Source organism: Arachis ipaensis, chromosome B9 (assembly GCF_059453495.1).
Source record: "Arachis ipaensis isolate K30076 ecotype BB chromosome B9, ASM5945349v1, whole genome shotgun sequence".
Lineage (NCBI taxonomy): Eukaryota > Viridiplantae > Streptophyta > Magnoliopsida > Fabales > Fabaceae > Arachis > Arachis ipaensis.
Window position 1 is genome coordinate 134,783,260 of NC_142444.1, and position 72,089 is coordinate 134,855,348.

General features: G+C 34.3%; 3 protein-coding genes and 1 long non-coding RNA gene across 5 annotated transcripts; 2 read left to right on the top strand and 2 right to left on the bottom strand.

Moving 5' to 3' along the window:
- The first annotated feature begins 1,527 nt into the window (after positions 1 to 1,527).
- LOC148546432 (uncharacterized) lies at positions 1,528 to 2,856 on the top strand. The gene is made up of 2 exons (XR_015899209.1): positions 1,528 to 2,100; positions 2,759 to 2,856. It is a non-coding gene; the product is annotated as an uncharacterized LOC148546432 (long non-coding RNA).
- An 11,470-nt stretch (positions 2,857 to 14,326) lies between these two features.
- Positions 14,327 to 25,934, top strand: MSH1 (MUTL protein homolog 1). Of its 2 annotated transcripts, none has more exons than XR_015899442.1 (22): positions 14,327 to 14,533; positions 15,339 to 15,480; positions 15,624 to 15,721; positions 16,156 to 16,231; positions 16,423 to 16,542; positions 17,367 to 17,414; positions 17,549 to 17,613; positions 17,792 to 17,877; positions 18,033 to 18,197; positions 18,345 to 18,454; positions 18,551 to 18,656; positions 18,733 to 18,808; positions 19,176 to 19,234; positions 19,455 to 19,522; positions 20,368 to 20,541; positions 20,868 to 21,074; positions 21,996 to 22,252; positions 22,353 to 22,496; positions 23,098 to 23,155; positions 23,589 to 23,888; positions 23,994 to 24,811; positions 24,927 to 24,954. XR_015899442.1 is itself a non-coding variant. In XM_016320593.3 (22 exons), the coding sequence occupies exons 1-22, from the start codon at positions 14,412 to 14,414 to the stop codon at positions 25,476 to 25,478; spliced, it is 3,429 nt and encodes a 1,142-aa protein (XP_016176079.1). In that variant the 5' UTR covers positions 14,372 to 14,411; the 3' UTR covers positions 25,479 to 25,934. The 2 variants fall into 2 exon arrangements, 1 of the variants encoding a protein (XP_016176079.1); XM_016320593.3 differs by lacking the exon at positions 24,927 to 24,954 and adding an exon at positions 25,251 to 25,934 and having other exon boundaries at positions 14,372 to 14,533; positions 23,994 to 24,713.
- Positions 25,935 to 26,534: 600 nt separating this feature from the next.
- On the bottom strand, positions 26,535 to 31,954 carry LOC107615941 (uncharacterized). Its single transcript, XM_088499213.1, has 3 exons — positions 27,469 to 31,954; positions 26,739 to 27,142; positions 26,535 to 26,600 (listed from the first exon to the last, which is right to left on the bottom strand). Exons 1-3 carry the CDS (start codon positions 31,952 to 31,954, stop codon positions 26,535 to 26,537), a joined length of 4,956 nt encoding a protein of 1,651 aa, XP_088355339.1.
- Positions 31,955 to 37,611: 5,657 nt separating this feature from the next.
- On the bottom strand, positions 37,612 to 39,641 carry LOC107615943 (uncharacterized). The gene is made up of 5 exons (XM_016317953.1): positions 39,328 to 39,641; positions 38,594 to 39,215; positions 38,323 to 38,498; positions 37,904 to 38,250; positions 37,612 to 37,793 (listed from the first exon to the last, which is right to left on the bottom strand). The coding sequence occupies exons 1-5, from the start codon at positions 39,639 to 39,641 to the stop codon at positions 37,612 to 37,614; spliced, it is 1,641 nt and encodes a 546-aa protein (XP_016173439.1).
- Positions 39,642 to 72,089: the final 32,448 nt, after the last annotated feature.

Consider the following 72,089-nt stretch of genomic DNA (forward strand, 5'->3'; position numbering starts at 1 on the left):
TGCCGTCACCGACGAACTCTTCTTCTCAGCCAGCGTCGAACCCCGCCGTCGCGATTCTCTTCTCATGGATCGCTTCACCTCGCGTCGCCAGGTATTCTCGCTGTTGTCGTCGCTGCCTCTGTCCTCGTCATCGTCGGCCACCTTGAAATCATGTCTCCGTCCTCATCGTCGATCCCTCTCTCTCGCGTGTCAAGCCTGTCTTCGATCTCCTCTGTGCCCGGCTCACTTATCCTCTTCCATCGTCATCATTTGGATTCCTCGTTTGCTACCGGTGTTCAATTTAATTTTGCTTGTTTTGTACTTTTATTTAGTTTTCTGATTTCTGATTCTGAGGTTGCTAATTTCTGTTTATTCTGAGTTACTGAATTTCTGAGTTTGTAAGCATCCATTCCTACCCTGCTTCAGTTTCATTTTTGGGAGTTAATTGCTGTTTTTTTTAGATTTAATTATGTTAATTGTTGCTTGTTTTTCTGGGTTAATTGTTATTTTTTTATTGCTGTCTTCTGCATTTAATTTATGTTATTTAATTTATGTTTATTGTTGTCTTCTGTTTTTAGCTTTTTTTATTTTGTTAATTAAATGAATTAATCAAATTTTTGTAATTCTGTTTTTGTAAGTATTAAATTATGTTTTTGTTCTATTTTTAATTTGTTAATTATGTTTTTAATTTGTTACTGCAATTTGATTTCATAGTCTGTTTGTTTGATTTTATATGTTTTTGTAATTCTATTTGTTTGTTCCAAATTATGATTATGTTTGTTCCAAATTTAAATTATGATTATATTTGCAAATTTAATGGTCGGTGGTTATTATTGATTTGTTTGTTAGTTTTGATTATTAGGTTATAAATTAAATTTTTAAATTTTGAATTTTATTAAGTTAAAATTTATTGAAATTTAAATATTTAAAATTATATATTAAATTTTTAATAATTTTATTTAATATTTGTTTAAACTGATTAAATTCAAGTTAAACTCCGATCAAACCATTAAACCAGTAAACCAATCACCTCACCAGTTTATTGACCGGTCCGATTCTTGCAACCTTAGTCTTATATTAGGTTATTTTTAGCTTGGTTGTCTGTTTTTGTGTATTATATTAGGTTTATTTATGTATCTTTTCAAAAAATCATACATAGATAATGGAATCAATTGAATTATTGTAGAATAAGTGGTCATTATTAAAATTTAATGCGATAGTTACAAATAATTAGATTCTATTTATAATTTTTATATGTAGATAAAATCTAATATTATTTTATGATAACTTTAATAACTATTAATTTTATATATACTTAAAATTGGATTATTTTTACCATTAATTTTATGCTAACATAACATGTTTTTGGTGATTTTTTTATTAATCCAACTTAACAAATTTTGAATAATTAATTATAGCAATAAATTCTAACAATTATTTAATTTAGTATAAAAGATATTATACTAATAGTAATACAAATTATTTTTAATTATATTATATGTAATATTTTAATGTAGGTATGAAAAAAGAAATTAGAATGATTATTTTTGTTGTTCATCAATCTTAATTTTTTATCTTTTGATATAAAACTGATTTGTTACCTATTTTTGTTGTTACATATTTGATGGCTTTATGGTGATAATTTTTGTAAATATTTTTTACGTTTAATTAAAATTACAAAATATTAATTAAATTATTATTTATTGGATTTTTGTTAATTTAAATTATCTAAATTAAGCAAACCAATTGTATAATTTTTTATTCAACTATGTTACTACATTGGCTAGAGAGAGCCTCACTTGTAGAGTACAGTTATTGCAGGTAGTAAATATGACAAACAAAGCAGACAAAGACAAACACAAGTAGAGTATAGTTATTGTTTTTAAAGCTTTAGGAGTGGATTTTTTTAAAAATCTATTTTCAGCTGGCACTAATAATTATTCATTATCGTCGTTTCCTATCTCAGGTAACTTTCCAGCCTTATCTAAGGAAGAGAGATAGCTTATTGCTACAGAACCTACTAATGAAGAAATTAAAGTTGTTGTTTCTTATATGGGTGGCTGAAAAGCTCTGGGAGCAGATGGTCTATTCCTAAAATTTTTTCAGCACTCTTGGAATAAGGTTAGACCTACTGTTTGTAGCTGGGTTAAAGAGGTGTTCACTAAGCCTCTAGCATAAGATGTGTCAACCAAACTCTTATTTCTCTGATTTTCAAAATTAATACTCCTAAGACTTTTGCTCATTTTCGGCCCATAAGTTTGTGCAACATCTGCTATAAAATAGTAACCAAAATGCTAGCTACCAGATTGAAGCCTTTTATGACAAAACTCATCTCGAATACTCAATCCAGTTTTATCCCTAGAAGAGCTTGTGCTGACAATATCATCATCACTTAGGAAGTGGTTCACTCTATGAGAATCAAGAAAGGCAAAAAAGGCTTTATGGCGATAAAAGTGGATCTTGAGAAAGCCTATGATAAGCTGAATTGGAACTTCATCTTAGAAGCTTTAGCAGATGCAAATATTCCTATTAACATTATCAATCTTATTGGTGTCTGTATCACTACCTCCTCTTTCAATGTCCTTTGGAATGGCTCTCATTCAAAAACTTTCACTCCTTCAAGAGGAATTTGTTAGGGAGATCCTATATCCCCTTATTTATTTATTTTTTGCATTGAAAGATTATCTCAACTTATCACTAATCTAGTGAATGAGAAAAAATAGAATCCTATTAAGCTTTCTAGAAACGGTCCTAATTTGTCTCATTTGTGTGTTTGCAGATGACCTGAACCTTTTTGCCAAAGCGGATAATAGCCAAATTAGAGTTATCAAGAAGGCTCTGAAAATTTTCTGCAACAGTTCAAGCCAAAGCATCAACTATGAAAAATCTTGTGTTTTATTCTCCAACAACATTCATCACTCTATGAAAGCCGATTTGGGTAACAACCTAGGTATCTCCCTAACATCTAATTTAGGAAAATACCTAGGTGTTCCTCTCATTCATGAGCGTTGTGGTCAACACCATTTCCAATTCATTTTAGACAAAATGCAAAAAAGATTAAACATATGAAAAAGTAAGTCCCTATCTCTAGCAGGTAGGTGCACTTTGGCACACTCTGCTCTTGCATCTATCCCTAGCTATGTGATGCAAACCATGAAGATCCCAGTTGTAATACTCTCACTACCAGAATGTCACGCTTCTGGTTGCGACACCCTGATAGTAAGAATTATTACGACTACTTTATATACTTAATATTAAAATATGAGCCTATGACTCGACACCATATTGCTGATTTTTTTTTGAAAACTGGAAATAAATACTTTACCTAAAAAAAACAAACAGGCATAGATTCATATACAATACTTCTTACATAATAGCTTATAATGTAATATACATATAAAGCATACAACTCCTATCACTCTTATAAAATTATAATAACAAAGACGAGGGAAGAAAAATTATCTAATTAATACAATATCATATAAACCAAAATGCAGTATAACTCTTCATAATGCTCTTCATCCGATTCTTGAAAAGGTAAAGCTGTAGGGGGTGAGAACCTAACCACACGGTCTCCCCACGGAGTTTCAAAATTGTCATAAGAAGATATTTAATAAGAAAACTGTTTTCAAGCTTAGTGATTATCATAGCCTTATGAATCTTTTAAAAACCAATAGCTAATCATTCAAAACCTTTTCAAAGAAACAATATTTAATCTTTCAGAAATCCAAAACCTTTCTTTTCTTATAAGAAAATCTTAATCAATTTCCTAGACAGTATGAATAATCAACCTGTTCCAAGCATAGGTTCATTAAGTCTATGCTGAACTAGCTTAATTTTTCATACTTTACTAATATCTCAATCAGAAACCAATCAAATCAGAAACCAATCACGGCCTTCAGGCCATCACATAATCAATCAACACAATCATTATTTCATCATCAATACTCAATCTCAAAAGTACCACATCAGAAGCAAACACAGACAAAACAGATAAGGAAAACACAGGTATAGATAACAGTTATAGCAAATAGATCAGATAGCAGTTAATAACAGTTTAGCAATTAGGCAAACCAAAACAAATCCAAACCCAAGCAAAGCATACAAATGCATATGATGCATGCCTGTCCTATGGCTAATGAGCTCATCTGTCGGTTATACAGCCAACCCGACAAGTCCGGTTTGCTAAACCATTGGATTGTCCCCCGACACGCATCCCCATGAGTCTATGCATAGCTTTTTCTCATATATATATATATATATATATATATCAAATCGCTCAATGGAGGTACCATTCCCGGGAATTTATAAGTGCCCGATCACCCTTACGTCGTAGAGTCAACAGAGTATCGAGTCTCAACCTGGAGCAAGTGGTGGCAAGCCACTACGTCTACCAGGAAAACTCGTGTCTCAGATAATTCAAATTCATAAGCCATATGAATAATTCATTCAACATTCATCAATATCTAAGTCATTCTCAATATCATCAATATTCGTCAATCCATATCTCATCTCCAAATTCATTCAAAAATCATATCTCAAAGTCAATCCTCATCATCCTTCTTTCCATTCCGTTCATCAACAACCTCAATTCAAAACATGATTCTTTCTTTAATAAATAAACCAATCTTAAAACATATAACGTTTAAAACCAAATCTTTTTAAGTAATTACTTCAAATGAAACTTTCAATTTTATAAAATTTCGGCAGCATCTCCACTAAAAATCGGATTCTGCCACCCTTTTCGGGTCCCAACTAAACCAAACCAAACGCCTGTTAATCGTTCAAATCACTTCCAATAACCAATATCACAACAACAACACTCAACCCAAGAAAATTACAAAATCCAGAATTCAATCAACCAATCCTATAAATCGTAATTTAAACCAACTTCAATCAACAGCATCAATCAATAATTAAGAATTCTCGGTCTTCTCAAACAGTTTCAAACCAAACCATTCCTCAAACCTTTTTTGAATCATTTCCAAAATAGCAAATCATTCTCAATAAACAAATCGTTTTCAAATATCAAGTCCTTTTCAAATTTATTTTAAAATCAAATTCCGATATCAAATCGGGTTCAATATCAAATCAAATTTCAATATTAAATCTTTTCTAAAATCAAATCGTTTCCAAAATTAAACTAAATGTCAATATTAAATCTCTTCCAATAATTCAAGGAAAACCACTTTAACAGCATCAGTCAACTAATCAGAATATTCAACTTTCTCAATCGATCAACCAATCAATCAAACTAATAATCTCATTCATCCAAAACAACTCAACTCAATTCAATCCATAAGACTTACAAAATCACAAAAATGTATTTTACGCATTAATATCGATTTAAAACAACTCTGGAAAGTAAAACAAGTTTAAGAAAAGCGCCCCTACCACGGAAAGTCAAAACCCATAAACCAAACGCATCAAAGAAAACATTTTCTCTCGATCCGTGATCAGCAGCAACCACAACATCAGTCCCTAACCACTTTTGCGGCAACCACAACAACTCTATTCACAACATATAATAACCAAAATTCAAACTTATAACAAATAACACCGCAAAACCTCAGCGTAAGATAACAGAATAGCGACCTAAGGGGTTTCAAGGTGAGAACAACTCACTGAAGTTAAGAATAAAAGAAGGAACGGTGTAGCAGCAGCTCCGGTGAGCTTCAGCAGCGGCAGCTATTGTTGGTGACTACCCAGACGGCAACGCAGCTCGAAACAGAACCAAAACTAGAACTAGATGGGGTTTGGAACTGCAACTGCAGCAATATTTTTTCAGTGTTCTTCAATGAGCAAAGATAGAACAGTAATGGCAACTCCCACCACCGTCACCTCCTCTCTTCCAGCGACCAGCTCTAGCAGCAAGGACGGCGAAGACTTAGGCAGCGACGTCTTGACTCAGTGGCGGCGCAGAAAACGATGGTGCTGGTTGCGGCAGAGCGCGGCGGCTCTTCTCTTCCTCGCATCGTCGGTGGCAGCAGTGGCCCCTCCTGGGTGCATCCCTGAGTCACGCGTTTTCCCCCTCCATCAGTCAGCGACGGCGAGGCAGCAGCAGCAGCGGTGCCTCCTCTCCCTCGCGTGCGTCGCTCTCTCACACCACCAGATCTGGTATCTCTCCTCAACTGGTTCGGCGGCCCGATGGCGGTGGCCGGGGCAGGACGACGCCATGAAGCAGCTCGACGAAACGGCAGCGACGCGAGATGGATGGCGGTAGGTGCGACGGCTCGATCTCTCTCTTCTCCCCTGCGGTGCAACTCACTTCTCCCTCAGTCATCTCTTCCTCTCCTTTCTTTTCTCTCTTAATTGCTACTATGTGTGGGTGTGTTTGTGTATATTGAGTGGTGGCTGTGGCGGTGGGTGAGTGGCGGTGAGGTGGTGGAGGTTAGGGTTTGTGGGTTTTAATTTAGGAATTAGGGTTTAATTTGGGACAAAAGTGAAATTCGAAATTTTGGGTAAATTAGAGTTTGGTAAATTTTAATAAAATTAGGGTATATAGTATTTAATTTAAAATCTAATTTATCCCCTTAAAATTATTTTAAGAAAATATTATTTAATTATCAAATTTATTAATTGACTTTCAATTTAATACTCTTAATTTAAAATATAACGTAAAAAAATTAAAGTATTAAATTCTAGAATCTGTATTATTTAATTAAATTGTATAAAATTCTTATTCTTTTTTTTTTACCAAAGATAGGAGACTCGAACCCGTAACCTCTTAATTGAGTATGGGGAGACTATGCCATTTGAGCTATTACTCATTGGCTAAAATTCTTATTCTTTTGCAACTGTTAAGCTGTATAACTTAAATATAGAAAATTATTCAATAATTATAAAATTAAGTAAAATTTCTAATTTAATTGTCAAAACTTGATTTAATTACTTTTAATAAAATAATTTCTGAAAATAAAGTCTTTAATGAATAAATAAATTGAAATTAACTCATAATAATATTTTTCGAAAATTATGGGTCTTACACCAGTAGTTGTTTGTGAGAAAACTGATAAAATTTTTCGCAATTTTATTTAGGGGTCGGATGTTAATAGGAGAAAGATTCACCCCATCAGTTGGGACAATATTTGCAAACCTAAGAGTGAAGGGATCTAGGGTTTAGGAAGGCGAAAGAGAAGAACAATCTATTCCTTATGAAGCTAGCGTGGATGTTTATCAATAACAAAGAATCTCTTTGACTGAAAGTTCTTCGCAGTAAGTATGGTTGCGGGGAAGCACTGGTGCCTAAAGTAAAGTTGAAAAATAGTAGCTCTAATACCTGGCAAGGTATCGTTAAAATATGGAATGACTTCACACCTCACCTAATTTGGAGGATAAGCGATGGTAAAGAAGTGGCCTTCTAGACAGATCAATGGATAGCAGGGATTCCTAAACTAAGTGATCTAGCACTAGAAGATATCCACTCCATCATTAAAGACAAGGTGGTTGATTATGCGAACTCAGACGGTACTAGAAAGCTTAGCATTCTGAACCAAATTCTACCTAGTAAAGTTGTTGATATGATAAGATCAATTAAAGCACCCCAATGGGATTTAGGAGAGGATATGATTTGTTGGTTGCCCTCTTCTACATGAATTTTTTCTATTAAAACTACATATATAGCAATACACCAATCCAACCCAAGCAGTGAGTTTCCTTTTGATAAAATATGGAAACTCAATTTTTTCCAACGTCCGAGAGCCTTCACTTGGCTTCTATCTCAAAATACTCTCCTAACTAATGAAAATAGAGCTAGAAGAAGGCTTACTGAAGTAGCGGATTGTCCCAGATGTCCAAATAACCCCGAGACTTTGCTCCATGTTATACGGGATTGCCCTTTCATAAGTAGAACTTGGAAGAGTTTGGTAAATAGAAATTCACAATAAAATTTCTTTCAGACAGATACCCAAGCCTGGCTGAAAGAGAATTTGTGGAGTCCTCATAACAGAAATAGAAATGAACTCATATTTCGAAACTCCCTCTCTAACCCAGATATATTACTTAATCAAGCTATTTACCTGGCCAAGAACTACGAGAACTGTCTCGCCATTTCTGAAGCTGGGGTTTCAACGCTGAGTACCAGTAGAGAAGATATGATTGGGTGGGAATCTCCAACTGAGGACTGGTTTAAGTTGAATGTTGATGGTTCAGTTATACTCCCGCAAGCATGGCGAGTTGTGGTGGTCTGATTAGGGACCGTCAGGGCAGAACGATTGCAGAATTCATGATGAATTTGGGGAATTATTCGATCACCTTGGCTGAGATATAGGGCTTGTACATAGGGATTAAGCTGGCTCATGACCTAGGCATTAAGAAGCTTCTGGTTGAGACGGACTCCCTCTGTGCTGCCAATTTAGTCCAGAACATGGCTTCCTCTAGAACTGCAGGAACCTCCTACTGCATGCCATAAAGCTGCTTCTTGCCTACCGATGGGATGTTCGCGTCTCCCATGTATATAGAGAAAGGAATTTTTGTGCAGATCTGTTGGATAAGAAGGCTCATCTCTGTTAGATTGGGCTCACATATTTCTCTTCTCTTCTGGCATTCCTCTCTGCGGTGCTTATGGAGGATGCCTCTGGGGTTAAATTTCCCAGAGTGATTTTTATATAGTTCTTTATTTTTTGGGCTTTATGCCCCCTTTGCTCATAAAAAAAAGAGTACAGTTATTGCAGGTAGCAAGTATGACAAATAAGCATATTGATTCACAAAGGCAAACCCAAATAATGCACAATTAAACAAAACAAACATATGCATATGATGTATGTCTGACCTATGGCTGATGATATCATCTGTCAGTTATATAGCTAATCCGACATGTCTTGGTAGCTAACCTTGGACAGAAACACCCTTCATAGAGCAAGTGGGGCTGAGCCACAACCCACTTGCTCCATGTTGAGCTTATAAACACCTACCTGAGTAGTAGCAGTAGTAGTGGTTATTAGCCACAAAATTAGTCACACATATAAAATACATATATGTCAGAATATAAAATATACGTTAAAAATAAATTTAACAATACATATATTTATGAACAAATACATGGTAACTAATTATTTGTGTACACATAGTAATTTTGTTTTTCATTTTACTTTTACCATGAAGATTACTTCCATTCTTACTTAAAATTTATGTTTTTATTGATCGTTATTATTATATTTTTTGGTGTACTTTAATTATTATTCATTTGCAACGTAGATTTATGTAACAACTATCACTTAAAAAATTCGAACAAAAAATATATTATTCTTTTTTGTTAGGTTTGGCAAAACTTTTCAAGGTACGAAAATTACTGTAAAGATGGCTTGGAATAGAGACGCAAAGATAGATAATTTTTTCTGCTGAGCCAAGGATGAAAAATGAAATTTTTTAGAGACAATCGTGAAGACCTGAGTGGAATTCCCGTCCCGTTCCTTGTGGTCCTTGAATTAGGTGAATTTACTTAATTGTCCTTAAAATTTTAGGGCTACTATAAGTATTTTAGTAATTTCACCTCTAATATATATTTTAGTAATTTTATGGTATGTTATTTTATTTTTTTAAATATGATATTAAATTTTACTTAATTTATAATTTTGGACAAGATGTATTTATAAGTTGTTCTAATATTTTGTGTTTTTTTTTTTAATTTCATTAGAATTTCTATAGAAAATTATAAAAAGTAAATAGAGAATAGGGCCTTGTGAAAACTATAGGAAATGCAAGAGAACGAAAAATGAGGATAAATATTCTTTCACGATAGGAATTGAGGACGAGGACATGAAGAAGATCAAGGTTTAGGGACGAAGAGTTCGAAGGCATCTCCACCTCTGCTTCACCCTCACTCCAATGACATCTGACCCTTTACTTTTGGTATAAAATTTATTGTTATTTTAGTTTTTTTTTTGTTGCAAAATATATTACCATTTCACTTTAATTAAGAATTTTACACACATGACGGAGTTATTAATATGCTAATTTGCCCTATTTAAATTTATCACTGTATGTTATATCATGGGTTAAAATAGTAAATAACACTAACATATTTTATTTGAAAGAAAAATTCTACTTAATTTAATGTACACAAATTGATAGTTTGTTAATTTATTTACTAATTAAATTTTTTAAATCATAAATTCTTTTGATAAAATTAAAAGCTTAAAATAAAATATAAAGAGTAAACTACCATTTGTACCTACGAAAGTTGAAAACATTGATATATCTACCCATAGAAGAAGGAAATTACCACTTGTACCCATGAAATATAAACTTTTGCTAACAAAACTATCCAAATCCAAAAAATTATTTGAAATTCCCAAATTACCCCACCACCACCACTTACTCCACACCACCACTTTTTCAATCCCAAACCCACCACCGAAATTCTTTCTCACCACCACTCTAAATCCTAATTACCATCATCACTCAATTCAAAGACACCACCACCTCATTTCCTTCATCACTACCATCACCACCACGACTATTATACCTCTATTATCATCTTCTTCACATAAAGCAACAACAACAACAATAGAAAAAGCAAATTGTCTGAGACCACCGCACCGCCACCGACGAACACCAAGCTGTCTCCCCTCACCCGATTTCCACTCTTCTTCCTCTCTCTCACCCTTTCTTAGCTCCTCTGCGTAACCACCGCCGCAGCACTCAACAGTCGCTGGCGCCGTCAAGTCCCACCCAACCTCCACTCCCCGCCGCCGCGTCCTTTCCCTCTTTCTTTCCTCCTCCACCCTTTCCCTCTCTCTTTCTTCTTCTTCCCCTCGCCTTACCTCCGCGAGCCCAGGACCACCGTCGCCTTCTGTTTTCGCCGCCTTTTACAACCCTAGAGCCACTGTCATTGCCTGATCGCTACCGTTGCCCCAACCCGTTCTAGCTAGCCCTTCATCTCTCGCTGACGCAGAGCTCCAGCCCTTGTCCAGTCTGCGGTTTCACCCGCTCTTTTCCAGTCTACAAACCCAGAGACCATTGAACCTACATCACATAACCATTTGAAGAAGTAGAAGAGAGAGAAGCAAAATACAGAAGGAAAGAGAGAGAAAGAGAGAGAGGAAGGAGTTGGCAGATTTGACGGACTTTGGCGGCGGCGACGAGCTCAGAAAATGGAAGGAGAGAGAGAAATGATGGGATTAGTAGTGGTGGTGGTGGAGGGAAAAAGATGATGCAGATAATGATAAGGGTAATTTGGGGTTTTTATGTGATTTTTTAGTGTTTGGATAATTTTGTTATATGGAACTCATGTTTTATGGGTACAAATGGTAATTTCCTTTCTTTATGGGTAGATGTGTCAGCGTTTTCAACTTTCGTGGGTATAAATAGTAGTTTACTCAAATATAAAAGATCTAATTTTAATAAATGTGGTAGACAAAGACCAAAATTAAATTTTAATTTAAAGTAATTAAATATATTTATAATTTTTATTATGAGAAATTAAATATAAAAATATATTTTTAAAGATTAAAAAAAGAAACAACTTACTCAAAACAATGAGTTATGTGGAATAATTTATTATATTGTGAATATAAACATTAAATCAAAATTAGTATTTTTTGTTGTAACTCAAAATTTCAATAACTAAACTCTTAATAATTTTGAAAAGTTAAAATAAATCAACTCATAAATAGAGATGACAAAAAAACTTGTGAAAATAAATATTGTGAAATCACAAAGTAGAACCTACTTTAATAATTGTATATATAATTTATAATAATACTAAATAATATTTATAATTTAAAATTTAATATCTCCGTGTAAGACGCGGAAAAATAAATTAATATCAGATTAAAAAAGAGTTTTCTTTTTAAATCAAATTATGTGAAAAACAAGATAGAAGATAACTAATTACTGAAGATAGAAATTGGAATCAGAATCTCATTCAAGAATTATTTTCTCAAGACGTTGCAAACAGGATTTTGTCAGTTAAAATTCAGCAGAGTAGGGACAAATTGCAATGGGATTTGAACAAATCCAAGCAATATGATACAGCTTTAGGTTACAGAATTGGCTATTTATTTTACCATCCGCCTCAGGAGTTTTGCCCTAATTATATGCAGCAGAAAAAGCCGTGGATTGATCTATGGAAGTTGAACTTGCCTCACAAAATTAAGCTATTTATCTGGAAAGCTCTCCATGGCCGACTTCCGGTGCTTGCTCAGATTCATCACCGCATCCCATCTATATCATCAATATGCCCTTGCTGTCATGAAGCAACGGAAACAGTCACTCATTGTTTGATCGATTGCTCTAGAATTAAAGACGTATGGTCTCAGAGTTATCTTCGTGACTGTCTTTCCCCTCAGAGTTCTAACGACTTTTAGACATGGTGGACTGTATCAACAGAGATACTTAACCCGTTGAAGAATGCTGACCGTAATCTTCAATTGCTTGCCATCATTTGCTGGAACTGCTGGAAAGCTCGCAACCAGTTGATTTTTGAAGGTTCTACTTCTATGCCGTCTGCCATTCTAGCAAGCTCTGTCAAGTTGCTTCGTGAAATCCAAAAAACTCCCAGTTTAGGTCGTCATCTCCATGAGATAAGCTCTTAGTTGCGTTCAATTTGATTTATCATTATTTCTTCTTTAAGATTTTTCTTTGTTTTTCGACCACGCACCGTTGGATGAATACCTTTAGTGTAGTGTTTTTGGGAAATCCCCATCTTTTATTATGCTGTTCTGCTTTTGGACATCTTTGTATTTTATTTTTTAATAATTAATGAAATATAACCTATTATTTTTGAAAAAAAAAAGAACTATCTTTATAGGTGAAACGTTAGAGACAAATTTAATAAAATAGATAAATAAATAAAAATCTAGATTGAGTAAAAAAATTGAAGAGAAGGGAGATAGAGGTAGAAGTTATACATGAAATTAGTAACTGTGACAAAATTAAATGAAATTTATAATTGCAATAGATGAGGTGAGGGACGGATGGAGACAATATAATTAAGGGTGTGGAAGGAAGAAGAAAGATAATGACAAGAGAAATATAAAAAAGTGCATCAAGGAGTGAGAGAAGGTGCAGCAAAAATTGAAGAAATTATAAACTTTTTTTATTATAAAAAAACTCTAATAAAATAATTAGAGTGAAACCAAATGACTAATAAGATCATAATACTCACTGAAACAAAATGATAAAACTAAGACTAATATAAAATTAAACAGAGCATAATTTGAATTAATACTTCATAACATATTAAGATTCATAAAAAATTACTTATCACTACTAATTGAATTATTTCTTATATCATAATTATTTTTTTTCTTTTATTTATGATTTCAAAAACTAATTTTTGGCATAGTTATTATCTAATTTAAGAAATCAAAGAAACTCATCCAAATAATTATTTTATACAGAGAAACACTTACAAAATTTGTAATGCTAATAACATGAATATGGGGTGAGAGAAAATAAGATAAAAGAAATACAATTGGTAGAACTTTCGTCAAATGAGAAAATTTGAAATACCATTAATATCGTGAAAATGAGGTGAGAAAATTTGAAATAAAAGCGAGATAAAACAGGTAGAAGTTTTTTAAATGTTTAATAACTAATGTTAAGTAGAGAATTTAATTATAAAGGACAATATTGAAAAAATATTTTGGATACCAAAATCTATATTTTGTCATTTAGTGTCTTTATTAGGTTAATTATCGATTCAATTATGATAACTGTGATATAAAATTTATTTTTAACTATAACATACAAGCAAATAATATATTAATTAATTTGATAATTATTTTTTATGTCCATATAATATTTGAGAAAAATGCTAAAAGACCATCAAAATTTATAATTTTTGACCATCAATTAATCATATTTAAAAATATGGGCTAAAGTATGTTGTTTAGTTACTAAACTTAAAGGATTAGCTAATTAGGTTAATGATTAAAAGTAATAGTAAAAAATAATAAATTCTAATAGCACATAGTATTTTTTTTTAAATAACAAATTTAGTAGATAATTTTATATATTTAATTTATATATTTTTTATTAAAATTATGAAAAAAAAGAAAATAAAAAAATGTAATTTATTTTATAATTTAATTTTAAATAAATAAATAAAAATACATATAAAAAATTTAAGATAAATAAAAATACACACCAAAAATTATAAATATCAAAGTACACTCTAAATTTTTTTATTAGATAAAAGTACACCCGAAATCTTATATATATATATATATATATATATATACTACTATTTTTGACATTTTTATCTATAAAAAAACCAATTTTTAAAATATACTTTTGGTATTTATAAATTTTAATATGTACTTTTATTTATGACAAATTCTTTTTTGTGTACTTTTATGTTTTAGTTTTTGGCTTAACAAATTTTGTATTGTAATAATATATTAATATCCTTGTAATCTAGCCCTACAAAAAGGTTCATAATTGTATTTTCTGCCTCGAGAGCGCCATTTTGCAGCTTTCACGGCAACATGCGCGCTCTGTCAGCTCGAAACATCGTCGTTTTGTTACCCCGATGGCTCCACCGTCCTCACTTCCCTCCTTCTTCTCCTGCACCGCCATGCACCTCATTCCTCCCCTCGAGAACGCTTATGTGAGTTCTAATCTATGCTTTCTATTGGATATGTACTTTGATCTTCAAACTCTTCTTCTTATTCTTCAAGCGTTTTAAGCTTCAAGGTTTTTACTTTCGAACTATGTAGTAACTATTATTCTGATTAATAGTAGTAGCAGTAGTAGCAGTAGCTTTTTGCTGAAATGTATTACCATTATGGCTGCGTTGGAAAGCTTAGAAATTCGCTGAGTGGAAAAGGGTTGAGCTTTGTCAACAGAAGTTATGGTGTTACTTGATTCTGATGAGATTAACTTTGATAGAACACGAGGGAAAAGTGTTCTACAATCTATACCAAAGTATAGACTTCGAGAAGATATTATTGAGTGACTTGTATAGATTTTGTTAAATATGGAATCAGGGTGAATAGTAAATAAAAAAGTATAGGTTTTGTTTTGTATTTCATTAATCTTGTTATCCTTGGTGAACAATAAGAAATTACTAATATCTAGCTATAGTTTGTAAATGTGCAATAATTTTGCACAGAAAAAGGTAGTTCATTACCTTGAGCTACGTCTCACTTAATTTGTTCATATGACACAATTTTATCCGTGGACATCTGGTGCATAATGCAATATTCAAGAATCAGGATTGAGATATTGAGATGGCTGGTATATGAACTGAATAGATGAGGTTCATGAAATTTTATTGTGTTTCATGAAAAGTAGGACTCAATGTGAAATTTGTTACCTTAATTTTAGTAAATTTGCTCTACTTTTTTCAGTACATTTCTTACTCTTGTCAGAATTCAATCAATTCATGTATTTTGTAACATGCCAATGAACAGAACAAATAGACATCTGGAGAAAGTGTCAGGTTTTAAAGATAGGAAGGTCCTCAGGGGTAGCACTAAAGCAACTAAGAAGCAGAGAGTACCAAACAATGTTTTAGATGATAAAGATCTTTCTCACATATTGTGGTGGAAGGAGGTTTGCTTTCTCACATGTAGTTGTTTCAAACATAGCCATTACTTCTTAAACTATTTTATTATGTTGATTAAACTGTGGAATCTATTGATAAGCTCTGCATTCTCTCTTTTCTTTCTTCTTTTCCCCCCTTCAAAATGTGGCAGAGAATGGATGTGTGCAAAAAGCCTTCAACTCTTCAGTTGCTGAAAAGGCTCGAATATTCCAACCTGTTGGGCTTGGACTGTAACTTGAGAAATGGAAGGTAAGCACTTACGTAATTGAAGCCAGTGTTTTTTGCCTTTCCTTTTGTCTAGTTTCGCTACATATATGTGATGACATTTAATATACAGTGTAAGCATCCTGCCTTGATAGGTTGTGATGTAGCTGGCCTTGATAGGTTGTGATCTGTAGCTGGCCTTGATAGGTTGTGATCTGTAGCTGCTGATAATCATTCTGCTTTCAAATATGAGATCAATTAATCAAATGGGTTATGAATCTATGCCAACGACATGGTTGGACTGTTACTTTCCCTACGAATATATTTTTTTTTTGGTGTTCTAGGAGGATAGTGGTTGTGTGCTTCTGCCTTTGGAGCAGCATATCATTGGGTGTCCTTTCGAAATGATACTTGATATTTCCATGGATGGCATTATTATGAGAATTTTATCAAAACCCTTTTTTCTTGTTTATGTGTAGTCTCAAGGAAGGAACACTCAACTGGGAAATGTTGCAGTTCAAGTCAAGATTTCCACGAGAAGTTTTGCTTTGCAGAGTATGTTTTATTTATCTATCCTGTTTGTTGAAAGTTTGGTCCAGCATTGACAGTCCTGTACATTTGGGGTGATAGCAGCAGTCTCTGGTTCAATGGTTCTTGATAATTTTGTTGCTTTACGCTTCTTTGACGTTGGATCTTTATTCAGTTTTTTGTTTTTGGTATAAATTTATCGCCTTATTTTTCCTCAGGTTGGTGACTTTTATGAAGCACTTGGAATAGATGCTTGTATTCTTGTTGAATACGCGGGTTTAAACCCCTTCGGTGGTCTGCGATCGGATAGTATTCCTAAGGCTGGTTGCCCAGTTGTGGTATTGCCATTATTATGCTTGTGCCTATTGTGCTGTTATGTTTCTGTTAACGAATTTATTATTGACAACATGGTGTTATGTTCATCACAAGTAGCATAGCTATACATATAAGAATGTTAATGCAGAAAAATAGAAGAGAAAATGGTTCAACTTCTGTCATCTTTTGAGTATTTTGACTTTAGGTCCAGTGCATGTGCAACAGTAATTATGGTTTAGATGCCTTTCTATAATAGATGAAGCATTTGGGAAATTGTTGGGCTTTTGCTAACAGTTCTGTAGGTTTGATGAGTATTTCTATTGAATATTATTTTTATAGGTATTTTTTGAATTCTATTATAAATTCAAAAAGGAAAAAGGAAATGGGAAGCATTAAATGCCATGTGACTTCTGGTTAAACTTTTCATGGTTGCAAAACTCAATTCAGATAGCAACGTTTAAGTCTGTGCACAAATGTAGAGATTCTTTTCTCCTCCGTGGAGGAAATGTCTTTTACTAGACATACCATCACTACCATTTCTTTATGTAAACTTCTGTTACTTTTCACATTTTCCAAAACACTTCAATGGTATAAGATTTACGTGGAGGGAGAGATTGACTTCCTCGGTGGAGGGTATAAGAACTTTCCACACAAGTAAGACCTTCTTCATCATGCACACACCTCCACAAAGTGCATCCAATTTCCCTTAAATTAATTAATACAGAGTTGTGCTCAAGATAAGTATAGATATGTAACCATTCTAGTTTTTAGTGCGCAACAATGTTTCCTTTTTTTCCCTCACAAGCACATGCATATTGGATGACATTTCTCTTTGCTTTGGTCACAGAATCTTCGACAGACCTTAGATGATTTGACAAATAATGGTTTTTCAGTGGTGAGTATGGCAATTTAATGATCTCTGCATCCATGAATTTGACCACACTCCCAGGCTATGCTTATGTGCTTCTAGTAAATTATTGTATAATCTGTATGCTAGCTTATTGAATGTCTACATTTCGGTCTTAACAGTGCATTGTGGAGGAAGTTCAGGGTCCAACTCAAGCTCGATCTAGGAAAGGTCGATTCATATCTGGGTAATCACAAATTCTTTTAAAAGCTGGTGATCAGTGATCTCTCTTTTTTAGCTGATTGAGAATGCTTTATTTAGGTACTATTGGTATATACTGGAGCCAACCAGCATACTATGTATATGCATAGGTACTTAGGACTTACAAAGCATGTCATCTTGCTGACTTAATCTTAATATTGTAGACATGCTCATCCTGGAAATCCATATGTATATGGACTTGTTGGGGTTGATCATGACCTGGACTTCCCAGAACCAATGCCTGTAATAGGTATGGAAGCGTTTTATTTCATTTTTCTATTTGCAATGCCTTGAAAATCCAATGCTTAATGGATTACTTTGTTTATTATCCTGTTAGGTTTGTGCTTTATTCCTTATGTTTTGCATATGGTTACAGCATGAAGTTTTAATAACATCTTTGTATAGGAATATCACGTTCTGCAAGGGGCTATTGCATGATTTTAGTCCTTGAAACCATGAAGACATACTCTATAGAAGATGGTTTGACAGAGGAAGCAGTAGTGACAAAACTTCGTACTAGTCGATACCATCACTTATTCCTTCACGTGTCTTTAAGACAGAACTCTTCTGGTTTGTGTTTATTTATTTATTTATTTTACCCCACAATAATATTTGATTTATGTAGATAATCCCATCATGTTGGAAAACTTTCTTTATAGTTGTGACATTTGTAGTTTTATATGCATTCTCATTATTAGTTAACTTGGGTTTTAACAGGAACCTTCCGTTGGGGAGAATTTGGTGAGGGAGGGCTTTTATGGGGGGAATGCAGATCCAGACATGTTGAATGGTTTGATGGAAATGCTATATCTGAAATTTTGTCTAAGGTATGAATAAGATATATATACATACATTTTAACTCTTAAATCTCTGTGTCATTCGATATGGGTATATTATATTTATATTTTGTTATGGAACACTAGGTGAAGGAGCTTTATGATCTTGACAATGAGGTCATATTTAGGAACAAGACTGTTCATTCAGAAAACCGGCCACAATCTTTAACTCTAGGAACAGCAACACAAATTGGTCAGCCTATATATTGAAGAAAATATTGTGCCAACCGGTTATTTTCTTTCTCAATATGCTGATTCTACATTTTCAGGAGCCATACCAACTGAAGGAATACCTTCTTTGTTGAAAGTGATACTTCCACCAAATTGCACTGGGTTGCCTGTATTGTGAGTAATTTTTGTTTTTTTTTTTTAAAATAAACTTATTATGTGATATTTCTTGAGATTTTGCACATTAATTACTGACTAATAACTATCTCCTTAAAATTTGAATATTTACTGGTTTATCCTGTATTCTCGTTTGGTTCAGTATACATTATTTAGCATAATGTAGGCTGGTTGGTAATGTATACCCGCATATGGCTTTTTGCAATTTCAAAATGGTGTAAATAGTTGTACATTTGTAGTCATGAAAGAGACAAAATTTTGCAATTTTCCTATTATAAATAGCTGTAAATATAATCTGCAGCCTGTAGTGGTTGATCCTGTGCAATGTTTGGAAATTTTATGTTATATTTTTTATTGTGGTTGTCAGGTATATAAGAGATCTTCTTTTGAATCCTCCCTCGTATGAGATTGGCTCCACGATTCAAGGTGATTTATATCTCAAGTTATTTGAGATGTGTCTGTTAACATTACCATTTAATGTCAATATCATTGACAGATGATGACATTACCATTGTTTTAGTCATCATTTATCTTTTTATTTGCTTTTGCTTTATTATAGTCATCAATTATTTTATAAGCCCCTTTTGGAAAAACAGGCTATTTTGTGTTTAGTTATATACTAATTTTCTGCTAATTTTGTTGGCAGCAATATGCAAACTTATGAGCAGTGTATCATGCTCAATTCCTGAATTCACCTGTGTTTCATCAGCAAAGGTTGTATTTCCATCACTTTGGTAAAGTGTGATTAAATCTCTAATACTATTTGGTGCATGTTATCCTTTTAAATACAGCCAATAGGCTGGTTCTTCGTAATAATTCTGCCTTTACTCCTTACAAAGGCCCAGGTTTAACTTTTCCAGTGTAAGCTGAACTTCTGCAAGTATAACTTTATTAATTGTAAAACTAGGCTGGAAGAAGGTGCTTGCTTTACTTATGTAAGCAGGTTATGGTTACCTGAAGCACCAAAAAGTATGAGTTTGGGTGTTCTCCCCTCCAGTTCATCTAAATTCTATGTGCCATAGCTCAAGAATTTCCTATTCTCAACATTTGCATCACATTTTGTGTCTCTGTAAAGATATCATCTTTCTACTGAGGAAAACACAATAGCTACATTTTGATCAGCCATGTAATGGACAACCTTTGGTATCTAATTGGAATAATCTTCCACTCTACAATATACCCATTGTCTCCATGGGGAATATCAGGTCCTGGAGCTAGGTTTGTTTCTTTTCTTGTCGATAGAAAGATGAAGTTTTAAGGGGAAATAATCTCTTTGTAATAGAAAAATAGCAATGCTTTTATTTGCATTATTGCTTGTGTGCACAAAGCAGTGAAACTAGATTTGAATTTCAATCCCTAAATGCTGATTCTGGTTTCAAGAGTTCTCCTTTACGCCTCTGCTTTCGGACACAAACCATTCAAGCTCTCAAATTTATTAAACCACCCCCCTCCCCCCCCGGCCTGTTTCTTTTTTTCTTTTTTTCCTTTTCTGTCAATAATTTTTTGCTATTTCCTTTTGCAATATCTTTTTGTTCTGATTCCTAACGGTTTTTGTGCAGCTGGTAAAACTACTTGAATTGCGGGAGACCAACCATATTGAATTTTGTAGAATCAAGAATATTCTTGACGAAATTTTGCAGATGCACAGAGCCTCTGAACTTAATGAAATATTGAGACTTTTAATTGATCCCACGTGGGTGGCAACTGGTTTAAAATTGGACTTTGAGACCTTGGTTAGTCTGAGCAAGTCCTTTTCATTTTCCCCTCCTTAATTAATATGTCCTAAAGTAGGGATACTTATTTCCAACCTTGTATTTAGGACAGACAAATTGAAAAACACATAATGGGCTGTTTATACCTTATTTGAATTGTTTAATATAAATATCATGACATTCGGCTGATTTGTTTTTCTCTTCTCATTGTTGTTTAAGCAATGAAAGAGATTAATTCTAATATGATGAATATATTTCTTAAATTCCATTTCCCTTTTCTGTTGGTTAATTTATCTGTGTTCAATTGCATTGGCTCATAATCCATCATAATGTTTTCTGTTTTTCAGGTTGATGGATGTGAATTAGCATCGGGTAAGATTTGTGAAATAATTTTTCTGGATGGTGAGAGTGATCAGAAATTCAGTTCATTTCGTGGCTTTCCAAATGAATTCTTTGAGGATATGGAGTCTTCGTGGAAAGGTCGAGTAAAAAGAATCCATATTGATGATGTATTTACTGAAGTGGAAAGAGCAGCTGAGGCCTTATATTTAGCAGTACGTCACTTTAACTTAACATTGTTCCCTTTTTGTTGAAAATATAAATCAGTGGATGTAAGCCCTTGCTAACTGATTGTGAGTTCTTTGTTAAAAAGTTCCTTAAATATATGTGAAAATTATGGTTCATTCCACTGTAGATCTTCTTTCCAAATTTCATCCCTTTGCTCAGGCCATCTACAACAGCAAGCTGGTTGCCATCCCACATCAGTGCATAATTGGCTGGGTGCACCAGTTTTTACAACAGTTCTTGAAATTACTCTCTGTATGATAGGCCAATGTACTATATTGGTAGATGTACACTCTCAAGTGGTATCATCATAGCTAACTTTCTGATGTGATATTATTCTCAAGTGCTTTTGATGGTTTTGGTTATAGATTTTAAATAATTCATGTACCTCTTGATAATAGTATGAATATTTATGAAGATTGATTCTTGACAGATTCTGAGTTTCATGAAAAATTACGTATCTGTAGCTGTTACCAACTGTTATCAAACGAGTAATTAAGAAAGAACAAGTAACTGAATATGCCTTTGATTCAAATTTCTTAGTGAAGCCTAAGCCTTGTATATTTCTGGATGTTCAATAGGTAGAAATGTCTGAAAATAACATAGGAAGATAAAAACTCCTGGCCATAGAGGACCCTTCAGCATCTAAAATGCCTGGTTCTCATGTCTCTTTCTGTATTTGTTCACACATCAGGCCCAAGGGCTTAGTGAGATGTGTGAGAGAAATATAAAGGAACTTATTTTGGTGATCAAATGAAAACAAAAAGGAACTTATTTTAGTTGTTGCATTACTCCAGTGGTACCTTGTACATCATTTTATGTTTATTGTTTTTAAATTTCTGTATGCACAGTATATTTGGAGATATCTGTTCAGTGTGCTTGTTTTATTTGTGGTTTGAATATTCTTGCAGGTTACTGAAGATTTTGGTCCTATTGTTTCTAGAATAAAAGCTATGTCAGCTTCACTTGGAGGCCCTAAGGGAGAAATATTATATGCTCGTGAGCATGAAGCAATTTGGTTTAAGGGCAAACGCTTCACTCCAACTGTTTGGGCTGGTAGCCCTGGGGAGGAACAAATCAAACAGCTTAAACCTGCTTTTGATTCTAAGGGTAAAAGGGTAGGTGATGAATGGTATACCACAATGAAGGTGGAAGATGCCTTAACAAGGTGTGCTTTCATAGTTACCTTGCTATCAGTTTGCTATTGTCTTTTCATAAAATCTCAAATAATCTCCATACTTATCTTTATGATGGTAAATTTGTTTCAGGTATCATGAAGCAAGTTCCAAAGCCAAAGCAAGAGTTCTGGAAGTTTTAAGGGAACTTTCTACAGAGTTACAATCAAATATAAACATCATTGTCTTTTCTTCCATGTTGCTTGTCATAGCGAAAGCATTATTTTCTCATGTGAGGTTTGTGAACAATTTTGATTGCTTCTGCTGTATTATGAGGATGACATTATGTGGTACTTGTCATAGCCACTGATTCCATTTTAGAAGTTGATATGGCTCTTTGTTGGATACTAAGCTATCATCATCAATTTGATTGGAAATGTTCTTATTTCTTATACGTATTATCCTTGGTTGAAATATGGTATATGACTGCATTCAAATTGTTTTTGAAATTAATAATATGGAAGTGTAAATCTTAAAGCTGGTTTTGCAATATTTGTTTGCTCAAGCATTTATCTGGGAATAGGAAGGCAGTATGAATTATGAAAAACAGTACCAGATCACTTTAAGTTTTTTGTCTATTACTTAAATTGATGAAATTATACCAGATTATTGATCCACTTTGGTCATATAACATTTGATGGAAAATTTTGCAAATAAATTTGATTCAAAAGCTGCTGTCAACAATTTTAAATTCAATGCAATTATGTAACAGCATTCTATTGTGTTCTGAAATTGGTTGTAAACTGTCATATTTTAATACTATCTTACTGAAGTCACAAGCATTCTCTTTGCAGTTGAGCGGTTTATACCCTAAATTTCTCTCATTGTTATCTTGCAGTGAAGGGAGAAGAAGGAAATGGACATTTCCAACACTAGCAGTGTCCCATAGTTTTAAGGTAATGTATAACAACTTCGGGTTCTCCTTCATGATGTAAGATTTGCTATTACTATTGTTCTGCTATTGGTGCCTCCCTGTTTTCACCAAAACCTTTAAAACCTGCTCCAATGTAGGATGCCACCAGTTCTTACCAAAACTGGCAATAAGGTTGTCTGAGATGAAAAAAACCACCGTAATATGCAAAATATGATGGCATGCTGTTTGTGAACTAGCTCAGCACATAATGTATATATTACAAGAAAGAGCAGTGAACCCCAGTGAATCTGTAACAAGTCATTTGTATTAATCTTAAGTCCTAAAGGCTTAACCTCATGAAGGTCTTTAGATTTCCAATGGACTTGTTAACATTGAATCTTTGATAGCTGTCATCTTGTTTATCGTTGAATGACTTGTCGCAGTGTGGTGACTATTATGTTACTTTCTTTGTGCAGGATGTGAAACCATTGGAGGGATACGAAGGGATGAAGATAGTTGGTTTAGTACCTTACTGGTTGAACATAGCACAAGGAAGTGCCGTGCAGAATACCGTTGATATGAAATCATTGTTTCTGTTGACAGGACCAAATGGGGGTGGTAAATCAAGTATTCTTCGCTCAGTTTGTGCTGCTGCATTACTTGGGATATGTGGTCTTATGGTTCCAGCTGAATCAGCCCTGATTCCTTATTTTGATTCTATCATGCTTCATATGAAATCTTATGATAGCCCAGCTGATGAAAAAAGTTCATTCCAGGTTTGTTAGTAGTCTGTAGTATTCAATGATCTCTTTCTTAGTATCTAGATTAAAAAATTCACAAGTGTCTTAAAAATTTCATTCGTCATGTATTGGTTGTCTCAGGTAGAAATGTCAGAGCTTCGAACAATCATCACCGGAACTACTAAAAGAAGCCTTGTGCTTATTGACGAAATTTGCCGAGGAACAGAAATTGCAAAAGGCACTTGTATTGCAGGCAGCGTCATTGAATCTCTTGATCAAATTGGTTGTCTGGGTATTGTATCTACTCACTTGCATGGAATACTTAATCTGCCACTCAACCTCAAGGATACTGTCCAAAAAGCGATGGGGACGGTATGCATTGATGGACAAACAAAGCCAACGTGGAAGCTGACAGATGGAATATGCAAAGAAAGTCTTGCATTTGAAACGGCCAAGAGGGAAGGGATTCCTGAGATTATTATTCAAAGAGCACAAGATCTTTATCTGTCAGTTTATGCAAAGGACCGACTTTCTGGAGAGAATTTCCCAAAGCTGGAACAATATTCTTCTTCCATGAAAAATAATAATTTTGATCAAGAACAATTTGATTCAAGACGAAATTCTCCTGAGGAAATATCGATAGCTAATCAAGTGGAAGTTTTACAGCAGGAGGTTGAGAATGCTGTCACTGTAATATGCCAGGAGAAGATGATGGAGCTCCGAAGAAAGAAGATCTCATCAGAGTTGATGGAGATAAAATGTGTCCTAATTAATGCAAGAGAGAAACCACCTCCATCGACAGTAGGTTCTTCGAGTGTCTATGTGATGTTCAGACCAGATAACAAAATCTATGTAGGACAGGTACAATCCTCTCACTCTTTTCCCTAATTTTGTAGATTTATTTTTCTTTTTTTCCCCTTCTTTGAAAATAATAGCAACCTAATATGACATACCACTATGTAGTACCTGAAAAAGAGAAAAAAAATAAGAGAAGAGGAGGAGGGGGGGGGGGGGGGGATTCAGTTGTTTAAAATGTAAACAAGTTCTTCAGCTCGGATAGTCGTAGTCTATTAGACACTATAAACATTAGTACCAAAGATCTATATCATTTTTTTTTTCTCCAAAGATAGTAATTTATTGCATTACGAAAAAACCTTCAAATACAATTGTCCATGTGTCCAAGGATCTATATCATTGTCAGAAGGTTGTTCAAATTTTTAATCTTTTTTATCCAAAATCACAAAACAAATAAACCTTGTATAATTTATAGAAAATAGTATTAGTAATACTGAAATCATTTGTATTCTATCTTCATTTCATTCTGTCCCCTTTTATTATGAAAATTTACCAATCTAATTGACTGGCTTTCATCTCTTATTTGCTTAACTGGGGATATAGACGGATGATCTTGAGGGCCGAGTTTCCACGCATCGATCAAAAGAAGGAATGCAGAATGCATTGTTCCTTTATTTTCTTGTCCAAGGAAAGAGCTTGGCATGCCAGTTTGAAACTCTACTCATCAACCAGCTTCCTAGTCATGGCTTTCAGGTAGCCAATGTGGCCGATGGCAAGCATCGGAATTTTGGCACATCCAACCTTTACATAGAATGTGCTACCAGTTCTTGATAAAGGACAAAATTCAAAAATCCCCACTGCTGAGTTTTTGTTAGAGGTGGGAAACTATAATGATGTGTATATTATGTAAGGGGATTTAATTTGGTATTTATTGTTATTGTTAGACTCTTACACTATCATCTATTTATCTGTTGTCACATGATTAAAGAAATTTGACAAGAATCACTTCCTGCTGTCAAACTCTTCATGTGACAACAAATAATTGAATGATAGGGTAGAAGAGTTTTACATTAACGGCAGATCCAAATTTAACATAGTGAGGTTTATATCAAGTGAATGAAATTTAATTTAGGATGGGATGGCTGTAGCGTTTTTGTTAGATTTGGTTGCTGCTGCAGCATTGAGTCCATAGTTGCAAGTGGGTGGAAATTTGTGATATAACCTTTGTTTTGTACAGCACTTTGTTGATTAGTAATTTATCTGGGCAATATGAAATATATTCTGTAATCTGTCATCGAATCTGTTTCTTTAAAATTATATCTCCAACCTACACTCTTCAAGTGCTGAACTATGGTTGTTTTGTGTTTGTGTCATATATAAATATAATGAAGGAAGGGGCTTCAAATTTAGCTCGTTTTGCCTAAAAATTTTGGACTATCGAATTAGGTATGTATGTTGCCAAATATATATAAAAATAATATTTGATATAGAAACACATTTCGGAGTTGAAGGAATAAATATTTTAGTGTATATTTTAGTGTTGTTTATGTTGTTTATTTGTTAGAATGGACTTGATAATTTTCTAGTTTTCATGTTATAATTGTGTTAGTTTTTAATGTTAGTATATATTTAATTTTATTATTATCATTATTATTATTATTATTATTATTGTAAACAAAAATATTATGTGCATATCAAAATTAATTACTAAAATTAGTCATTATGTATTGTGTATAAATGTATAGTTTAACTTATTTTTATTAAAATACAGGGGAATAATGCTTTTTCTGAACAACCTAAACAATAGGTTAAAAAGGAGAGTTAATTTTAATTTTAAAAATCAAATTTTGAATTAATTAAATTTAATCATAATTTTAAATATTTTTTTTATTTTGGCCGCAACCGCTCTCGCAATCCTGTGCCGCCGCTGCTGTATTGTGACTCTGGTTTCTCCTGCAGGCGTTGTCTCGTTATTTGTTTTTTATAAATAAGTTAGATGTTCATTTTATTATGTATGTGGATGGTTCTTTTCACTAAGATGTGTATATTTATTTGGGTTATATCATTTGGGTGAACGGAGCAAAGTGGCACGTGATGGAAGTGACGAAGACACGACGCAACAGCGTAGAAGTCAGGGCAGAGGTGCAGCGTTGGAACAGTGGTGAAACAAGGCCTCTGCCTCGACGATGGTGCGACATCACAGAGGGGAGAAGAAGGCGAGCAGTAGCAGCGTTGCTTGCAAGAAGAACAGGAGCGGCACGACGCATGGGAGAAGAAGGTGCAGTAGTAGCGTTGAGAGTAGGGGGCGTGATGTAAAGAAGAAGAAGGTGCAGTAGCGGCGTCGGTTGTAGGGAGCACAGGGACAGTGCGACGTATGGGAGAAGAAGGTGCAGCGGCAGTGCGGCGCGTTGCTTCTTCAGACGGTGGCGACGGCGGTGAAGTGCGTTGGTGACGGCTCGACAGGGAAAGGGGAGTGAAAGGTGGAAGGTGAGAGGCTAGAGATGTAGTGGATAAATGGGATGAAATGTTTTTTATTTCATTGGGTCTGGAGTGCAGTCTATTATTGTTCACGTTATTTGCACTTCATTGTCTACTTAACAAAATTTTTTTATTATGTATTTTATATTTTAATATATATTTTACATAAGTAACTGATTTTAGTATTCAGCTAATATAATTGGTTTGTAAAATATTAAAGAATTAGATGCTTTATTTCATTTATTTTTTTTGGGTATAAAAGATGCTTTATTTGTTTTAAAGTAAATTTACTATTTCTTTTTTTTTTTTTTTTTTTGGACCTGGCCAAGGTCAGATTACTGACCCGGCCTTTCAAACAGAACCCGATTCGCCCCAAACCCAGTCTCCCTCACACTCGACCCTAACACTACTCTCTTCTTCGTCGCTTTGCTCCCTGGTCGAGTTTCTTGTTGTCTGGAGCATTCATGTATATTCTCCTCATCCGTCCGATACTGCCGCCGTTTTTGGAGTAACCGCGATGGATCTTCTGGTTGGGTTGTCTCGGCCTCAACAATCCTCTGCCTTGAACCTTTCCGCCATGGATCATAGCCATCTGCACTCCTTCGTCGATCTGCTCCCTCATCTCTGCCAATGTGGTTGCTCCTCTCCATGGTTCGCCCCTGCGCCGCATTGGGTTGATGCTTCTCTGCCCGTTCAGCTTGATGCATGTCTCGTGTATCCATTCCTCCCCTCAGAGGTATGTCCCGTTCTTTATGTATTCTTTGCTGATTGGTAGGGAACGAATGCCCAACCTGTTGAATTTGCGGCAATTGATTATGGTGAGAGATTGCGAATGTGGCTTCTGTTCTAATTGAATTTCTAACTGGATTAGGCATATTGTAAGTCCACTGGCTCGTGAGAACATTCCCCAATGCCATCGCTGCCAATTGGTGGGCTACTATGTTGCCTTCCCTTGGAGTCCAGGTAGCTCCTACAGTTGGCGCCTCTTCAAGCAATTGCAGAATGTCTCTGAGAATTGCGTCTGCCTCCACTATTGGCGTTCTCGCCTTGACAACTTGGACCAGTTGTAAGCAATCTGTTTCAATTATACAATTTTCTATTTGTAAATTCTTTATTAGTATTAGAGCTTCTCTGTATGCCTGAGCTTCTGCTGCTGTTGCTGAAGTTGTGGTAAATTTTGTTGTTGTCCCAGTAATGAACTTGCCCTGCCAATTCCTAATGACGACGCCTGAAGCTGCCTTACCTGTATCTTTCTGGAACGCTGCATCAGTATTGACCTTCAACCTGTCTTGTGGTGGGGGTCTCCAGGTAACTCTCTTCTTATCCCCAATCCTGCCTTTGCTTGAATTATGTTGTGTGCTACTGCCGCTTGTTGTGTTGTGGTATTCTGCTGCTAGTTGTTCTGCATTGATTATTGCCTGTTTTGGATTGATTGTTGCTTGCTGGAATATGTATTGGTTTCTTGTCTTCCAAATGTACCAACACACACACCCCAGCTTACATAGTATCCTTTCCTGGTCCTTCCCTGTCTCCCTTCTTATTTTCTGTACTGTATCCCATATCCATCTTCCAAACGATGCCACATTATAGGCTGTAGGTGTTATTTGAATACTTGATCCAAACCAAACCGCCCTCGTCCACGGACATAAGAGTAAGGCATGTTCGACAGTTTCATTCTCATCCTGGCAAATGCTACATGAAGGCTTAACTGCACATCTGCGCTTGTACAAATTGCTATTTACTGGTAGAATACCTTCCACTGCTTTCCATAGGAACATTCTGATCTTTTGTGGCACTGGTAGTCTCCATATAGTCCCCCAAATCTCCCTGTGATTCTGACTTGATGAAGCTTCATTTAATTTTTCCTCTTCTTTTGCATCTTTCTCCTCTTTCGCAGCCCGGTAACCTGATTTCACTGTGTAATGTCCTTCGGCTGTGTATGGCCAGATCAGATTATCCTTTTTGTTTATCAGGCTTATAGGTGTTCTTGTGATAGATTCTGCTATGTTCCCCGGAAATATTTCTCTGATTCTGTTTTCATTCCAGCCCTCTCCATGCTTTATAAGGTCACTCACTTTTCTGACTTGTTCTTCTCCATATCTCCTCAATTTCCCAATTCCTGCCACCCAATTATCCTCCCATATATCTATTTCCATTCCACTCCCTATGCTCCATCTTCCTTTCTTCCTAATAAAATCCCTTCCCTCCAACAAGCTTTTCCATATCCATGACGCATTTCTTCCTTCTTTTGCTTCCCATAAGCTACAATTAGGGTAATAAATTGCTTTTAGCGTCTTTGCCCAAATAGCTTCCCCCTCTTTTAGCAGCCTCCAAGTCTGTTTCGCTAGATGCGCAATGTTTTGACACTCCAAATCCTTGAACCCTAAGCCTCCGTTTGTTTTACTCCTAGTCAACTTTTTCCAGCTTTTCCAATGGATACTTTTTTCCCTCCCATTGTTTGCCCACCAGAATCTCGCTATTGCAGCCTCGATTTCTCTGCAGAATGATTTTGGGAATTTGATGATGTTCATAGCAAAAGCCGGGATCGCTTGAATTACTGCTTTTATCAAAATCTCCTTTCCAGCTTGGTTTAGCAGCTTCTCTTTCCATCCTTGCATTTTGTCAAGTATTTTCTCCTTTATCCACTCCAACGCCCTATTTTTGGATCTTCCCCATCTTGCAGGCAGCCCTAAATATCTTCCTGGATCATCCCATGACGCCATTCCAGTTATCTCTTCTATGTTCACCCTCTTTTGTATAGATACTTGGCTTCCAAAGATTAGCCCGGATTTTTCAATGTTGATTCTTTGTCCTGATGCCTCCGTGTATTTGTTTAAAATCTGGATTAGTTGAAATATCTCCTCCTCTTCCGCACCTGCAAAAATTATGCAATCGTCAGCAAATAACAAATGAGTGATGACCGGTGCAGATTGAGCTAATCTTATTCCAGAAATCAGCCTATCCCTTCTCGCCTTTTCCATCAGAATAGTGAAGCTTTCAGCTGCCAAAATGAAGAGGTATGGTGATAATGGGTCTCCCTGCCTAAGTCCTCTTTGTGGGGTAATTCTACTGGATAGCTTCCCATTTATTTTAAATCTGTAAGTGACGCTTTTAACACAGCTCATAACCAGCCTCACCCATTCATTACTAAATCCAAGTTCTTCCATGACCCTTTGCATAAAATTCCACTCCAATCTATCATAGGCTTTATTCATGTCCAATTTTATCGCTAGGTCCTGACTTCCAGCGTTTCCTTTTTTATTTAGCATATGAAAAGCTTCTTGCACTATAATTATATTGTCTTGTATGAGTCTTCCTTTGACAAATGCACTCTGAACTGGAGATATGATTTGATCTAACACTTTCCTTAGCCTTCCCACCAGGACCTTAGTTACTATTTTATATGCAAAGTTGCAGCAACTTATTGGTCTGAGCTGATTTAGGCTTTCAGGTTGGCTAACCTTGGGCACCAAAACAACAGTAGTTTCCCCTAGATCCCCTGGTATACATCCTTCTTCAAAAATTTGCTTCACTACTCCACAGACTTCTTTGCTTAAGATCTCCCAGTGTTGTTGGAAGAAAAGCCCATTTAAACCATCTGGCCCTGGAGCTTTCAGTCCTCCCATACTGAAAACAGCCTCCCTTATTTCCTCATCTTTAATTTTTGCCATTAGCTCCTCATTCATCTCTCTAGTAACTCTTTTTGGTATGTCTTTTACACACTCTTCCAAGTTTCTGTCCCCTTCGGAGGTGAATAATTTAGTGTAGTACCTTTCCACCAACCTCATTATGCTTGCCTCTCCTTGTATCCACTGGCCTGTTTCATCTTTCACTTTGTCAATTCTGTTCCTAATTCTTCTCTGAATGGTTGTTGCATGAAAGAATGATGTGTTTTTTTCCCCCCATTTTAGCCATTTCAGCCTTGATCTTTGCCCCCAATATTTCTCCTCTTGTTTCCATAGTTCTGATATTTGGTTCTTCAATTCCCTCTCTCTTCTTTGGTCTCTTTCTGACATATCGCTCTCTTGGATGTGATGTAATTCTGCTTTCTTTCTTTCTAGTTCTTTATCTGCTCTCTTAAACTTTCGTTTGCTCCATTCCATCAGCTCCCTTATGCATCTGTTTCTCTTTCTAATGAATTTGCCCCAACAATTCCTATTTCCCTCATCTTGTTGCCAGCCCTTCTTGATCACCTCTTTGCACTCCTCATGTTCAGCCCAAAATGCCTCAAACTTGAATTCTCTTTTTATCCTCCCTCTCGGTTGTAAATCCAATATGAGCGCACAATGATCCGAGCTTATGGCCGGAGCTGCTTTTAGGCTAACGTTCTGGTAAATCTGCAACCAATTCCAATTCACTAACACCCTATCTAATCTTTCCCTAGTTATGAAGTTGTTTCTAGGATTACTGAACCAGGTATATTTACTTCCCTTTAAGTCGACATCCATCAATCCATTTTCATCTACAAACCTCCTAAACGTTTCTAAACAGATTTTAGGTTGTGGGAGCATACCTGCCTTTTCTTCTTGGTTTAGAATGTCATTGAAGTCCCCCAAATAAACTTGAGGTTCCTCCTTGCTTATATTACTTACCGTGAGCTCCTGCCATAGTTTCCTTCGCTTCTTAAAAACAGGATTTCCATACACAAAAATGCCCTGCCATTTCAAATCATTATTAATGTTAATATTGGCTTTAATATAGTTGTCACACCATTCATAAACATTAACATTCACATTAGATTTCCATAGAAGACATAGTCCACCGGACAGGCCTCGGGGTTCTACGCAAAACATATTATCAAACTTCAGCTTTCTATTAATCCTATTCATTCTGTCTCTACTTGCCCTAGTTTCCATTAGATATACTATAAGCGGCTTTACTTTTTTACATAAATTGTATAGCTCAGAAATTGTCGGGGCAGCCGCTATTCCCCGACAATTCCAACTTATAATACTCATGGCTGAGGCTGGGGCATGTTAAGGCCCGCCTCCTCAGCCTTCTGTCCTTCTTTGAGAGTTTCAGGGTCTTGTGTTGCTGGTTGACACTTCCATGAATCCCGAGCCGTGTTGCTGCTCCTCAGTTTCTTGGCTTCCTTGTCCTCGCACTCCTCCCTCCCTTCTGTGTACGTTAGCAAAGGCACTTGTGATAGTTCTCTCTTCCTTTTCAAGTTCAGTTTTATTTCCAGCTTCCTTGCAAGCTGTGTTTCCCAATCTCCCTGAGCTTCCATTCCTTCTTCTTGATCTTCATCACTTGCTAGTTCAACGTAGTAGTCATTCCCCCCTGAGTGAGCCTGCTGATTCTCATACTTATGATCCCTCCTCTGTGTTTCCTTTAACTGTTTCTTTTGTTTGTCATCTTTCCTGTCACCCTTCAGTAAGGCTAGATTATCATTGCCTCCTAATCTGTCTTCACAGATTTGTTTGCCCTTGTGTCTTGCTAACATCAGCCTTTTTAATTCCTGGCCTATGGTCTCCTTTCTTACTTCATTTTCCAGGCCCAACCTCCCCTTCGCAATGCTGTAGCTGTTTACTTCCCCCTCCTCTATTATATGTTGTTTCAGCCCATTTGTTTCCCCATATTCTCCATGTAACATGTTTGCCTCTGTATTTGCCCCATTTTCCTTTGTTGGGCCCTTTCTTCCCAACCTCTTTGCGCCAATCATTTCCTCTTCCTCTTGGGCCTTATTGCTATTGGCCCAATCATCTTTCCTCTCCCTTATCTCCTCAATGAGTCTTTTAAATTTATAGGCAGCTTCTAGGACATTCTGCCTATTCCTAATTCCCTGAAAATCAGGGATTTGTTGTACTTTCTGTACCTGCTCTTCTGCCTCAGCCATCTCTTCCTCTCTCTCAGCTTGGTTTTCCCGGACGCTTTCTTCCCTGATTTTCTGCTGAAACGCCTGTTCCTCCCTTATCCTGCTCTCCTCCGATTTATGTTTCTCCCCACTCTCCTTTTCCTGGTTTTGTTGCTCACGCGCCAACCTCTCTCCCTCCTCATTCCAACTTTGTTGTTTTGAGCTCCCTCCCCCCGCCGTTGATCTTGATTGTCCATTTCCTGTTCCTAGGCCTGGTGCATACCTCTTCTTGGTAGGATCCCAACTTGCCATTGCTGTTGGGTTCTTGCAAGTCTTCTTTTCATGTCCTAAGATTCCACAATTAAAACAGTAGCTATCCGGTAGCCTTTCGTACCTGAAGAAGACCCACAGAGGGGGCAGGTCCTCCCTGTCTAACCAGAAACCTGTTGGTAGCGCCTTGGTGATGTTGATGCTGACCCTTATCCTCAGGTATGATCTCCTCAGAATTCCATCCATCTTTGGGTCTTCCGCCTCGGCTAGAACTCCCAACATGTCTCCTATTCGCACTCCTATTTCTCTATCCATGAGGTCAAGCGGGATGCCATGTATTTGGATCCAAAATTCCATGAAGTCATGATCTACCTCGAACACTGATTCACCCTCCCTCCATAGTCTCAGGTTCACCATATTTCCTCTTACATTCCATGGCCCATTTTGCATTATCTGTAGCCCTTTCTTTCTGTCCTTAAAGCTGAATAGCATCTTCTTCGAACCAATATCACTTACTGCCACTCCCTGTGGGTTTCCCCACATTCCCAGTAAGGCATTCTTGCATGTATTGAAGCTTATTTCTTTATCACTTATTACCTTGCCTACTACATTTAAGCACTCTTTCTTGTATCCCAGCTCTCCTGGTTTATTCAGCTTGATAACTTTTCCTTCTATGCTGCTCATGTTGTACGTTGCTCAGTATTTGTTGTGTTTTGCAGGTCTTATAGCTGTTTATAATATGGGTGTGGTGAGAGATATGTTGTGGGTTGGGTTGGGTTGGGTCGGGTGAATAATAGTTATTCTTACCAATAGGGTTTGGGTAGAGAGGGATATTTAACTCATATAAAGATAGGATATGATTTTATAAAAATAAGATAGAATAAAATTTGAATGTAGCTGAAACCCTAACCATTCTTCCATCCGAATCCTATCCATTGACACTGTTGCTTTCAAAACCATCATCTACTACTCCACCCAGCCACCCCATCCCATGTCATTCCATACCCACCTCGTTTACCTCACCGTCCCTTCTCCTTCAATCTGTTTTTCTTTTTCCTACGGTTCAAGAGTTTTATACGCATCTGCTTATACACTCCAACATTTTTGGTGTCCATTTAAAATTACCTAAAAATATAATGTCTCCAGATAAACTACCTATTACGAAAGAGGAAAAAACCCTGCTAAGTCTCCTTAAGTATTCCAGTACGTTATCAAAGGACTTTTTTTTTAAATAAACATTTTAAATGTTTATTTACAGGCATAATTAATTTGGACATAATTTAAAATAGTTATTTAAAAAAAATCTCCGTTATAAAAAAAATTATTATATACATATTAAAAATTAATCATTAAATTATTTATTATATATTTGTATATAAATTCAATTCACATATTTTTTAATTCATTTTTAAGAACAAAAATTACACATTTAAACAAAATAAAAGTCAAAATTATCCACATACAATATTTTTAAAATAGTTATATTTCAGTCCTGTAATCAATTTATATAAACCTTTACAAGTACATAAACTACTGCAGAGGCAAAGATTTATGTAAAAAAGTGACCAAGTCATAAATTACTAAAGGTAAGTAGCGGTTACGAAAATATTTAAATTTTATTTTTAAATTTAAATGCATACATAAATTAGATAAATAATTTTAAATATTAAAATAAAATATTAAAAAGAGAAATACTACAAGACTATAAAAATTTATTATTTTTGACCATCACTTTTAGCCATTAATTAAATTCCTTTAGTTTAGTAATTCAACAACATACTTTAGTTCATATTTTTAAACATTGATGGTTAATTGATGGACAAAAATAATAAAATTTGATGGCTCTTTGACATTCCTCAAATCTATTTAAATTATAAAAATATAAGGTTTTAAATTAATTACATAATTTTTTCTTATCCCACTTTATTCAATTGATTGATATTGAGTGAACTATCAACCCGACCTTTGTCCATTTTTCAAAATGACAACATGACTCCTCAAAATAAAAATGATCCACTTCGACCATTGTCCCTTACTTCCATGACAGAACGCGATTCTTGTAGACATTTCTCTGTCAAGTCTCGATAAAAAACGCTGACATGTCACGATGACACTCTGACCTAGCACGTTAGCTGGATGACGTGCTCGTTAGGTGCTTAATTGGACAATGTGAAATGGACATAGGATAAACTGTCCACATCCACGTCGTTAAAAACAACGTTGTTTGTAATGGAAGAAAGTCTTTCAATTGTCTCTGCCTGGTCGTTGCGGCTATTGTGTCACAATTCGAACCTTAACACGCCATGAGGAGCAGCAGGGAGCATCGGTCGACATCCATTTGCGAGAGTGAAAGAGAAGGTGTTAATGAAGAAGGCAGAAGTGTAACAGTCTGTTCTGTAGGTAGTGTTGGCACGAGAAGGAAGAAGATGTTTGTTGCTCCACAATACCATTGTGGAGCGTATGCAATTTTGCTCATCTCCTCAACAGAGTTAAACTCTAATAGACTATTTTATGATTTTATGGATGTCCACACTTCAAGGTAATAAGAAATTTTGATTAACTTTTTTTTTTCGATTTTGACTCCCTGTGGTAATATGTTCTTAGCATTTTGTATGTTGTACAGAGTTCATCACGTCATTGCAAATACTTTACATGGTTGGATGATTATGTTGCATCATTTGATGAGGTATACAAAAAATTCTCATTTTTTAGTGGGTTGGAAGGCAGATTAAAAGCAGATTCTTGAATCGACTGTTGTGGATGCTGAAAAACTCAGAGGACTAGAAGATAGAGTAGCTGTGTTAGAATCTGTAGCTAAGAATTGTAAGGTCAATAGTGGCATTAGCTGCATTTGTGTTAAGTATCTGATTGTTGCTTTTGTATTTGGAATTGCGATCTCAAATGTATGTAAGGTATTTGATTAGCATGAAACCTGATGTGAGTCTGGGTATAAAGATTGTACATTGATAAATTATGACATTGTTTTGATACAATGGAGATGATATATTAGTATTTTGATGTATTTGAGTATATTTGCAGAAAGTTGTAAGTGGCCAATATAAGATAAACAAATCAGACATATGTATTATATACAACACCTGCAGAAAACAACCAAATCATGTCCATGTTTAGCATGAAAAAGGAAAGCATATAGCCCTTTTAGTAACAAAAAGAAGGCCAACATATAGCCTTGAACAAAAACAGCATCCAACCTATACTACTATATATTCATATAGAAAAAATACACTTTCAAAGCACTTAAACTAAACATTATTTCTCATAAAGTTATAAATAGTGAGATCAATTTAACAAAAAGAAAGAGTTTAGTTTCATAGTCATGTAAGTCATCTTTCAACAGTGGAGATCATGTCTTCCTAGGAGGCCTGAAACCAGGGATAGAAATGAACTTAAAAAGTCTTGCTGCAGTTCTAGTACTTACTGCAGCCATGGTCTTAGCAGAAACACCACTTTATTGCTTAGGAGTATTAGTTGTAATTGTCCTTGGGTGCCCATGTTGGGTGATTAGAACACAGGGCCTCAGACCCATTGTTTGAGGAGCAGAAGGTAGAGCAGACTGCCCAAATATTGGTGAAATTGATGTAGGAGCATTTGGGGAGCCTAACAAGGGAATACTTCCTTCTTTCGGCCTGATTGAAGTTGGGTGTGGAGTTGGAGTTAGGGGGTGATTGATTGAGGTTGATTGAATTTGTTGCAACCTGTAAGAAAAAATCAATGATTTATTTATTTGGATAAGTGAAAAAAGAGTAACAACAGAAATTATACCTCTTCTGCTTGGGGTGCAGTTTGTGAAAGGAGAATTTTCTCTCTCTGTTCTTGAGACTTTGAATTATCCTTCTTTGGTAGTGTTTTAGGCATCTTCTTTTTGTTTTTCTTTGTCTTAGTCTATCACAGTAGAACATCCCAAAGTGGATAATTATAATCAAATATCATTATATTAACAACAACATTAACAAAGCACATTACAACAGATATTATCAGGGGATCTATGGTTGGTGCAGGTTGATTTGGATCATTATTTCCCTAAGGCTCTTGGTCCTGCACAAGATAACCCAAGATTAGTAAGACAAATCAAACCCTGACTATTTTAATATGAGACATATAAACCCTTCACTAATTCAACATATGACTCTTAAACCCTTAAGCAACTACTAAGTGGCACAATTCGAACCCTATACAACCTGTGGGATATTCTAACTCAGGTCATATGCTACAACCTGTAAGTCCTTTTCCTTGGCAGCTCCCCTTTCCTTCTTTGTCAATGGTTTCTAGTTTGGATCTTTTGGGGCATTTTTACAACTCTTGTAATAGTGGCCAATTTATTCGCATTTTCTGCATGTCACCTCAAAGGTTTTCTTAGCCTTGTTAGTGTGAATTTCAGACTCCACTGGATCTATTTTTGCTTCATTTTGGGCGATGAGCTGGTCTCTTAATGATGGGAGGTTTTGTTCTTGGAGCATCACAAGGGATCCAGTACTCCTCACTATTAACAGACTTGATGAAGTGAATGTATGTTGCCCTAATAGAGTCTATGGTAAGCCACTTATGCACATGCTCCTCTGGCCTGAGACCAATCTTGTACAAGACTGCAATAGCATGACAACAAGGCATTCCTAAAAATGAGAGTGAATTATAAGTTAGTCCCATGGAGTTAACATATTAACATGAGTATGAACCAAATCTGAATGCAAGTTACTAGTGAGTTGCCAAACATTGCAAGTGTAGGTCCGTTGGACAAGGTTGACTCCAACCTTGCTACCTCCTCTATGTACTTCAAGCAACACTCTATCACTGTCTCCGGCCCATATTTCTCTCCACTTGTTAGTGCTAGGCTTGATAATATCATCCAATTTCTTCTGTTGTACCAGTGCCAAATGTCCAGGATGAGTCTCTAGTTTCTTCTTATGTGTGGCCATTTTTCTCATCAAGTAGCATCGTAGATCTTCACACATTGTAAGGATTGGTTTTCCTCTATACTCTACGATCTTGGCGTTCCACACCTCACATATATTATTGGTTATATTATCAACCTTGGGTCCATGGCTGAAATAGGCTTTCGTTCACACTGTAGGATCAAATATTTAGAGATACTCCCATGCTCCGAAATTTACTTACTTTATTTTCTCCATCGACTGATTGAACTCTTGAAAAGTTGTACACCTTGCACATTCCCACACCATTTGTTTGGCCTGTTGATCCTTAAAGTACTTCTTAAAATTCTTCCAAATATGAAGCACACAGTTTCTGCGGTGGACATTGGGCATTATATATTTGATAGCTAGTTTCAGCCCCTGCAATCATCATACACCCACAAAATAAAACAATTATTAGTTGATATTTCCATGAAATAGTATATAAGAATTATATGGAAAGTTGAATAAATTACCTTTTGCTGATCACTTATGAAATTCCATCCATGTTGAGTTACGTCTCCCAAATCCTCTTGCAGGAAAGTTGAGAACCAGTTCCATGTCTCCTTACACTCATTCAAGACAACGACATATGCTATGACAAAAAAGTAGTTATTGGCATCTTTTCCTACTGCACTAAGGAGATGACCTCCATAATATCCCTTCAGGAAACAACCATCTTGACCAATTAGAGGCCCACAACCCTGCTTAAAACCTCTCTTGCAAACGTCTAAACTAATATATAATCTATCAAACAATGGTAAGGACTCAGGCTGTGGAATTGTGTCCATTAGTATCGTAGATTTGGGGTTACTCCTATGCAGTTCCGACAAATAATTTCTGACTTTGCTATATTGTGCCCGTGCATTATCCATAAACACATGTCTAGCAACTTTCAATTTCTTGGCAATCATCCTTGGATTAAGATGGACATTATAATCCTCTATCATGTGGTCCATTGCCTGTCTTGGTTTCATGTCAGGATAGATGAGTAATTTTTTAATCAACTTAGATGCAACCCAACCCCTATCAACCATGTTGCTACCATAATCTCTAGCACATGTATGTTCATCTATTAGGGTCTTTACTTGAAAACACCTATTAGCACTATTTCATGATGTTAATATCAACCATGTTGCTTCTCATTTTTTTTATGTATAACACATTCTTTCCTTCAAAAATAAAGTAGTCCTTCAATGCCCTTATGAACAAATTCATTGTTGAAAACATATGTTCAATCTTAAATACAACTTCTCCATACTTAGTATCCTCACTAAATGAGTCATAAGCTGTCCTCCCTTCATCCTCAAAAGAAATTGGACTATTGAAAGTCTTACTCTCATACTCATATGGTTTATCATAATCGCTATCCATCTCCACATTAGTTGGGACTGAACTGCAGTTATTAAGCCCATCATCCTCATTAGGAGCGTCACTCTCCTCTGACTCACCTATAGGCCCAGCTTTCTGCTCTGTTGATCCAACCCCAAGATTATGCCCAAGCCTATTGTTCTGACCCTCCATCCTTTTATTTGGCAACCCATCCCTTAAGATATGTCTTCTTCTAGCACCAAAATATCTCCTAGATCCCTCTTCTTAGTAGTCCTTGGTGACAACCTTGGCCTTGTACTAGATGATGGACCAGTCTTATTACACCCTTTCTTCTTAGGTGGAACTCCATCCTTTGACACACTATTCCTCTTACTTCTTAGCTTCTCATTAGTACTCTTATTTTTTGTTTCATAACCAGCAGCCTCATCACACATCTTCTTACCTGAAACTCCCTTCTTCGGCACCTTTTTTTTTCTTTTTCTTCTTTTTTTCTCATCACTATTGCTTGAATCTGTCTCATATCCTGTGGAGAAGACTTGTATGGCTCATTTTCTGTAGTCTCATAGCCATCTCTAGATGATGAAGATGAAGAACTTACCACAACAGTCTTCTCAGCCAAACCTTTGCCAACCACTTTAGGCATATCTACATGGTGACAAAAAAATGTACAATTCATCAGTTTTCTTGTCCCTCAACTTAGCTTCCCTCATCTGATTAATCTCTGAATCTCCTTTAATGACAAAATTCAGACTCCATATTAGGTGTTCTCATGTCAACCAATAAATTAAAAAAATTTATATAATTCAGATCCAAAGAAAAAAATCATTCTACTTTACCATGCAGGTAGTAGAGACTTCCCTCAGGGTCTCTACAAAACCTTCTTCCATGATGAAACACATGAATAACCATACATTCGGCCATCTGCAGTACAGCACAGTAGCACAATTTTTATTTATTTCAACTTTAATAACAAATTCTAACAACATATATCTTAACAAATAGTTAACTATGATAACATTATTTAGTTTCCTATTAAAAAAATGTGTTGTCCCACAGAACTGTAGACTAATTTATTTTCTATTAAATTACACAATATTTATTTGTATTTATAGTTTTTATAACTGATACCACAATAGGTTGCAAACAACAATGGTGACTTGTCAGAATCAGAATCACGTTGTAAGACCACACAAGGCACAAGAGACAAGCACATGCGTTGAGAAAATCACTAACCTTTACCGTGTGACACGTTGTCAATGAACTCCGTCAAGCTCCGTCAACAATTCCGTCCAACCGTCGTCAAACAAGTTCCGTCAGCACCCTTGTCAGCAGCGACATTAGTGCCTCCCTTGACCTACCAAGCATCAACAACAGTGTCCACGATCACAAGCTTCTCTCCTAGGATTTTCTTGTAATTGTGATGTTTTATTGATGGGGTTTTATGGAAACTGATGCATGAGCATCTTTCCTATTTTTCCTAGTAAATTTGCATGTAATTTGTTGAGTTTAATCAAGAATTAATTATATTTTAGCCACTATGGATGCTATTTTGAGTTTTGTACAATACTGTTTATTTTAGGTAGCATTCGGCTAAATTTGATGGAGTTTTTGCAGCACAAGAATCAAAGGAGATGGCAGCGAGGAGCGACGCGTACGCGTGACTGACGCGTACGCGTGACTGACGCGTACGCGTGACTGACGCGTACGCGTGACTGACGCGTACGCGTGATTTGAAGATTTGAAAAGCGACGCGTCCGCGTGATCGACGCGTCCGCGTGACTCGCGAAAAAGACCATCGACGCATGCGCGTGACCGACGCGTACGCGTGACATGCGCCACATGCAGAAAACGCAGAAAAACACTGGGAGCGATTTCTGGGCTGTTTTGACCCAATTTTCATCACAGAAAACACAGATTAGAAGCTGCAGAATGGACGAAATAAGTGGTCCCCATCCATCCATTGAAGACTTGATTATTTAAATTAATTCGAATTTAAATTAAAATTTGAATTCTAAGAAAAGATATTATTTTTAATTTTAAAAAATTAGATTTTAAATTTATTAGGATTAGTTATAAAAGGGATCCCAATAGGGTGGTTCCAACAGAACATTTTTAAGGAGTATATTTTACTTGAATCCTTATTTTCTCTTTTCCATGAGCAACTAAACCTCCACTGTTAAGGTTAGGAGCTCTGTTTATTTCTATGGATTAATTTAATTACTTTTTTTATTTTAATTTATGTATGGATTTATAATTTAAGAATTGTTTTCGCTCTTTATTTTATGAATTTGGGTGGAACGGAAGTATGACCCTCTTTCTATTTGAGTTCGTGTAAAACTTGGAAAATCTCTTTACTTGAACAACAGCTTGAAAACATATTCTCCTAAATTTTAATTATCTGGATTTAACGGGATACGTGACATATAATCCTTTTATTTTTAGGTAATTAGAGTTTTTGTGGCATATAAACTGGAATTTGATCATCACTCTCTAATTGGAATTAATTGACCAAGGAATTGGCTTTTGATGAATTTTAGAGGAGACTAGGAAGGTCTAAGGAATTAGGGTCTAGTCACATATAGTTTGCCATAAATTAAATCCTACATGATTAAAATAGTTAGTAAGAAAAATAATTCCAGAAAAATAGATAACTCTGAAACCTTAACTATCTTCTCCATATTTTCTTACCAAAGTATTTACTTGCCTTTCTTCAATATTCTTTATATTGTTTAATGTCTTTTATATTGCATCTCAACACTATTTTCTGTTTGTCTAACTAATCCTATCAAACACTATTGTTGCTTAATCCATCAATCCTCATGGGATCGACCCTTACTCACGTAAGGTATTACTTGGTACAGTGACGGATCCAAAAAATTTTGATAGTGAGGGCAGAATATATATAATACGATAATAATTTTTATAAAAAATATTATATATACATAAAAAATTAGCTACCAAATTATTTATGTATAAATGCATGTGTTTTTTAACTCAGTTTTAATATATATTTTATATTTAAATATATATTCTTACGAATGATTATTTTTTATGCACGTGTAGCATAACTATAACTATTATTATTATTATTATTATTATTATTATTATTATTATTATTATTATAGAATATGTTCAATCTTTAAAATATTTATTTATCAAATTAAAATACTAAAATACTAATTTAAATAATAACATATAATTTAAAATTTTATTTTTTTTAAGTTTTATATTTTAAAAAAATTGAATAATCTTTTTTTTAACAATACAATTGAAATATCTTTTTATCTACATATATCACTAAATGATCATTTAAAAATTCACATCCCATACAATTAGGTCTTAATGATATTCATAGTTCAAAAAGTTCTTTCAATTAATGCAGTTGTCATAAAAAAACTAAAACTATCTTCAAAAGAAGAAATATCAATGGATCAATAATATTTTTTCAAGTCGATTTCTAAAAAAGAATATTAATCTCATTTAAATTTGAAAATTGATTATGGAAAAGTCTAGGGGGTCAGCAACTTTTGTATTTTCTGGCCAGCACTTAACCATCAAAACAAAAGTGAGTGATTTCTCACCATTAGATGTAATCTCACACCATTAAAAATACTATTGATGACCAATTGATAGTTACAAAATACCAAAATTGCTGGCCCCTAGAATTCTTCATTGATTATTATAACACATTCAATATGAAATTCTCAAATTGAATATCAAATTTTAAAAGTTGAATAGATTTTATTGTGGGGTCAAAATCAATAATTTAATGGGGGCAAATAAATATTATTATTATATACTACTCAAAAAATTTTAAATTGTAGTGGGGGCGCTTGCCCCCACATCCTTATATGTAGAATCGTCCCTGACTTGGTACGACCCGATTCACTTGCCAGTAAGTTAGTGGGTTACAAATACCGCACCAAGTTTTTGGCGCCGTTGCCGGAAATTGACTGTGATTAACAACTATTAAGTTGTTTGATTGTTTAGATTAAGCGTTTTAATTTTAATTTTATTTAAATATTATTTTATTATTTTTCAAAAAAAAAATATAAAAATAAAAATAAAAAAATATAATTTCCTTGTTTTTTTCGTTAGCGCCCCTGTCCCCGTTTTCTTTATTATCTTTTTTACTTCCGTTTAAAATTTTTTTTAAAAAAAAAAAAACTTCATCGATTTTTTTTATTTTATTTCTCTTTTTATTTTCATTTTTTTCTTCGTTTTACCTTATTTCTTTTTTTTTATTTTTAATTTTTATATTCTATTAGAAAAAAATAATATAATAAATAACACTAATATTTTTTTTTAATTTCTGAAATTAAGTTTGGTGTTACCCATTTAATTTTATTTTAGTTTTTCTGTTTATTTTTTCTGTTTAAATCTTCGATTTTTTTATTTTATTATTTTACACAGGTTACCTCACAGGGACTTCTCTGCACTCTGACATAGAGAGTCCCATTTTTTCTTGTTTTTTGCTTGTGTATGTGCAGGAATAGAGACAAAGAACATCTCTTAGACTTTGATCCTGAACCTGAAAGAACTTTCAGGCGACGTTTACAACAAGCAGGACTTTACAAGGCTGCAGAGTCCACTATGGCAAATAATAACGCTGTTAATGTCAATGTGGTAAATTCGAATGGGGATGATCAATAAAGGAGAGTGCTTGGCTCTTATTCTGCCCCTATTGCGGATCTTTATGGAAAAAGTATTGTGGTGCCTCCTATAGCTGCAAACAATTTTGAGTTGAAGCCACAATTGGTCACCCTGGTGCAACAAAACTGCCAATATCATGGACTTCCTCATGAAGATCCAAATCAGTTTATATCTGATTTTCTGCAAATATGTGATACTGTGAAGACAAATGGAGTGAGCCCAGAGGTGTACAAACTCATGCTCTTCCCGTTTGCTCTGAGGGATAAAGCAAAGCTATGGCTAGATTCTCAACCAAAGGAGAGTCTGAATACTTGGGAAAAGGTTGTTACAGAGTTTCTCACTAAATTTTTTCCACCAAAGAAGCTGACTAAGCTTAGATTGGAGGTCCAAACTTTCAGGCAAAAAGGAGGGTGAAACTCTTTATGAAGCGATACAAGCTACTGACTAGGCAATGCCCTCCGGACATGTTCTCCAAATGGACCCAACTAGATATCTTTTATGAAGGTTTGGGTGAGATGTCCAAGATGAGCTTAGATACTTCTGCAGGCGGTTCACTGCACAAGAAGAAGACACCAGAGGAGACTATTGAACTGATTGAATTGGTTGCAAGCAACCAATATTTATACTTATCTAACAGGAATCCTGTGAACTCTGAGACCCCTCAAAAGAGAGGCGTGTTGGAAGTAGAAGCTGTTAATGCTCTTCTTGCTCAGAACAAGCTAATGTCTCAGCAAATAAATCTACTTACTCAACAGATGGGTGGCATGCAAGTCTCAGCTATCAACACCCAAAATCCACCACAGGAAGTCTCCAATGACATGGCAGGTAACTTTATGCAAAATGATAATTATGATTATGCTCAATCTTCTTCTGAACAGGTCAATTACATGGGGAGTGATCCTAGAAATCCCAACAATGATCCATATTCTAAGACATACAATCAGGGGTAGAGGAATCACCCAAATTTTGGATGGAGAGATCAACCTCAGAGACCTCAGAATTTCAACAATAGTTCTCAGGGCGGTTTCCAGCAGAACAATGATTTGGAAGCAATATTGACAGGTTTTAGACAGGAAACCAGAGCATCCATCAAGAACCTGGAGATTCAAATGGGTCAATTAACCACAAAAGTTAATGAAATTGATCAGAGGACCACTAATAGCCTTCCTGGTAACACAATTCCAAATCCAAGAGAGGAATGCAAAGCTATCACCGTAATAAGTGAACAAGTGGCAAGTATGGAAGCACAAGTTATGCAGAAAACCAGAGCCTCCATTAGAAACTTAGAGGTGCTAGTGGGCCAACTGAGCAAGCAAATACTTGAGAGGTCTGCGAGTTTATTTCAAGGTGATACAGTGGTGAACCCAAGAGAAGATTGCAAGGTTATTCAATTGAGAAGTGGTAAAGTAGCTGGCTCTGAGACCAAGGCCAATGAAGAGCTAGTTGAAAAGGAAGCTCCGGAGGAGAAGAAGGAAGAAACAGAGCACGCCCCTCCAAAGCGTGCGGACAACCCATTTCCAGACTCTCTTGACACTTATCCTACATTGCCAAAGGCTCCTGAGTACAAACCAAAAATGCCATATCCTCAGAGACTTAAAAAGGAGACCAAGGACAAGCAGTTTTCAAAGTTCTTGGAAGTCTTCAGAAAGTTGCAAATCAATATTCATTTTGCTGAGGTTTTGGAACAAATGCCTCTCTATGCCAAGTTCATGAAGGAGCTGTTGTTAAAGAAGAAGTCTTTAAAGGGAAATGAGACAGTGGTCCTGACTAAAGAATGCAGTGCCATCATTCAGAATAACTTACCAAAGAAGATGCCAGATCCAGGGAGCTTTCAAATTCCATGCACCATTGGGAGCACAACCTTTGAGAAAGCGTTATGTGATCTGGGAGCAAGCATCAATTTAATGCCCTTGTCTGTGATGAAGAAGCTGCAGATCCAAGAGGCACAACCCACAAAGATAGCATTACAGATGGCAGACAAATCTATGAAGCCTGCATACGGATTGGTGGAGAATATCTTGGTCAAAGTGGGTAAGTTCTTCCTCCCAGCAGATTTTGTGATTCTTGACAAAGGGGAAGATGAAAATGCCTCTATAATTCTAGGAAGACCATTCCTAGCCACTGGAAGAGCTCTAATTGATGTAGAAGTGGGTGAATTAGTGCTTAGAGTGCATAATGAGCAACTGGTCTTTCATGTCTTCAAAGATATACATTCAACAAGTGAAGAAGAGAGGTGCATGCAGGCTGAGCTTATTGATCTAAACCTTCAAGAACCCCCTGATGATGCACAGCAGAGTCTGCAACTCAAACCTCCTTTGGTGACAATCAGAAAAATTCCTCCTGACATCAAACCTAAGTTTAGTGTTGGAAATGCATCATCTACCAACGAGGAGGTTCCCAAAAAGAAGAAAATACCCAGGAGATGGAGAAACAAAAAGATCCCCACTGAAGGTTTCTCCCCAGGAATGAAGGTGGTGTTGACTAAGACTCTAGCATGGATTTATACAGTAAACAGAATCCTCTCTCTGGAGCATATTGAGCTAATTTATGAAGACACGGGAAAGAAGTTCAAAGTAACAGGTGAAGAGCTGAGCCCCTATGATCCCCCTCCTTAGAGGAGCTGACCGTCAAGCTAGTGACGTTAAAAAAGCGCTTGTCGAGAGGCAACCCGATAATTTCGTATCCTTAGTTATTTTTCGTAGTAGTAGTTTTCTTACTTATTTGATTTTTATTAAGTTATTACTAATTTTCTGATCATGCAACTATTTTAGAACAGGAGCAAAAAAAAAAAGGGGCACACGACGCGCAAGCGTTGCTGACGCGTACGCATCAGATGGGTGTGCGTGAAAAATAAATTTGAACAGAGACTTGCGCGGAAATGACGCGAAAATGATGCCTCTAGCACAAACAAACTCACGCGTACGCGTACCCCACGCGTGTGCGTCAATCATGATTTTGGCACCCCACGCATCCGCGTCATCGACGCGTACGCGTGACCTCGCAAATTGGCGTAAAAGGTGTTTGGGCAGAGAGTTATGCTGGCTTGGGGCTGAAAGTGTACTAAAAGCACAAAAGTGCCCACGCGTACGCGTCCCTGACGCGTGCGCGTCAATTGACCAAACGGCCATCCACGCGTGCGCGTGCATAATGCGCACGCGTCGTATGCAAATATTGGTTCTCAAGCCATGCAAACAGAGAGTTGCACGTGCGTGCGGCTGGCTTCGCGTGATTCGCACAAAACCAAGGGCACGCGGACGCGTGCCAGACGCTGATGCGTCATTAAGGAAGTTCTGCGACCCACGCGTACACGTGCCGTACGCGTACACGTCGCCATCGCCGCCCAGTTTTAATTTTCTTTCTCCTTCTCCCAATCCTAATTCTCTCTTGTTCTTTTACCCTTTCCTTTTACTTTCATAATAATATTTGTCTATTTCTATTTTCAGTTCTTCTTTGTTTGAGGACAAGCAAACCTTTAAGTTTGGTGTTGACCCTTCGCTTAAGGGTTCTCTATTATTCCTATGGCACCAAAAGGAAGGTGAATCATCTTCACTGAGGAGCACAACCTGAAGAATAAACGACCGCTAGGATAACTAAGGTTGTTGAGTTCCTTTCATTTTTTTCTCCCCTCTTTTTCTATGTTATGTTCCGGTTTTCTGCTATTTTGCTTTGTTTGCTGCATGATCCTTTATTAGTTAGAATCCTAGGACTAGTTTAGCTCTCCCTATTGCTTTAATTCTAAAAAGATGTCTCATGTATTACTCACTGAGCTTAAATTCAATTAAAAAAAATACAGGAGTGATATATTGCATGGGAAAGTGGGTCTATATTGAAGAATAGTCTTATTTACTTAAATGTGGTGGTATTTTCTGTAATTTTGAATGCATGACATGAATAGTGCATATTTTTTATAGTGAAGTTTATGAATGTTAAAATTGTTGGCTCTTGAAAGAATGATGAAAAAAAGAGAAATGTTATTGATAATCTGAAAAATTAAAAAATTGATTCTTGAAGCAAGAAAAAGCAGTGAAAAACACAAAGCTTGCGAAAAAGAAAAAAAATGGCGAAAAAAAATACAAAGAGAGAAAAAGAAAAAGCAAGCAGAAAAAGCCAATAACCCTTTAAACTAAAAGGCAAAGGGTAAAAAGGATCCAAGACTTTGAGCATTAATGGATAGGAGGGCCCAAAGGAATAAAATCCTGGCCTAAGCGGCTAAATCAAGCTGTCCCTAACTATGTGCTTGTGGCGTGAAGGTGTCAAGTGAAAAGCTTGAGACTGAGCGGTTAAAGTCGTGATCCAAAGCAAAAAGAGTGTGGTTAAGAACTCTGGGCACCTCTAACTGGGAACTCTAGCAAAGCTGAGTCACAATCTGAAAAGGTTCACCCAGTTATGTGTCTGTGGCATTTATGTATCCGGTGGTAATACTGAAAAACAAAATTCTTAGGGTCACGGCCAAGACTCATAAAGTAGCTGTGTTCAAGAATCAACATACTGAACTAGGAGAATCAATAACACTATCTGAATTCTGAGTTCCTATAGATGCCAATCATTCTGAACATCAAAGGATAAAGTGAGATGCCAAAACTGTTCAGGATTGCAGTGTAAACCCCACTATAAGAGGAGACATGGGCTTAATCGAACTCTCATTCTCATGCAAATTCACATCCTAAGCTTATATTAGTTTTGGTTGCTTGAGGACAAGTAACAATTCAAGTTTGGTGTTGTGATGCGTGAGCATCTTTCCTATTTTTTCCTAGTAAATTTGCATGTAATTTATTGAGTTTAATCAAGAATTAATTATATTTTAGCCACTATGGATGCTATTTTGAGTTTTGTACAATACTGTTTATTTTAGGTAGCATTCGGCTAGATTTGATGGAGTTTCTGCAGCACAAGAATCAAAGGAGATGGCAGTGAGGAGCGACGCGTACGCGTGACTGACGCGTACGCGTGATTTGGAGCTTTCCATGGCGACGCTTGTGCGTGATTGACGCGTATGCGTGATTTGAAGATTTGAAAAGCGATGCGTCCGCGTGACTGACGCGTCCGCGTGACTCGCGAAAAAGACCATCGACGCATGCGCATGACCGACGCGTACGCGTGACATGCGCCACGTGCAGAAAATGCAAAAAAATGCTGGGAGCGATTTTTGGGCTGTTTTGACCCAGTTTTCAGCATAGAAAACACAGATTAGAAGCTGCAGAATGGACGAAACAAGTGGTCCCCATCCATCCATTGAAGACTTGATTATTTAAATTAATTCGAATTTAAATTCAAATTTGAATTCTGGAAAAAGATATTATTTTTAATTTTAAAAAATTAGATTTTATATTTATTAGGATTAGTTATAAAAGGGATCCCAATAGGGTGGTTCCAACAGAACATTTTTAAGGAGTATATTTTACCTGAATCCTTATTTTCTCTTTTCCATGAGCAACTAAACCTCCACTGTTAAGGTTAGGAGCTCTGTTTATTTCTATGGATTAATTTAATTACTTTTTTATTTTAATTTATGTATGGATTTATAATTTAAGAATTGTTTTCGCTCTTTATTTTATGAATTTAGGTGGAACGGAAGTATGACCCTCTTTCTATTTGAGTTCCTGTAAAACTTGGAAAAGCTCTTTACTTGAACAACAGCTTGAAAACATATTCTCCTAAATTTTAATTATCTGGATTTAACGGGATATGTGACATATAATCCTTTTATTTTTAGGTAATTAGAGTTTTTGTGGCATATAAACTGAAATTTGATCATCACTCTCTAATTGGAATTAATTGACCAAGAAATTGGCTTTTTGATAAATTTTAGAGGAGACTAGGAAGGTCTAAAGAATTAGGGTCTAGTCACATATAGTTTGCCATAAATTAAATCCTACATGATTAAAATAGTTAGTAAGAAAAATAATTTCAGAAAAATAGATAACTCTGAAGCCTTAACTATCTTCTCCATATTTTCTTCCCAAAGTATTTACTTGCCTTTCTTTAATATTCTTTATATTGTTTAATGTCTTTTATATTGCATCTCAACACTATTTTCTGTTTGTCTAACTAATCTTATCAAACACTATTGTTGCTTAATCCATCAATTCTCGTGGGATCGACCCTTACTCACGTAAGGTATTACTTGGTACGACCCGGTGCACTTGCCGGTAAGTTAGTGGGTTACAAATACCGCACCAGAAACCAATAGTATAAGAGGCTATATAAAGGTTTCCTCCATTCCAAACGACGTCATTTTTAACGATGTGAATGTGGAAAGTTTAGCCTCTATGCATTTCACATTATCCAATTAAGCACCTAACGAACACGTCATCCAGCTAACGTGCCAGGTTAGAGTACCTGTTAGCATTTTCTGTCGACACTTGATAGAGAAATATTTGCAGAAATCGCGTTGTGTCATGAAAGTAAGAGACAGGAGTCGAAGTGGATCGTTTTTATTTTAAAAGATCGCGTTATCATTTTAAAAAATGGACATAGAACGGATTGATAGTTCACTCGATTGATATTGGTTTAAAAAAGTTATAATATTTTTATCCAATTTTAAGCTAATTGAAGTTTAATTAATTATACTTTAATTTAAAACCTTAAATTGCTTGTTCATAAATCGCTACTGCTTCTGGTTAGTTTTTACATCAACCTCTATTCTCTGCAGGGATTTATGTATAAACTTTGAAATTTTACATATGTTGTAGCGGTTTATATAAATTAGCTACAGGATACAAATGTAATCATTTTAAAATTATATTTGGGTAATTTTGGTCTGCACTTTATTTAAAGAGTTATTATCTAAATCAGTCTCCAAGAATTATAAAAGTGGACATTTTAGTCCTCAAGAAAAATTAATACACAGATCAATTCTCAAAGTTTTATTCTGACAGACAAATTAATCCCCATTTTATTTTCTGGTATAGTAATTATCCAGATTAGTCACTAAGAATTTTAAAAACAGACATTTAGTCCCAAAAAAAATTAATACACATATCAATTCTTAATGTTTTTCTCCATCAGACATAATAATCTTCCGTAAAAAAAAGTAAAATAAAATTATTATTATTATTATTATTATTATTAATTACACAATAATACTATACCATAATTTTTTGTATTTTTTGAACAAAAATAATGATAAATTTATTTGTTAGATTCTTTTATATATATATATATATATGCATAGTCACTCAATAATAATAATAATAATAATAATAATAATAATAATAATAATAATAATAATAATAATAATAATAATAATAATAATAATCAATAAAATTATTAGAGATTATTCTATAAGAAATTCAAGATTGAAACTATTTGATAGTTTTGTATTTAGAGTAAAGTATCGTTTTTGTCCTCAACGTTTGGGGTAAATCCTATTTGTGTCCCTAACGTTTAAATCGTCCTATTTGTATCCCTAACGTTTGTAAAAGTGATTCAATGTTATCTTGCCGTCAATTACACATCATGAACGCTTTAGTTTGAGTTTTAAAAATCTCTTCTTGAAGTTAGAATACAAATGTTTGAGATAGAATCGATGATCTACTCCGAAAAATAGCTCATCAAAAGTTGAAACTAATTCTTACAATATTTACATAATTCACTTTTCTATGGACATAATTGAATCTAAACACAAATAGTGGGTATAATATTAAAATCGAACACATCCAAATGAGACCTAATTGAGAATGAATACATCCAAGTGAGAATAATTGAAAAATATAATCTGATTTGTTAGTATAATTGATAGTAGGATAACATTGAATCACTTTTACAAACGTGAGGGATACAAATAGGATGATTTAAATGTTAGGGACACAAATAGGATTTACCCCAAACGTTGGGGACAAAAACGATACTTTACTCTTGTATTTAATATATTCAAAAGATGTTCTATTTTAAAAAACATGTTTGTATTAAAAAAAATGTTTTAATTTAGATTTCAAAACATTATTATTCACCTTACTTGTTTCCAACGAAAAGAGTATATTAATATGCTACTGTCATTGACTACATGCACAAAACTAAGTTAATAATAATAAAGGTCGACATATAGTAAAAGTAAAATAGACGGGGAACTGTTATGGCTTATAGAGAAAAAACGTTGGGATTGATTTGTATATTAATTTTTCTTGGGAACGAAAATGTTCGTTTTTAAAATCCTTAGAGATTGATTTTGGTAATCATTCTGCCAGAAAATAAATTAAAGACTAATTTATCTGTCGGAATAAAACTTTAGAAATTGATATATGTATTATTTTTTTTAAAGACTAAAATGTCCGCTTTTAAAATCCTCAAAAACTGATTTAAATAATTACTCTTATTTAAATATATAATTTGTCTTATTTATAATGTGTATTTTATATTTTAATAAAGGTGTTTGCTACGGTACGATGATAAATTCATACGTACCGATACGTTTAAAATATAGACAAATAATAATAACACATGTGGAATTTATTTTCCACGTCAGCATTTAATTTTTTCTTTTTTAAATATATATTATATCACAATTTTTACTAAAACACTCTTTTAATTAAATAAAAATAAAAAATATTTATTTATTTAATTTTATAAAAAAACTTAAACATCATTTCTTTATTTGATTAGACAAAAATACCCTTTTAAATTAATCAAATTTTAAAATTTAATTAACCCTAATTTTATAATTTCAAATAATTGAAACAACAAAACAAAATATATTAAAAATACAAAAAATCAAAATTTAAAAAATTTAATATGTTTTGATACGAAGCACGAAAAAATGTCTTCTTGTTGGTGCATTAAACCTTTCAATTTTCACTCAACAATTCCATCATCATCATCATCATCGCACTCCCACCTTCGAGGAACACTGTTTCTGCAACCTTCTCCTCCTCTTGCTTTGACTCAACAACAACAACAACAAACTCTTCTTTCAGTTTCACCCTAAACAACACAAACGCGCTTCCATAATTGTTCGGTGCTCTTCTAGTACTAATTCCACTTACCCTTCTCTTTCAATTTCAATTTCGTTCATGGGTTTTGATCTGGGCATGCCAAATTTTCAACATGTCACTCTTTCAACTTTTCAATCACAATTCACCAAAACCCTTTTGCTGGTTTTATGGACCTGGGGACGGCAGCGGCAACGAACCTAGGGCTAGGATTTTGTCATTTTGGTTTGGGACTTTTAATGTTTTGTTTCAGAGGGGCATCAATGATTAGGGAAATTGGAGAAGATGAAGAACGATATTAATTTTTGGTTTTTTTTTATGTTTTTATTTTATTGTTTAAATTATTTGAAATTATAAAATTATGATTAATTGAATTCTAAAATTTGATTAATTTAAAAATGTATTTTTGTCTAATTAAATAAAGTAAGGATGTTTAAGATTTTTTATAAAATTAAATAAAAAATTTTTTTATTTTTATTTAATTAAAAGAGTGTATTAATAAAAATGGTGATATAATATATATTTAAAAAGAAAAAATTAAATACTAATTTAGAAAATAAATTTCACATGGTTTGTTACTACTTGTCCATATTTTAAACGTATTGGTACGTATAAATTTATTATCGTACCGTAACAAACACCTTTAATAAATACATATAATTAATTTAGTTGTTAATTTTTTATTTATACGTAACATTATTGATATCAAATATCCCTACTGTTTCCCTTTCCGTATTTGCTTCGAATTGGAATTCTTAGTAGATTTTTTTACGCTATTTTTAGTGTCAAAATATAAAAAAGAATTCTAATTTTTGAGAATATTAAACTCTTGTAGTTTCCACACACATTCTAAATGAAATGATGAAGCTTCATAGCCGCAAAGAAAATAGTATAATAGAATAAACTATCACGACCAATAAATTAACGATGAATAGGAAAACATAATTTTATTTAGCTCCTTTAAATGATTCTTGACATCCAAATAACAAGCATGTACAAGAGATAGTGAAAGTGGATTACGTTGAGGATGATGGCTATGTAAGCCTACCCAAGCGTGTGGCTAGCTTATTTTGAATGAGGTGATGATATAATAATAATTAATATAATCCAAAGTTTGACTTGTTGACCACTGATGACATTTCATAACCTTAAATCTGATTCTTTAGTCAAAAGGTTCATGAAAGGAAGTTGGTCAAAGAAAAGTGAGAGTACTTTCCTTGAATTGGATCACAAAATCCTTAAAAAAATTAATATTAGCTGAATTGGTCGGTAGTGCAAAACAGCCAACACATAAATATAGAAGATCAGATCAACAAAGACAATTAGTTTGGTTTGCACTATGAGTCTATGACACTATATGTCCTAAAGTTTTTGACATAGATAGATTCATCATGTGTGTTAGTGCGTGCGTGCCACAAGATTCTGTCATAAAATTGATGATCAACTTGTTTTCTGACCAATTTCATTTACTTTGCCGTCACCAATCTGTATGTATTTAAGAGCAACTCTAATGGATTTTTTTTGGTATTATACTTTTTTTTATAGTAACTAAATTAATTTGAAATTAAATTTTACATCGAATATAATCTTTAAAATGATATTAGTATCAATAAAAAAAACGGTATCATTTTAAAAGAATATTAATAAAATTCTGAAAGAATAAAAAAATAAAAATAAAAAATATTATAGTTTGTATTTTTAATTTTAATTAAAAATTATAAAAATAAAACTAAACATTATTGTCTATAAAAGATTAGAATAAATATAAATAAGATAAGAACAAATAGAAACAATAAAAGCTAAAATTATTGTGACGGAATTTATGTATTCAATTGGACTAAATTTATGGATTGGTGTAAAATTTTTTTGTTGTTGTCATAGGTTATTGTAGAAAACTGGTTTAATACGGCCCAACAAACTCGAGGATGAAAAATGTCAAGAATACCAAATTTATTAAGATTAAGATGGAAGGGTTGAGGAGATAAAGACTTGGTGAAGATTACAGTTAGCTACCCAAAAGAAGGAATGGGAAGAAGTTTCATCACTCTAACTTGAGCTTTCTGTCGAACCAAGTGACAATCAACCTCTAAATATTTGGTCCGTTCATGAAAAACTGGATTAGCAGCAATATGAAGGGCACTCTGATTATCACAATATAAAATTGGTGGTCGGATACGAGAGATGCATGAAAATAGTAACACATTGAATATCCATTGAAGTTTACAAGTTGTGTTGGCATGTGCATGATATTCTACTTCAATGGATCAGCAAAAAATGGTGGTTTGTTTTTTGATCTTTTAAGAGAATAAAGAGCTACCCAAGAAGAAACAATAGCCAGATTGCGGAGTGTCAAGATATTCGGCCCAATCAGAGCCACTAAAGCCGAGAATCCAAATTTCTAAATTTTTGAGAAAGAAAATTTCTTTTATGGGTCTACTCTTTAAGAACCTCAACACTCGCTTTGCGGCTTGAAGATGACACTGAGTAAAAGATGCTATAAATTAGCTTAATTGTTGCGTTTCATACATGATGTCTGGTCTCGTGGTGGGTTGTCATCCTGATGAAGTTTTGTAGCACTATCCATGAAAACAAAAGCCAGTTTGGCACCTAACAAGGTAGAGTCTTCTATAAGATCAAGACAATATTTTCATTGAGAGAAAAATTTCTTTCTCTGATTGAACAATTTCAATATCCAAAAAATATTTTAAAGGACCTAAATCTTTAATTTTGAAATGCTGGTTCAAAATTATTTTAACAGCAGCAAGTTCAGAAATAAAATTTTCAGTTATAACATCATCAACGTAAACCAAAAGAATAGAAATTTCAACACCAATGAATTTAACAAACAAATTATAATCAGAAATAGTCTGCTAGTATCCATAAGATATATAGTAAAAGATTTGAGAGTTTCTCGTACCACATGCGACTAGATTGCCATAAAGCATATAAAAATTTCAACAATTTATAACATTGATTTAGGCGAGTTGACACCATTCTAGGGGAAGAGACATATAAACATCTTTCAAGATGTCACCATACAAGAAAGCATTATTGACATCTAGTTGGTGTATGGGCCAGTGCTTCATGGATGTCAAAGCCAAGACTAATCTGACAGTGGCAGGCTTGATAACAGAAGAAAATGTCTGCAAAAAATTAACACCTTCAATCTGAGTGAATTCCTTAACCACAAGACACGCTTTATATCTATCAATGGAACTATTTGGCTTACGTTTGATTCGATAAACCCATTTACAGCCAATCGGCTTGACACCTGCAGGACAATCAACAAGACACCAACTTTTATTCAACTCAAGAGTATCCGGTTCATCTTTCATAAAACTACGTCAACTAGAATGATTGTTGGCGTTTTTGAAAGACTTTGGCTCAACCTCATATTGCAGAGATAGAAGATAGATTTTATAAGTAAGGAAAATAGAAGAAAAAAACATAACAGAAAAAATTGAAAAAAGACACCTTGAAAAAAAATTTTGCATAGATAAAAGAGAAATTACAAACATAATCGGAAAGGTAAGTTGGTGATCGATGAGCACAATGGCTGTAATGAAAAGAAAAGGCTCCTCTAGTGAAGGGAACAGTGACAATGAGCCTGATGGAGGAAAGGATTTGAAGGAAGATGATGGTATTGTATTAGAAGTACAGCATTGAGATGTGTCTTGGCTTGGTGAGGTTCAATGGAGACTAAAGGAATAATGGGAGATGTTGAGGGTGTAGGTGAAGATAAAAGAATGAGTGGCTGAATGGAAATGAAGTGTGAGTCAATAGGAATAGGTTCTGGCTCAATAAGAAGTTTAACAGAATCTTATTTTTGAGAAGGTGTATTTAGTAGTGTTAGATTGGGTGTATGAAATTAGACATTTTTAATGTCTAAGGACATAATCATTTTATAAAAACAGAACATAAACATCCAAAATTTTTAAGGATAATTTGGTGAATGATTAAATAAAATTTTAAATAGTATTTTAAAATTAATTGTATATGATGAAACTATATTAAACAAATAAACAGCATGATTAAAGGCATAAGACCAAAAAGATGATGGTAAATTAGATTGAAACATAAGAGCACGAGTTACATTCATCAAAATATGTTGATGTTTGTGTTCTGTCCTTCTATTTTGTTGACAGATTTCAACACAACTACGTTGATGAATAATGTCTTTTGTAGCATAAAAATCATGTAAAATGAATTCTGGTGTATTATGGGAACGGACAATTTTGACTTTAGAGTTGAATTGTGTTTCAACTAAATTAATAAAATTCTTTACATGATTTTACACTTTTGCTTTTGATTTCAATTAAAGCGTCTAAAATCATCAATAATAGTTAAATAATATTTATGATTATAAATAGAATTTTGTCGAAATAGACCCCAAATATCAAAATATAATAAATAAAAAATTGCATTAGTTTTATTAAAATTTTGAGGAAATGAAAGTTTCTTCTACTTAGAAATATGATAAATATCACAAGCCTCCTCATGATGCATATAAGTAAAAGAAAAATATTAATGTAAATAATTAATCTTTGTCTAAAAGGAATGCTCTAATCGAAAATATCATATATTTGAAGGTATAATAGGTGAGAATTGGATGAAATTTATGGAATATGTAGTGAATGAATTATTAGTGAAATTGCGTTCAAAGACATATAATCTCTTTTATTCTATCCAAACCAATCGTCTTCAAATTGTTAGTGTAGAAAATAAAAAAGTGAGTGTACAATTGAGTACGAAAGTAATTTTTGAAATGAAGATAATATTAAAATTGAAATAAGGTAAATAAAAAATATTATGAAAAATTAAGGACGGTGAAAATTAAGCAATGCGTTTATTAAAAATAGTAATTTGAGAATCATTTGATAAATGAACAATAATAAAAAATATTTATGGATAAGAAATGAACCAAAATAAATTTAATGTAATATGATACGTGGCACCAAAATCAATGATTCAAATATTCAAAAATAAATTTTGATTTAAAAAATTATTAACAATAAAAAAGTACTCAAAGAACATAAATAATGAGTATTTGGACTTGGTAAGAGTCCAAATTAGTTTGAAGGACTAATTTTTTTTTATTGGAAGAGTGGTTGTTTCTATTTTTACAATGCAAAAGATGGATTTTAACCTTATTTTTTTTTTGTTAGTAAAGTTAGTGGTGTGTCTTTTCTTTTAACTTAGAGTAAAGTTGTGCGGTAAATAGACTGAGATGACTTTAATGGAAGAATGACCATTGTCATGAAATCGGGTGGATTGGCGGATAGTCATGCTTGACGAAAACATTAATGATATGACCGTCGTAATTATAATACAACGTTGAGGAAAAAAAGAAGATTGACAACTAAAATTGGCAGATTTAGTCATCAATACTATAATAAAACTGAAAAAATAAAAAGTAAACATAAAAAATATTATACTTTGTATTTTTTTGTTTAAAAAAATTATACAGATAAAGTTAAATATATACAATATTATCTATAAAAATAAATAAAAATAAATAAAATTAAAATTATAACAAAATTTATATATTCTAATAAATTAAATTTATGAATTAATGTGAATTTTTTTGTTATTGTTATAAATTAATATAAAAAATAGTTTAATAATGATTTTATAAATACTTATGTACTATTTTATAAGATCTAAAATTAAATTAAATTAAAATCAATTCGAGATGTTCTAATCTTTGTTTTTCTTCTTTGTAGGCAATATATGTTGAAGTTGAACTATATGATAAAACGAGAAGAGCATTAATTAAGTCAGAGACAAAAGAAACAATTCCAAGAGAGGTCAAATTGTATAATGAGATTAAGTTGTCATATTGACCTTCATGGAATTTGAGATTATGACTTATTTCCAATGTTGTCATACTTGTTTGAAAATGATAATAAAGTAGGGAAATAATAAGTCAGGATTCCGATATTTAGATTATTTATTTTATCCTTGATTATATATTTATTTTTATCTTTTAGATGTGTTTTGTATTTATTATTTATTATTTTTTATTAAAAATAGATTAAAGAAAAATATTATGGATTATAGTTATCAGAACCGAAACAGTAATTGATCGGTCGTATGACTGGGTTACTAGTTCAACCAATGAGTCACTGATTTAACTAAAAATATAAAATTATAAAAATAAAATTAAAAGTTAAATATATATTTTTAAAAATATATTAATAACAATCAAATATCAACTCTTAGATATAAATTTTATGGTACAAAAGAGATAATAAATTAATCATTAGTATAAAATATTTTCTCAATTTAAATGAACGAAAAAAAATAAAAAATAACACAATCAATATCAATGTATCAATATATTTGTATATCATGTGTTGTGACTTATTTGGTATCCATGTCAATTTAAGTTTAAAAGAATAAAAAATAAATAAAAATTCATTCATGGTAACATATATTATTGAGAAACAAGATGGCACAGTAGTAAGGGGAGGCGTTTTATGCACTCTGCTCTATGTTCAAATTTCCCTATCAACATTTTTGGAGTTGTAGTGGACGGGAGCTCCTACGATGGTTTGAGGGTGCATCATGAACCTGCGTAGGTCTAGTGTGGTCTGAAGCGTAAACTGGTCAGTTTTCAATAGATTTGACCACCATTGACCAGTTCAATTACAAGTAATTCACTAACCGAACCGACAAGAATATTGATTCATCGGTCTTTCGGTTGAATCGACCGGTCCAATTTAATTCTGATAATTATTTTTTCATTAATATTAATTAATATTTTATTTTATACTATTAAAACTTAAAATTTAGTATAAAAATATTTTTATTGATTAAATATTTATTAAAAATAATAAAATTTATTCGTCATATAATATTGTTTTAGATAAAAACTTTAAAATTTATTATATATAGTAATCTCTCATAAATTACTAATATAGTGCAGCTTTAAGATTGGGCGTAAAACTATGGCGGCCCAAGCATGAGAATGGACCCTCTCAATTATTAAAAAAAATTGAAGGAATAAAGTATGATTTCTAACCTTTCATTATTTTTTTCTTATATTTTTTTATCTCACTTTTAATTCAGTGACGGATTCAGAAAATTTTGGTAGTGGGGGCAAAATTTATATAACATCATAATAATGTTTATAATAAAAATAATATGTGTATATAAAAAAATAAATATTAAATTATCTATTAACTACTATATATCTGTGTATAAATACATTGTGTATTTTATATTTTAATATATATTTTATACAGATAATTATTTTTTATGTACATATAGCATGATTATTGTTATGATTATATTTTGTTATTATAAAATATGATTAGCATTCAAAATATCTAATATACAAATTAAAACACTAAAATAGTAATTTAAATAATAATATATAATTTAAAATTCTATTCTTTTAGGTTTTATATTTTTTAAAAAATTAAGTAATTTTTCTCTTAACACTACCATCAAAATTTCTCTCTTTCCATATATATTACTAGACAATTATTTAAAAATTTACTTCCCAACACAATTAGAAACCGACTCTTATTGATATTCATAGTTAAAAAAGTTCTTTTAATTAATATAGTTGCTATGCAAAAATTAAAGCTAATTTGAAAAGAAGATAAATAATATTCTTTTGAGTTGATTTTTAAAAAAGAACATTAATTTCGTTTAAATATGAGAATTGATCATTCTAACGAATATCTAATATAAAATTTTTAAATTAACGATTAAGTACCAAAAGTTGAATAAAAAATTATTGTGGGTCAAATTTAATAATCTAATAGGAGCAAATAAATATTATTATTATTATATACTACTAAAAAAAATTTCAAATTGTAGTGGGAATATTTACCCCCACACCATTACACTTAGAACCGTCCGTGCTTATAAAATTAATGATGAGAGATCACACTTTATTTCTGTTGAAAGGTGCGGTCTATACAAAATTTAATTTGGATCATATTCAATCCACGTAAGTTTTTGTGAATATTCTGTACAGATTTATTTGAATTTTTAGTGTCCAAAAAAAAAATTCCTTAAATCTTTTCTAGATTCACCTTCTAAAAATACTATGAATAAAAGATTTAACAAATATTCAAGACATATTATATCTAACACTAATCGTTGTATTTTTTGGATTTACACTAATTTAATCCTTGTAATTTTTGGCAGGAACTATCCTCAACCAGCTTAAAAATTGTGATTGATGGTAAATCTTTATTTTTATCTAAAAGATTACCCCGTGTAGTTACTGCTAAACATTAACAATGTCTGTGAAAATTTTCACCCGTCAAAATCCTAGAACTCCACTCACCATACCCGGCCAATAATAATTTGAATTCAATCAATTTTTATTCAAAATAGATTAAAATTTAAAATTAATCACTTATAAATGACTAATTATGTAAACTTTCATATTCTATATGTCGAATAATTAAAAAAAAAATATTTAAATTCTAAATAACATAAAAAATGGTTAAATATAATTTTAGTCCTTATAATTTTGGTCGAAAATCAAATGCGTTCTTAAGTTTTTTTTTTGTGTTCAATATCGTTCCTAATGTTAAATTTTATTTTAAAACCGTTTCTTTGGACAAAAATATTCTTCTTTTCCAATTTTTTTTGTTATCCTAATTTCTCAGCTTTTCATGTTCTTATACTTAAAAGAAAACATATTGCTCTCTTCCTAATAGGCTAATACTTAGTTCAACATTGACGTAGTTAAGGCCAACGGCTCATCGTCCCTAGTGTCCAATTTCTTGAAATCGAACTCGGAGAAATTGTCAGAATAGTGAACGATATTGAACTTGAACGGAACTCCCATGAGCATGACGAACTTCTCCATCCTGACACCTATCTCCTTCATAACTCTATGAGGTGCAAGGACAGATCCGCAATGAGCACTATCCACGGGGACACCTCTTGGAACTTGGGCACCATCTCCGCCACTGGCATTATTGTTGCTCCCTTCTTTGCATTTCTTATTGCTCTGTTCAACTCCTGTGTCGCTGCCTGCGTTGTTGCCTGCGCATTGCTGCTAGCGTCTCTAGTTGCCCGCATAGCTACCATCAGGGTGTATACCCGCTCGCGTCGCTGCCGTCAGCGTGTCTACTCGCCTGTCACTGCCATCAGCGTCTCTACCCCCCTTGGCGCATCGCTGCCGCCAGCATCTCTATTTTCTTACATCATTGCCACTAGCATCTTTGCCATCTGCTTGTCTACTCGACTCTTTGCTCCCCTTTCTGGCCACATCTTTGCTCACCTTTTTGCCCTGTCTTTACCCACTTTCTCTAACTCTGTCGTGATTGCTGTCCTTCCTTGTTCCTAGTTAAGACTTATTGTTCTCTCAAGTTTTGCATTGAATTTGCTAGGGAATTTGCAATGAATGGAGAAGATAATGGATTGGGATGATAGGAAAAATTAGGAAAGAAGGGTATTTTTGTCTAAAAAGATCATTTTAAAACTTTTAACATTAGGGATGATTTTGAATGCAAACAAAATTTTAAGAATAATTTTGATTTTTGGCCAAAATCATAGGGACCAAAATCATGTTTAACCCTAAAAAATTTATTTAAACCACCATCCTTTAATTATTAAATCACTAATAGAATTATCTTCTAAATTTGTTAATGTAAGATCCAGAATTTTTGGAAAATCTTATTATAAGTTAATTTCAATTTATTTGTCCATTAAAGAATTTAATCTCAGATATTATTTTATTAAAGATAATTAAAGCAAGTTTTGATAAATTGGGTTTAAAATAAATTAAGGTTTTTATCTGATTTTATAATTATTGAGTATTTTCCTATTTACAATTTAAAGTTTTAAAAATTTGAAAATAATGAGGTTATGACTATTTAAATTAGAATTTTTATCTAATTTTATAACTGTGGAGTTATTTTCTATATTTAAATTATAAAGTTTAATAGTTATAAAATAATAAGAATTTTATATGATTTAGTTTAAATAATTAAGATCTTGGAATTTAATATTTTAATTTAATAAACAAAGAAAATAAATTATATTATCTCTACTTTTAAATTAGAATACTTGATTAAAAGTCCATTATCAAATTGATAATTAAGTAATATTTATTTAAAGTAATTTTAAGGAATTAAATTAGATTTTAAATTAATAAAATATATCCTAATTTGATTAGAATTACCAAATCCTAATTAACCCTCAGGCATTCACCAAGAAAGAAACAAAGTAAAAAACAAAGAAAGAAGAAAAGGGGGAGTCCGAGGGAGAAGGGAGATTAGGAAGGGATGAGGGACCATGCTGCGTCCTGCCACCACGCCACCATCACAGGAGAGAGAGAGAGTGATAAACCCCAATTTCGTGGTTTATCTTGTGCTTATTTTAGGGGATTTTTTCACCTTTTCCCACATTTATTCAATGAAATAGCATGGTTTTGTAATTCTCCATTAAATTGTGCTTAAGTGTGAAAACATGCTTTTTAGGCCCTTAAATTGGTGATTTTAACTCACTTTAATTCCATTCGATGCCTTGATGTGTTTGTTGAGTGATTTCAGGTTCATAAGGCAAGTATTGGATGGAAGAAATAAGGAGAAAAGCATACAAAGTGGAGAATGCATGAGGAAACAAGGATTGGGAATGCATTGATGGGCGCGCAGGCGTACAAGGTGCACGCGCGCAGAAGTGACTTCGCATAGAGACGCGCACGCGTACATGACACGTACGCGTACGCGCGGATGAAGAAACATCCAATCAACGCGCACGCGCACATGGCGCGTACGCGCCGATACTCGCACGTGACTCATTTAAAGGCATAACGCTGGGGACGATTTGTGAGCTGCCCAGGCCCAAATCCAACTTGTTTCTGAGTGTATTTCATGCAGAATTGAAGTCCAAGCAAAGGGGGAGCAATTGTTTGTAGCTTAGCATCATGTAGGTTAGTTTCTAGAGAGAGAAGTTCCATCTTCTCTCTAGAATTAGGTTAGGATTAGGTTAATTTCTCTTAGATCTAAGTCCAATTTCATGTTTTCATCTTGTTTCTTCTATGATTTCTTACTTCTACTACTTCATTCTCTTAGTTTGTGATGTCAATTTTACTTTATGCCTCTTTTATGTTAAGGAACTCTTGTTGGATTTGGATCTCTTAATGCAATTTAATGTTTGATGTTTTTTTATTGTTGATTTGAATTATGATTTTACTTTCCTTGCAATTGGTACGTAGTTGGTAGATTTTACTATTTGTTGCACATTTACCATGCTTTCCTTTTATGCCTTCCAAGTGTTTGACAAAATGCTTGGTTGAGTTTTAGAGTAGATTTTGAGCATTCTTGGCTAGGAAAGAGTAATTAGGTAATCTTGAGTCATGAAAACCCAACTCATGTTGGTGATCTAGAGTTGTTAGTTAATATCATTTCTATTGACTCTAATCTCTTGCTAATCCAATTAGTGAGTTGATTAGGACATTTGGATTGAGATTAGCTAGTCTTGTTAGACTTTCTCTCGTGGAAGATAACCTATATCTTCTTCCATCATTGGGGATGACGTAATAAGATAAATTCTTGTTAATTATTGTTATTAGTGACTAGGATGGAAGGCCTATGATCTCAATTCTTGTCATGAATGTCTCTCTTTATTAATTGATTTTCTTTATTTTGCTTTCTTTAATTGCTTGCTTGATTTACTTTTCTTGCCATTTATTTTCCGCCCCTTATAAATCAACCCCCTTGTTCCTTCATAGCCAATAGGCATACCCTTCATTGCAATTCCTCGTGAGACGATCCGGAGTCTAAATACTTCGGTTAATTCTTATTTGGGGTTTGTACTTGTGACAACCAATATTTTTTATGTGAGAATTGTTTGTTGGTTTGGAGCTATGCTTACAACGAAGTAATTCTTTTCTATAAGAAGAAATTCTAAACCGACACGACAAATCTCTCATTATCAAAATGGCGCCGTTGCCGGGGAGTTGCAATGGTGTTATGTTATTGGCTATTGTATATATTGTGAATAGCTTGATTTTTGGTTTGTTTGTTGGTTTTTGCTAGTTGTAGGATTGTGTTCTCTTTGTTTCTTGTTTGTTTTTGTTCTTATTTTCTCCTTATACTATGAATTGTCATCACCTTGGCTATGAGTGTGGTTCAAACTATGTTGTAGGAAATGGAAGCTTCAATGAGGATGTGCATCAAGGAATTGGAAATCAAAGATGGGAGGAGCCCCAAGCTTATGGACAAACTTCTTGGCAACAACCTCCTCTAGCTTCTTATGGGTATAATCCAAATTCTAATGCATACCAATCTAATGTGTGTGATGACCCTTATTGTGATTGTCAACCACAACCACCATATACATATGACCCCTTCCCTCCACATAGCCCTCAACAACCATACTCACAAGCCTCATACTACCATTCACCTCTATATGACCCCAACCCATATCCACCATACCAACCACCATATGAATCATATCTAGAGCCACCACCATTCCAATACCAATACTCCCATGGACCACAAAGTCCAAACACACCACCTCAAGAATTTCACCAATATGAACCACCTTCCAATTACAACAACCTTCCCTCAAACAATGAACCCTCTCTTCCACCATCACCTCCCGATGAAGCCCTCATTCTAGAATTGAGAGATCTTGAATCTCATATCTTAAGGCGACACGAGGAGGATGAAAAGAAGTTTGAGGAATTAAGAGCAAAAATGGATATCATGGTAGAAGCCATTGGCAACATAGTCTCATCCCGCCTAAGCCTATGCAATCAAGGCACTCCCATTGTTGAATGTGGAGAAGCACCCAAAGAGCTTAGTAAGGGAGTGGAATTGGAGCTTCAAGGTGGAGAAGAAGAGTTGAAGAAAGAAGTGCAACAAGAGAAGGTAGAGATGATTGAACCAAAGGAAGTAGTGGTTGGAACCTTAGGATATGTTGAGTGCATAGAGGAGTCACAAATTGAAGAGCCTTCGTCCATGGAGTTTAAAGTTGATGTTGAGGAGGAGAGTGCACAACCTTCAAGACACAATGTGATTGAAGAATTGGGAGAAGTGTTCCAATCAATAGGCCCTCCTATTTATGATGATTCCACATCAACATATGATCCTTTTGAGTTTGAGGAACCCTTCCCCACTATACTTGGAATTGATGATGAGGTAGATTTTACTCAACCTCCTATTTATGATTTGAGTGATGGGGAAGAGCTAGAGGACATTGGTAAAGAAGAACTTGAACTTGAGGAAGCTGGGCAAAAGGTAAAGCTTGAAGAACCTTGCCAAGTGGTGGAAGCCTCTAAGAGAGGATGGACGGGAGTAGAGCGTGCTTTGTCAAGATCATTGGGAACCCCTTCACCTAGGTTGTCGCCCAATTCTTCATTTGAGTGGGTAAAACTTCTAACTCTTAGCTTTATTATCCCACTTGAATTTGGTTTGCTTGAGACGGATGGCCAACTTAAGGTGCTTTACGGAATTAAGCGTAAAAGGAGGATGTTTAGTGGTTGGCGTTGTAAGTCTAGGCTCATTATGGTTGAAGCTTCAAGGAGCAAAGGTTGGACTAGTGCTCAATTGGATGGGTCTAGGAGGATAGTTTGGTGCTTCCATGAGAATTCATCTCTCTTGCCACCCGGAGGAGATCACCATGATCAACTCAAGGACGGGTGTGAAAACAAAGTGTGGAATCCCGGATCACACAGGGATAATCAACTTTGGGAGCCTATGGTCTGTGAAGAACTCCATCAAAGCTTAGAGTTATTAACTTTGAATGATGAAGCACAATGGAAGTCCAAGCATTGGTGGATGTTCAAAGATGGATTCAAGCACAAGCCACCTTGATGAAGAGCTCCCCATAAGTCCAACTTAAGGACAATAAACAAAAGTGCTAGGTGGGAGACACCCCACCATGATAACATCTTTCCCTTTTCCTCTTTGTAAATATCTGGGAGTCTAGTAGGTTAAATAAGGTTTTATGATGTTTTGGTAGCTGTTTGGAGGCTTGGAATGCTTGGATTGGTACAAAAGCATAGAAAAATTTTGAAAAAAAAAAATAGAGCACCATCCACGCGCACGCGTGCTTCACGCGTACGCGTGAATCAAGCAATTTCGGCCATCCACGTGCACGCATCATGTACGCGTACGCGTGGATTGAATTTTTCCACTTTCCAGCCATTTTCCCGAGAGTTGTGCCTGCACTGTGCGCGTTTTGTGCCTCTCGCACAAAGCTATGCACGCGTACGTGCACATCACGCGTACGCGACGCTCTCGAAATAACCCATCGACGCGCACGCGTGCCTGACGCGTACGCGTCGCTTCCATTTCACCATTCCACGCGCACGCGTGGGCTGTCCTGCATCAACCATCTTCCTTTCTTCTCTTCTTTCCATTTCTTTCCATTTTCTCTCCTCTCTTCTTTTCTTTCCACCCTTAAAACATCATCCAACACTACCAAACATCATATAACACCATTTTCCTTTTAGTTAGTTAGTTAAGTTTATTTTTGTTTAATTTTTATTTTCTATTATAAGTGTTGGATTACTAATCTTGTTTACTGCTTACTGCTGCTTACTACTAATAGGATGTTAGTTTAACATCATTGATGTTAATTGTCATTGTTGGATTCTTTGTTGAGGTTATTGACGATTGGGATTCTGTCGGTAAAGAAATTTTTATAAAAATAATCGCGTTGTAAGTATAGTTTCTAAACCAACAGAGAATCCTTTCGTACAAAAATTTGGTTGTCACAAGTAACAAAACCCAATAAAATTTATAACCGAAGTATTTAAACCTCGGGTCGTCTTCTCAAGGAATTGCAGGGAGGTATGATTTATTATTGGTTATGGAAAATTGTATATTTTTGGATTTTTGAAATAAGGAACAAGTAATTTTAAATGACAAGAAAAATAATCTTAATTATCATGAACACCAGTGCAAGGTATAAGAACTGGAAATCCTATCCCAGTTATCCTTATTAGGTGTGATGAGAATTGTTATTGCTCCCACTTAGTTAACCCTTACTAAATAAAGGAAAGTCAAGTGGACCAATCAATTTGATCATCAAGTCCTAGCCAACTCCTATGGAAAGACTAGCTTTAGAGCGATCCAAATCAATCAGCAATTCCCAATTTTCAATCAACTGCTGAGTTTGATAACTCAAGTGTTACCAATTACTTAACCAAAGCAAAAAGAAATAAATCTTAAATTAAATTGAAAGCATCATAAATAGAGTAAAACAATCATAAATTTGAAATACCTCAAATTATATTAAATAGAATATCCAAATCTAAATGGAAAGATTCATAAGCCAATTTGGAAAGATAAATAACAATTAAAGTAATAGAATAAATAAAAGTAGAAAAATAAATTAAAGGAACATTGAACCTGTGATTGAAAGAGAAGTAGCCTAATCATAATAGAAATCCTAAATCCTAATCCTAATCCTAAATCCTAAGAGAGAGGAGAGAGCCTATCTCTCTAAAAACTACATCTAATCCTAAAATTGTGAATAATGAAGTTGTGTCCTGATTGTTCCAATGAATGGATTGATTCCCCCACTTTATAGCCTCTAATATGTGTTTTCTAGGCTAAAAACTGGGTCAAAACAGCCCAGAAATTGCCAGCGATTTCTGGTACGTACAGGTCGCTGCAAAGTCATGCGGAAGCGTTGTCCACGCGTTCGTGCAGATTGGATTTTTGCCAAGACACGCGTCCGCGTGATCCACGCTTTCGCGTTGCCTGGATTCAGGGAATCTATGACAAATTATATATCGTTGCGAAGCCCCGGACGTTATCTTTCCAACGCAACTGAAACCGTGTCATTTGGATCTTTGTAGCTCAAGTTATGATCGATTTAGTACCAAGAGGTCAAGCTGGACAGCTTTAGCAGTTCTTTCAGTTTCTTGTATTCCTTCCACTTTTGCATGCTTCCTTTCCATCCTCTAAGCCATTCCTACCCTGTAAATCCTGAAATCACTTAACACACATATCACGGTATCGAATGGTAATAAGAGATGATTAATATTAGCAAATATAAGGCCAAAGAAGCATGTTTTCAATCATAGCACAAAATCAGGAAGGACAAATGTAAACTCATGCAAATCATATGAATAAGTGAGTAAAGAATTGATATAAACCACTCAATTGAGCATAAGATAAATCATAAAATAGTGGTTTATCAACCTCCCCACACTTAAACATTAGCATGTCCTCATGCTAAGCTCAAGAGAAGCTATAAAAGTGAAGAGGAATGGTAGAAAGTATGTAATGCAACCTATCTATATGAATGCAACTACATGCAAAATGTTTTTACTTACTTGGTTTAAAAGTAAATAAACCTTTTAAGAACAAATATGAACTGCATTTCACTAATTCAAATCCTAAAAATGAAGTACAAATAGACTTGTAGAAGAAAATAGCTCATGAAAGCCGGGAACAAAGAATCGAGCATCGAACCCTCACTAGAAGTGTATGCACTCTAATCGCTCATGTGTTTAAGGTTCGATCTCTCAATTCTCTACTAATCTTGCTTTCTAAGGCTTGCCCTTCTTCTACCAATCAACACAAATTTGATGCACAAATACACATATCAAGACGTCTTTTAAGAGTTGTAATGGGGTTAGGGTCAAGGTAGGATTGTATTTGGCCAAGTGGACTAAAATCTGAATCCTTAATTAACTTAAACTTTTCCCACCTGACTTAAGACAATCCATGTAATCAAAATACAAAACCTAACTATCCATTAACCATATTTTCCACATATTCATGCATCCGAATTTGAGTACAACTCATATGCATTGCTTTCACCATTTACTTTGGGGCATTTTGTCCCCTTTTACTTATTTGCTCTTTTTCTTTTCTTTTTCTCTTTTTCTTCTTCTTCTTTTTATTATTATTATTATTATTATTATTATTATATATATATATTTTTCTTTTGTTTTTCTCAATGCATATGATTAAATTATTGAATGTATGAACATGTCCTAAACATTTCTTTCACATTTTCATATAGAAGTTTAACATACTTAATTTCCAAAACCAAACGTTTCTAAACCCACTTTCCCCACACTTAATTCATGAGCACTCTCACTAGTCTAAGCTAATCAAGGATTCAAATTAAGGACATTATTATTTTCCGCTTAGAGTTAGTGATGAGCTAAAGTAAAGAATAAAAGGGGTAAAATAGGCTCAAATTGGTTTGCAAGGGATAATGAAAGGGTAAGGCCATATGGGTATGTAATTAAGCTCAGTGAAACAAAGGCCTCAATCATATAAGTGCATGTATACATCAAACCATGGAAATATAGAATCAAGCAAGACAAAGATCACAATTTTAGAGAGAACAACACACCAAAAATAAAATATTGGTTGATAAAATGCAACCAATCAATCAAGTAGGCTCAAAATCTCACTGGTTTTGTGTGTTCAAGCTCAAAACCATGTTCCAGTATAATATTTCTTCAAACAAGTTTAATAAAAAGTTTTAATTTAAATTAGTGAAATTCTCTAAAAAGTTTCTTAAGAAAAAGAAAATATTACTTCAACCAAGTGGTAAAATATGCACAAAAATCAAACAAACATGCAAATGCAACAACTCATTTAACAAAGAAAATTTAAACATTAGTGTTGAGAAGGAAATAACTAACCCATGGAGATCGGTATTGAGCTCCCCACACTTAAAGATTTCACCGTCCTCGGTGCATGCTGAGATATGCAGGTGGACGAGCTGCTACAACTGATACTTTTCTCTAGAGATTGTGCAGATGGACTTGTCTGTTGCCCCATATAGAAGTTCTTTTCCTTTCCTTTTCCGGTGCCATCCTGAAAGAAGAGGAAAAGAAGAGAAGTAACCCAGAAACAAAGATAGAAAACAATTAAAATATGGTTGGATTAATGCCAAATAATAAGGGTCTCAATTACATGGTAGCTACAACATGCAAGTGAAAAAATAATAGAAGCACATGGCATACCAGTGGTGCAAAAGTTGCAACAAAGGGGAGGAGTGTGGGTAATGAAAGACAATATAAATTCATATCAATGCAAGAGGATATAAGTATCATAAAAGAATAATATTACCCAACAATATAAAATAAGTCACTAAGCACCAAGATAATACCAGAAAAGATGTAACAGTTGAAAAAGAAAATTTAACACCAATAGAAAATAATAAATTTAGAAAAAAAAGCACAAAATTAAAACGCAATGAATGAAAGTATGCAAATAAATTAATTAAAATAGAATAGAAAAGAATAGGGATGAGAAGTTGAAGAGATGAAGAAGAAGAAAGTAAGAAAGGAGGAAGAAAGAAAGAGAAAAGATAGAAGAAAAGGGAGGGAAATTAAAAACGGGACGCAACGCGCGCGCGCAGGGCACGTGTGCACGTGAAATCTGCATAAACCATGTACGCGTACGCGTGGGTGGTCTTGGAGGCAAAAGGACGTGCACGCATCAGGGACGCGTACGCATGGGTAATTTTGTGCCTTGGGCACAGTGCATTACAACTCTTAAAAGACGTCTTGATATGTGTATTTGTGCATCAAATTTGTGTTGATTGGTAGAAGAAGAGCAAGTCTTAGAAAGCAAGATTAGTAGAGAATTGAGAGATCGAACCTTAAATACATGAGTGATTAGAGTGCATACACTTCCAGTGAGGGTTCGATGCTCGATTCTTTGTTCCCCGGCAACAGCGCCATTTTGACGATTGGGATTCTGTCGGTAAAGAAATTTTTATAAAAATAATCGCGTTGTAAGTATAGTTTCTAAACCAACAAAGAATCCTTTCGTACAAAAATTTGGTTGTCACAAGTAACAAAACCCAATAAAATTTATAACCGAAGTATTTAAACCTCGGGTCGTCTTCTCAAGGAATTGCAGGGAGGTATGATTTATTATTGGTTATGAAAAATTGTATATTTTTGGATTTTTGAAATAATGAACAAGTAATTTTAAATGACAAGAAAAATAATCTTAATTATCATGAACACCAGTGCAAGGTATAAGAACTGGAAATCCTATCCCAGTTATCCTTATCAGGTGTGATGAGAATTGTTATTGCTCCCACTTAGTTAACCCTTACTAAATAAAGGAAAGTCAAGTGGACCAATCAA

Excerpts from the sequence above, each read along its gene's own strand:
- MSH1 (XM_016320593.3), top strand. The coding sequence starts at position 14,412 with ATGCGCGCTCTGTCAGCTCGAAACATCGTCGTTTTGTTACCCCGATGG. Across the intron at positions 17,415-17,548 it reads CAAATAATGGTTTTTCAGTG|TGCATTGTGGAGGAAGTTCA; the intron begins GTGAGTATGGCA and ends CGGTCTTAACAG. Across the intron at positions 22,253-22,352 it reads GTGGAAGATGCCTTAACAAG|GTATCATGAAGCAAGTTCCA; the intron begins GTGTGCTTTCAT and ends AATTTGTTTCAG.
- LOC107615941 (XM_088499213.1), bottom strand. The coding sequence starts at position 31,954 with ATGAATAGGATTAATAGAAAGCTGAAGTTTGATAATATGTTTTGCGTA. Across the intron at positions 27,143-27,468 it reads GGTTCTGTTTGAAAGGCCGG|CCTCTCACCTTCCACCTTTC; the intron begins GTCAGTAATCTG and ends CTACATCTCTAG. Across the intron at positions 26,601-26,738 it reads GTCTTCGTCACTTCCATCAC|GAGAAACCAGAGTCACAATA; the intron begins GTGCCACTTTGC and ends CAACGCCTGCAG.
- LOC107615943 (XM_016317953.1), bottom strand. The coding sequence starts at position 39,641 with ATGGAGGGTCAGAACAATAGGCTTGGGCATAATCTTGGGGTTGGATCA. Across the intron at positions 39,216-39,327 it reads ATGTTTTCAACAATGAATTT|GTGTTTTCAAGTAAAGACCC; the intron begins GTTCATAAGGGC and ends TAGTGCTAATAG. Across the intron at positions 38,251-38,322 it reads CAGTCGATGGAGAAAATAAA|CCATGGACCCAAGGTTGATA; the intron begins GTAAGTAAATTT and ends AGCCTATTTCAG.